The following is a 72089-nucleotide window of genomic DNA, read 5'->3' as shown; positions in this document are numbered from 1 at the left end:
TTGGTCGAAATAACCTATTGGTGAAGAAGCGTGCGCCTCCCGTCGGTCCGCAACTCCCTTGAATGCTGCAGAAACTCATTTAAGGAATGGATTGAGTAGTTTTGAGAAAGCAAGAAGACAGCAGCACACGGCGCAGCTTCCCCAGGCACAACTTCGTGAGTTAGAGTGCTGATCCCTTCCACGGGGTCTCCTCGCGGAATGTTTGGATACGGCGCGGGTTCTTGTGCATTCCAGCCTGCTGTCCATCCGTGTGGTGAGGTGCCCTTGTGGCTTTTTCTTTTCCTGGGTTTTTTTCCTGCGTTTAGCTGAGCTTTTTTAGCTTCTTACACTATTGTAGTGTTAGCTTAACTTCGGCTACTCGCGGGCACCACGTGGTTTTCACCGCGATGGTGGCCCCTTTGCTGTTTAGTCCGCTCATCTTTTTGGTCGTGTTCCGAAAGGCGCGACCGATGTCGACGTTTGTAAGACGCTTGTGCAGCATTTCTCGTTGTCCGATTTGAAGTCAGAGCAGAATTTTAAGAATAAGGCCGTGGTTGATCTCTTCTCAGCTGATCTCGCTTTGAAGGTACGTGATATCGAGGTCCGGTTCGAGTATTGAGGTGTTCGTGCGAAGATGTTAAGGATTTTTGGCTATCCCGCGGATCTCTCAGACCAAGCTCTTGTCATCGAGCAACAGGTCTGTGGAAAGGTCCACGGCATCAAGAGTGCGTGCCGGGGTTCTATGCCATTGGTCCAGGGAACCGGCGCATTCGGATGGCGATGGTGGGGCCCGTTCCTAACCTTCTTCGTGTAGGAGAGTGTTTCCTCCAGTGTTATTACGAGGGAGTCGATCGGTTGTCCAGCAGGTGCAACCTCGCAGGCCACCACGCGGCCGCGTGCGACACGCCGAGGTGCGCGCGCTGCGAGCAGTTCGGCCACGTGGCCTGCGAAGCGGCGTTCGTAAGATGTGGCGGAGACCACGCGGACTCGGCCTGTAGTGTCCGCACCTACTCGTCAGTAACCGCGAGGCCAGGCAAGCAGGAACCTGCAGTAGTGGACGCGGTTGCTTCGCCGGTAGCTAGCACGGAAGCTGCCTCGGAGGACGAGAACAGCCGGGCTTCATTGAGCGTGGTGGACACCGCCCTTGGCGGCGATAATTCCGTGGATTCCGCTGGGAGTGCTATCCCGCGTGACATGGCAACGCATAGAGTAACATAGTGAACGTAAGGAGTGGGTACTCCCATAGGCGCCTGCGGCCGACTTTGGCACTCAGCGCATTTAGCGGAATCAGCGAAACGCACCAACCTCCAAGATGGTCGCGCACGACGCCGAATCTCGGAGACCCGAATTTCAGTTTGGTTTCTTTTTTTTTTGCTGATCCATAACAGTGCTTAAATCGAGTGATTACATGCAGGCGCTTGTACTGCTGTCTATATGTTTTGACGATGAGCGCGCAAAGGTGTTTCACTTCATGTTAGTTTCATTTAAATTCATATTTGCTGTTTCAAGCTGTGACTTAGCGAAACAATTATGCCAACTGTTGAGAAAGTACAACTTTATCGCTTCTGGTATTGTACGTCTAGTAACTCACGCCCAAAGGTGTATCCTGAATAAATGTGCCATGCTCCTTAAATATAAATCAACTTGCTACATAGTCAGGAACACGAAAATAGCAGAAAGCAATTTATTGCAGGAAGATTGTAAGAGGCCGATGCATGAAAACGGGATGGATGGATGGAAAACTTTATTTGGTCCTGCAAGTAGGGATAATTAACCACTAAGCGGGCCGCTCCCACGTCGGGACCGGAAGGGCAAGCCTCACGGCCACGTCGTGAGCCTGCTGGACAGTCCAGAATTGTTCATCCCGGTCCAGGCTGCGAAGTGCAGCCTCCCGCCTGGACGCGTCCTTGATCGCCGAGTCTTCAATTCTTTCGCAAGGCCAGAGCATGTGTTCGAGCGTGGCTAAAGCACCACAGTCCTGCCAATAAGGCTCTGTATACGTCTCAGGATAAAACATGTTCAGCCTCCGTGGGCAAGGATAAGTACCAGTCTGTAGTAAGCGTATTGTAAGTGTCTGAGCCCTGTTTAGTTTAGGATGTGCCAAACCATAAACCCTGCGATTAAGGATGTAATATAATGAAAATGGGAAGAACTAGCGAAGTGCAATACGTGTGTCACACGGCGCGCCCTTTTAAACGTAATCAAGCCCAATCCGATTTGAATTTCTCGGTCGCGATTGGTTCTTTTGCGCAAGCTGCGCGATGGAGCCAAAAGCGGTCGAGAATTTCGATCTCGATCGGACTTGATGGCGATCGAAAGTGGTCGTGTGACACCACTATAATGGAGAATAGTCCGAAATTAACGGCGTGATGGCAACATCTTTGGACAAGCAAAACACACAGAAGACGTGTTGCAACTATCCAGATAATGAAAAAAGAACTGCACAGGACACTCTAATAAAGTTCTTGTCACTGTCACTGCACGTACACGCCAGCAATGAATTTGCTCAAAATGATATTTTTTAGGAGGGACAAAATATGACATTTTTTTCTTGTACTTCTGCGAAGGAGGGTGAATTAGGGTAGCAAAATTATGTGAATGGTTGCATGCCGAAATGGCTGCAACGAGCGTGCTCACAGTGGCGTAGCTAGATCGCCTGGCACCCGGGGCCCATAAGTCTTCTGTCACCCCCCTCCCTCCCCTGGCTGTAGTCGAGGAAGGCGTGGATATCGACAATTTCCGGGTTTAAGCACCAGTATACAGCCGCCTTGGACACCGCGCACGTCCCCCGGGTCCCCCTCTCCTTCGATTTTTTCCCCAGAGATCGCGAATGCAGCAGGTATTGGCGGCCAGCAGTTAGGGAGTCGCCATCTATCGGAAGCTCCTCGCTGCCGTAGTATGAGGGATCACGCGGCGCGCTCCTCATAGGTTTTGCTATCAGCGCTCACTGAAAACACCACGCGGGAGCTCCCCCGGACATTTCTGTAAGTACTTTCGAAACGAGAGAAGGTTTTTACTGTCTAAATTATAATCTTGGGCAAACTGAAAGCGCAGAATCGTTTACAGACGCTATCTCTTTGTCGAATACGTACAGTGAACGCCACTGTGCGCCGTCGCCGCGATGGAGTCCCTCGAACCGGCTTCTTGTGTGAAAGGTAGGCAAACGCTGAGAGCAAACTATGTGAAATATGTTCCTATAGTGTTTGTATAACTAAATGGAGCGTAATAGAACGACTCAATGCGGCGATCGCACAGATTCGCAGCGACCGACTGCGCGTCTGCACGCTTGTCCGCGCACTGTTTCGCTTTCTCCGCACGCGCGTTTTCGCACCGTGCCATGAGCTTTAGGCCGCAGAATATGAGCATTTGACAGTATACAATCAACCATTGTTGCGTGGGCGCTATGAGAGCTTTTCAAAAATAATTTCATTGTAGAGACTTCGACGCCTACAGGGACTGCGATGTGCCGTCGCGACGATTCAATCTTTTTTTTCTTCTAAATTCTTCGACCTTTCAATATTATTTCTCGAGTTGCGTCGCACTGTATGTTTATCGGTGTTCTCAGCGTGCGATTTCCCGCTGCTTCTTTTTTTGTAATCCAGTGCATTATTTCGTAACGCAAACATGACCATATGCCATGCTTTTTTTTAATGCGCTTCTTACCGCTCCCTTTCCACTCCAGTGAACTTGCCAGTATCAATAGCATTGAGAAGTTCATAGACTAAACCGTCATGACATTAGTCGGGCAGCGGACTCGGGCGAGCGTCTCAGTGCGCGTTTTTCGAACATCGCAGACCCGGCGCCGTAGCAGAAATCTTCCTCGCGTCTGTGCTTGCTGCATACCCGAGTTCTAGCCGATGACTGTTTGCCGGTTTTATGTTTCGCGAGCCAAGCTTCACGCAGCTTCTTGTCCTGCGGCTACGTGTGAATAAGGCTGACACCGGGCTCCGTTGCGTACGTCCGGCACTGCGGCACCGAGCAGTAGTCTATCATGTTGCGCGCCTTCAAAGGCAGCCTCTATCTATTGTAGTGCTTTCAAGCGTTGTAAAGGAGACACTCGAAGCGGGAAAATCTCGCCACTAAATGAGGACCGCAGCGTACGAGGGAATTTAAACTCGTTTTCAGCTCGCTTCGGCGCTCTCGAAGCAGCCGACGCGGCCGCTATGTCCACGTGATCCCTAATAGCACGTCACGCCGACGGAGGCGCCAGCTTTTCCAGTGCTGGAGCTCGAGGCCGATTGCCTCGAGCTCTAGTTGAACAGTTTCTTAGCAAGTGCCAGGTGCCCACTCCTGCGATAACCCTCCTTACACTCCCCTGCCCCCTTTACCACGTCTAAAAGTGAGATAAATTTGATCAACAGTTTTTTGACACGTCAGTAAATATTGTCATTGGAAATGACAGCTTCATGAATGTTACTGGGCGAAATCATCACTTCACTTTAACAAACCCCACAGACTTCACCGATTGTCAGAGTTGACAATTTTCAGCACACTGGAAAGCGTCTGAATATTTTACTTCGACAGGACGTATAGTTTAATCTAGCCTCCAGTGCTGCTGGCAGTTTACCAATCAAGAAATTCAAAATTTGTGCTTTTGTCGACTCGGCAACATGCTTTTTAATTGACAGCAGTAGAGAAGACACAGAAACTTCAGTCGAGTTGCCTAATTTTTTATCCGACGTCTACACTGTTTCAACAATGTCTAAAAGATCAGTACATGCTCAGATGTACTTGTTCTTTTGATGATTGTGTTTGACTAATTTCATGTGCGACTTTATTTTTTCCCACCACGGTTTGCTTTTGCCTATCAGGGTTTTAACAGCGTGTGCACAACCTATTAGGAGCTATTCATACCGAAGTGTGAAGTTCTAACTCTCACAAGGGCACGCAGTTGAATTCAGATTGACCTTCAGCAGACGCTTGCCTGGCAATCTAACCTGTTACTTTGTGGGGATGCGCGACTCTCACGCGTCCCCTGATATGTTGGTTTTCCCGCACGGCTCGCCTGGCCTGGCACCCGCAGCGGTCGGAGTGGTTGAGGCGCAGTGCGAGAGATGGCTCGAGTGTTGCGCCGCTAACGCCGCCTCGCGGCAGGGTTACTTGGGGGCGCAGTGGAGAACAGGCTGCCTCTTTGGTTCGGGACAGCAAGCAGTACGGACGTGCCGTGCCGCGCGTGCGCCGATCCAGGCTTCTGCGAGACCGTCTCGCGTGGCCGCCTTCGAGCGCGCCACCGTTCGCGTGACCGTACGCGCGAACGACTAGGCGTTGGGATCCAGCATGAGGCGAACATATTCGCTCGCTATCCGGTCGCGGTGAGTCGGACTTCTAGATTTGTCGCGCGCCCATTGGCATGTTTTGTGGGTAGCAACTCGGCTAGCTGGCATTGATATATGAAAGGTGCAATAAATGCCCTTGTGATTGTTTGCTCTACTGTGTTGTCGTTCCTTTGTCCCAAGAGTACGGGTGTGAGAATCCCACAACTTTTTGAACACTGCCTGAGCGTACAGCCTTGCACATTACTGAATAAAGGGAAAATGAGACATCCACCCGTTCGTAGCAATTGCTACAAAGGAAACCCATACGGGTTCCTCGAAAGGAAAGCCTCAAAGTTGAAGAAAAATTCGTCCTGGTCCGGGACTCGAACCCGAGACCACCGCCTTTCCGGGGCAGCCGCTCTACCATCTGAGCTAACCAGGCGGCTAGCAGATGGCAGGGCGAAGTCGAATTTGTCGACAACACGAAGCAAAGGCAAGGGTTTGACGTAGTAGTTCTGCGGAAACCCGCATTGAAAGGACGAATTTTTCTTCAACTATGAGGCTTTTCTTTCGAGGAACCCGTATGGGTTTCCTTTTTAGCAATTGCTACGAACGGGTGGATGTCTCATTTTCCCTTTATTCATTGCTTCTCTCCACATTGCGGGTTTCCGCAGAACTACTACGTCAAACTCTTGCCTTTGCTTCGTGTTGTCGACAAATTCGACTTCGCCCTGCCATCTGCTAGCCGCCTGGTTAGCTCCGATGGTAGAGCGGGCTGCCCCTGAAAGGCGGTGGTCCCGGGTTCGAGTCCCGGACCAGGACGAATTTTTCTTCAACTTTGAGGCTTTTCTTTCGAGGAACCCGTATGGGTTTCCTTTGTAGCAATTGCTACGAACGGGTGGATGTCTCATTTTCCCTTTATTCATTGATTCTCTCCACCTTGCGGGTTTCCGCAGAACTAATACGTCAAACTCTTGCCTTTGCTTCGTGTTGTCGACAAATTCGACTTCGCCCTGCCATCTGCTAGCCGCCTGGTTAGCTCCGATGGTAGAGCGGGCTGCCCCTGAAAGGCGGTGGTCCCGGGTTCGAGTCCCGGACCAGGACGAATTTTTCTTCAACTTTGAGGCTTTTCTTTCGAGGAACCCGTATGGGTTTCCTTTGTAGCAATTGCTACGAACGGGTGGATGTCTCATTTTCCCTTTATTCATTGATTCTCTCCACCTTGCGGGTTTCCGCAGAACTAATACGTCAAGCTCTTGCCTTTGCTTCGTGTTGTCGACAAATTCGACTTCGCCCTGCCATCTGCTAGCCGCCTGGTTAGCTCAAATGGTAGAGCGGCTGCCCCGGAAAGGCGGTGGTCCTGGGTTCGAGTACCGGACCAGGACCAATTTTTCTTCAACTAGATTTCTCTAAGCGTGTTGTGAAGCCCGAGCTGGAGCAAGCGGTGGGTGCCGGTGGCCTCGGGTAGACCCAGTGCTATCTTGTACACCCTGCGGATCAGGGCGTTAATCTTGGCTTCTTCTCCCTTGTATCAGTTGTGGAATGCCGCAACGTACGCAATATGGCACATGACAAAAGAGCGTATGAGTCGTGTGAGACTCGCCTCCCTTATTCCGTTTCTTGTGCTAGTGGGCCTTTTGAGGATTCTCATGGCGTTAGCCGTCTTGTGCTTTAATTTAGTAATCGCTTCGCCGTTGACGCCATTTGCCTCGATTATCATGCCGAGGACCCTGACTGTCTGCTCTATAGGGATGGTTACTCCGTTTCTCGTGCGTAGCCTGATCTCTTCGCATTCTCGCCTGGTCATCGCCGCATTCCGACCACACCCGGGTGGTCTGCTCCTCTGCGTGGGGCGGTAGAGTATGAGTTCCGACTTTTTCGGCGAACATCGTAACCCCGTACCCACAAGGGATAGTTGCAGTGCTGTTTCGATGTGACCGTCGCTGCCTTCGTGCACCCAGAGGGTTATGTCGTCGGCATATATGGTGTGCCGGACGTCTTTGAGTTCTTGTAACTTTTCTGCTAGCCCGATCATGACCAGGTTGAAGAGCGTAGGCGAGATGACGGAGTCCTGCGGGGTGCCGGTGCTTCCCAGCGTTTGCTCTTCTAGCTGGAGGCCCCCTGTCACTAAAACAGTTCGCCTGTCTGTCAAGAAATCTTTTACGTAGTTGTACGTGCGTACATCTAGGTTCTGCCGCGATATCTGGTGTAAGATCACCGAATGCGCGATTCTATCGAACGCGCTTTCGAGGTCGTGGCCGAGAATTGCTCTGGTGCCTCTCGTCTTGCCATCGAGCACCTGGTGTTTCAGTTGTATCATTGCGTCTTGCGTGGACAGGTGTGGGCGGAATCCTATGATGGATGGTGAGTATGCCCCTCTCTGCTCTAAGTGGTCTTGCCAGCGGTTAAGCAGTGTGTGCTCCATGGCCTTGCCGACGCACGACGTTAGCGATATAGGGTGAAGGTTGTCGAGGCTCGGCGCTTTTCCGGGTTTCGGGATTCGTATCATTCTCGCAGTTTTCCACTGTTGCGGGAGGCTGCCGCGCTGCCAGCAGTCATTGATGAATGCCATTAACTGTTCCACGGATCGGTCGTCAAGATTCTTCAGGGCGCGATTCGACACCGTCGGGGCCCGGCGCCGATCTGGTGTGGTGGTTGTACAGCGCCGTCCTGATCTCTTCGGCGCTAAAGTCCTTACCCAATTCTGCGTACGGATACCCCTCATATGGGCCGCGTTGTGCGGTCGAAGTGTGCGGCAAGTACTTTGCTCGTAACCGGACGGTCACTGCATCTTCATCGTGCTTCTCGAGCTCCCTGTGTAACAGACGCGCGAGGCAGTTCCTCTGGTGGGACTTGGTCTTCGTTTCATCCAACAGATACCTAAGCAGGTTCCACGATTTGCCGTTGTGTAGTAGACCGTCGACTGCATTGCATAACAAGTCCCATTTATGGCGGTTGAGCGTTCGGCAGTGCTCCGCGATGTTGCGGTTGATCTCCGCTATTTTCTTTCTTAGTCTCCGATTGAGTCTCTGTCTCTTCCACCTGGCCAGGACCGAGTTCTTCGCCTCGATGAGATGCGCCAGGCGACTGTCCATCTTGTCAGTTTCGACCTCGGTTTCGGCGGTCTGGGTTGACGTTCTGGCGTCTGCGACCAGCGAGCGGGTCTAGGCTTCGATGTCCGTGATCGTATCTCCTGAAGACTGTTGTTGTTGGTCTCGTGCTGCGAGGATTTCTTCTGGCAGCGCTTGTGTGTAGCCGCCACGGCGATAACAGGAGCGCAGCAGACAAATGCAACGCCGTGTGCCGAAGCCGGCATTTGTTCGAAATATCATCGCAAAATATTTATCACGCGTTAGCACTTGTCATTAGTTTTTCTAAGGTTTACACCTACATTCAACAAAAAACAAAAACAAAAACAAACGATACGTTGCAAAATAAGTAATCATGACTCCAGTGGAAGCTCTGATTCTGTAAATTCCACTACGGCGACGAGCAGTTGTGAATGAACGTTCGATTCTTCGATACGATGAGGGACTCCCGCGTGATCGTGAGAAGGACCCCCGGTGCTCTTGCAAACCATTGGGAGATTGCCAGTGCCACTCCTGGACACGCATGGGGGCTGTGCTGTAAGTGACCACCAGGCCGACTGTCGATTTCAGCGCGCGCTGTGTGGGTAGAGCTTGAGAGTCGGCAGCGACGATTGGCGCCTGCCCTACTGGCTTCGAGCTCTAGCCAATCAGTGCGCCAGGAAATGGACAGTACACTTGGTGGACACTCACAGGATAGCCCCCCGGTGCAACGCTAAGACCACCCGTTTACGCAAAGTCAGGATGAACGCAGCTTGCACGCAGAAAGAGCAACTGGAAAGCAGAACACGCGAGGACACGATCGATTAACGGGATTACGTGAGGTAGCCTTCATCGATTGCGTTACAATTGGCTTCTGGCGCATTCTTTTACGCAGTTCGATTTACAAACCAAATGATCTCGTAGACATTGTAGAATAGCACTACAGTGCTTCTTACAGATACCGCGCAACTATAAGACTAGCAAGACAAAGCTGTGTGAGCTTTGCTGAGTAATCGGGGAAACCAATCTTCCATTCCTCGTCATCCCGTGCTCGCCATTTGTAAAGGAATCACGTACGTTGTAAGCACTGTCCGAGCTTAAGGGGGTCCACCACAGACATCTCTTTCATAACAAATCACCTAGGTTCTTGCAGTCAGGACAATAATGCTAATTCTCCCGCCATCTCGAATATGGCAATGAATACCTTGCCACTCAAGCTGAAGTTCTGTGGAATGCAGATATTACAATCCGTAAAATTGCCCTAGCTGCAAGGATGCATCCCAACGAACCTACACATCATGGCATGACCCACCAAATGCGCTGAAACCCAAATGCTCTAAGCTGCACGCCTAATTATGTGAGCGCATAAGCGCAGACCACCTCAGGGTTGGGGTGACGTGCGCGGTTTCCTCGTAGCCATTACAGGTGACTACACCAGCACTAAAGGTCCTCCAAAATATCGGTGAAGTTCTGAGCAACATAATATGTTGCTAGGAATGGAGCAGCATAAAATGTAGCAACACGACATGTTGCTCCATTTCCAACATATATAATGTTGCTCGGGACCTCATCATAAGCAACTTGAGCTTTCGATATTACGTCCCAGCCTTTGCCATCCCAGCAACTCCTGTAGAACCTTCTCCCCCAGAAACACCTCAACCGAAGAGAACACGCGCAAAGAGGCGCATGGACCACAACATACGTCCGCATCGACTGAAACTCATCGGGAGCCCAAATTGCTCCAAGCGTTCGTTAACGAGCTGAAACAATGGAGCAACTTCTCGTCACGTGTAGTGCACAGCTTTCACTATAGACTTTACCTATAGCATGGATCAGAAATGTCCGTTAGAAGTTCTGCGGATGAGTGTTTAAAGTGAGCATCGATTACAGGTCACTGCAATGTCCAGCTGATACGTCAGTACAAGCCGCTCTGCGCAGCTCCAACCTCAAGACACAAGAGTGGGCTGTCCAGCAAGCCCGAGAGGCGGCGACGAGGCAAGGCCTCGAAGTCCCCTCATGGGAGACCTGAGCCCGGGTCATCAAATTTGCCGGATTCAGAATAAAGTTGTTTCCGTCCATACGTCAGTACAATACTGCAGCAACATCATCCCGCTGGGATATGAATTATCTATGGTATTAGTAAGGATTTCAAGTGTGAATACCTATAGAATATTCGGTATGTTTTAAGTATCTAGTTTCATGGGCATCCAAGGTAAAAAAAAGGTTATCTGGGAAATCCTTCGGTATTCCACTGAACAAGGGATATTCACGTTTCTACGGGCCATAGAAGAGCGTGTCTGTCGCGATATTGTGCACTTCCTGCAAGAGTCTATATAGTCTTGGTGCCAGACTCCCTCCACACCCCCCTTTACCCTTAAATCACCGCCCTACAATACAGCGGCTGCTATAGGTCAAAGTCCGCTTGGTTCAACACGAGCAAGTCATAATATCGCGCCAGCTATTAGTCTACATTATAAGAGAAACTGAACTCTAAGATATTGCTTTATACTAGTATTGGGTGCAAACGATAACGCTGCGTCAACAGCTCTATAGCAAACGTATAGACACAGTGACATAGACGAAACGTTTTTAATCTCGTGAAAAAGTGTCTTTCTAAGTTTCACCATTGAAAAGATGTAGGCTACAAAGCACACATTTTATCTTCCTTGGTTATTTGAAAACTTAGTTCTACGCGAAAAATTACTCTTTGCTTGCAAAAGAGGCACGTCCACGCATAAGTTGAATCTTGTTCCTCTGACACACAGAAGGAAAATCTCTGGACTGCCAGTCTATAACGCCGAAGCATAGTGACTGCACTCGGGCAAGTAGGTCCTGGTAGAACGCACGCGCCTGCTGTCTTGTCTGGTAGAGAATCCCCGTTCTGCCCGAGCAAGTGTACGTATTATATCGGTAGGCCCTCGTTTTCCAGGACTGGCTCCACAAGGAGCAAGCGACCGCGACGTCGTTCGAGCGTCGACCTTTCAGTTCCGCGACGGCTTGAATCTTGCTTGGATCGCACGCTTCGCTGACAGCAACCAGGATAGGTCGTTTGAAGAATAGATGACAGACGGAAATCCCATTTATTACGTCTTCCTTGTGCGTTCGAAAGTTAACGGCGGACGGCGAAGGCCACAGGGTCGTATTACCCGGCATGTTGACTTCGTGGTAAAGAAGCAAGCTGTAAGGCGCAAGCAGTACTCCGTTGAGTGCACCGAGCTCTTCGCCGTATGCCCCGTGGTGACCGGCTTTGTACGGCAGCAGTAACGTGAGCGTGTACCTGCGCTGTCGTAGCGCTTCAGAGAGGGCTCGAATGAGGCTCACTACGCTTTTGTTGCTGTGCTCGGGAGCGTCCCGCAAGAGCAGCGCAATGCCATTAAAGCCGAACACCGTTAAGGAACGTAGGACACTTGGAAGGAATACCGAGTGACCTTTCGCGTCAGCCAGTTTTGAAAACACCGCCTCAGTGTCTCGCACTCCCATGATCTTCTTTCCTGCAATCTTTCCGTGACATTGCGTCGAACGTCGGAGTAACGCTTCGGCCTTCTGAGAACCCATCATGAAAGGCAGCGCTTGTACTGTGAGGTCGTGGTTGACCACGGAACAGCAAACGACAACTGTCTCACAGCAGGGAGCAGGCGACGAATGAGACCCGATCTCGTCGTCACGGTCACCGGCGTGCGACGAGCCCGCCGAAGCACTTGCAAGGCAGACGCTCCACACGGTCGGTGGCGAGTAATAAGGTGGAGCGTACTCTACATCGTCGAACGCCTGCAAGCCAGGCGTGACCGCGGGCGGCGACAGAAGCGTGGCGTTTCCGACGTGGTCCCCGGTTCCTTCGGGAACCTTGAAGGGCAGCAGCTGCAGGTCGAGCTCGTCGGATTCCTCTTCCGAGGTCGACTCCCGCGCGCCTCTCAGCTCGCGCAGGCTCTCACAGAGCACGAAGATAATCAGAAGCGTGATGACGCCCAGCAAGACCGCGACGACGAGTAGGACGGGCACGCTGCACGGTATGTCCCACTCCTCGGTGTCCTTGGGAGGCTGCTGGCGCCGAAGCCACGTGATTCGGTTGCCCGAGCTGGGCCGGCTCCTGAAGCCCTGTTCGTCTGGCGGCACGAAAATGGGCTCCACGTCCGGCTGGTCCGTGGGAAGCATTTCCACCCCAGACGCCGCGTACATCGCCTGCAGGGCTTCTTCTCCCGTCGGTGACGGCATGACGCCTCGGTAGAAGTACGCCCCGTATCGCGGGTCCCAGTAGAGAGGAAGGTCTGGCTCGGTTTTGTCCATCGACGAGTAGTCCGTGGACATCTTGTCTTGTCGCGCTTCTTCTTTCTCGACTGCAAGCGATATGACAGACCTGCAGCTGCACGGTATGGCCGCAGGCAGAGGGCGAGAATCGCAATGCACTTTTATGAGTTTGTAGAAGCACCTAGCAGGTTACATTGCTAGAAATTCCGTCTTATCCCGCTATTTTCGTAGTATATATGTTGATTTTCGTTCAGGTGAGATTATTGCAACGGAAAGGAACAGTAGGCTTACCAGGAGCTTAGCGATATTTTGTTTATTTATTTTTTAATTTCTACATTTATTCATGTAGCCTAAAGGCCCATTCAGGCATTACATAGGGGGCACGGGTGGGCGTTGAGTTACAATAATAAACGTACACATAAAAAAGACAACATTAATAAGGTACAGCGATATAATTATTTACAACCAGAAAAATACATGTGAAAGAAAGCACTGAACACAGAAATAATCACACAGCTTCAACTCGTGAAGAAAAAGAACGATAAACGACAGATGCAATCTTCTTTGGTTGTCTATATTCCATTGACATATCGCCAAAAAAGGGAATAACGATACAGAACAGTGCATACGAAAATAGGTTGGTACATTAATTGGGTAATACAAGTGCCGAAAAATTCAACGAGCAGCATTGAAGTGAGATTAACGGAACAGGGATTTACTACGAGAACGCGTGTGAAAATACAACTTCACTAATCTGCGATTTTGAAGGGAGGGTAATGAAAGTGATTCCTTGATATCGACGGCACTTGTAGTTTCGCGAGTATGCCTACGTCATAAATCTTGGTGCCTTATTTTTGTTTTACTTCGAGTTGATCGATAAAATGCGTTATAGGCGAGATCCGAATAATATAAGCGTATTCTATCTTAGAAAAGGGCGTGCTCTGAGGGCGTGCTCACGCACATGTGCTCACGCACGCCATGTGTATGTGCGTGAGCACGCCCTCAGTCTCCCTTAGTGCAAAGGAAGCAGATTTACTCACGCGCTAATCTGAAATTTCGTATCCTGTTCCTTTATTTTTTTGCGATGTCGAGTGCAGAGAAAACGATCACATGACAAAGCCGGCTTGGCATTGGTAGATGGCCATGTTTGTGAAAAAAATTTTCTTTTGTGTTTTTATTTGTTTTTGTCGCTATCGCCCCCCCCTGAGTATATTCCTGTATTTATTGCGTTGACAAGGGAATAAAACGATAGTTGCAAGTCGCGCTCTGTGGTGGTGTGTTTCTCTTGTGTGTGTCTCGTCAAAATGTTGCGCGATCCAACCTCTAATATGCTATACCAACACGCCCACTCTTCAACCTTGGCAAGTTAGAACCGGAGAAATGCCCCCAGGGCCTCCCAGAGAAAGTGGGGGGACGCTCGTAGACAGAGGTTGTCACGCTTGAATCAATTGGCGCGTCTTCGTTCCTTGGACGTTCTAGCAATTAGCTTTTGTGTCTGTGGAACGGCCTTGGCGGCTAGCATCGGCTGTAAGAAAGCGGCGTAGAGCGCCATTTTCCGGGATTTTCATGGTCCTAGCGTCGGCGTCGGCGGTAGTGTAGCATCCATCACCACTCTATTCGCCAAAAAATATCTCGCCTTGGCGTCGCCGCTGGTCTGTCAGATGGTACGCATTGTTAGCTTCACGAAGCAATTCGTCGCAGTAGGGCAGGAAAGGCTGGAACGTCATTTCCATCGCTGGCCGATCGTATCAATGACCGCGCGCACGCTGAACTTTTAGGAAAACAGCAAAAGAAATTTCGGAGACCTCAACACATGATTAGCATCTGACACGATCGTGTTCGAGATAGTTGCCGTCTGTTTCAATGTGAAGATCTTTCATTTCCGATTTCAGTTGGCTCGGCTCTAGCATCGCGAAACTGGCAACATGGCGACCCGGTTGAATTGGCTGCACGCTACGATGCCAACAATGTTTGTCGTTATCGAGTGGTACGTACCACACAGGAGGAGGTGTGGCATGTGAGATTGCACCGAGGCCACGCTTAGCGGCACTACCTGGCGTAATGCCACCGGGAGGGAAATTCCGATGGCCATAATGTGCCTCTGCTTGTGCGCAGCTACGTGAAATGGTGAGAAGGACTAGTGTTCCACGGCGCATTCAACGCAAATACCCAAAGGTTTTCAACATCGGCAGCTAATATGTGGTCAACCCCACGGAAAGCTATGTATTGAGCCTGGAAGGGTAAGGCATTTATTGTTTTGTAGACAAATGAACTTTGACAAATCTATTGGCAGAATAATCTTACTTCGTTGAAACAAGCTTTCAAAACGTGGATATCTACGGAGGTTCCAAGGGGGATTTTGTTTCGTTAAATCCAATAATTCGTTATGGTCTCGTTTCGTTATAACGAAGTTTCACAGTAACATATATTTGCTAATGTCTTTTGTCTTACCTCCTTATTAGAGGTGTCAAATCGGTGGTCAAGCGTCACTAGGAAGAAACTAAATTATCTGCGGGTGCATCGGCCTGTGGAACTGTCTAAGCCAGTTCCCTGAATCGGGAAGTGACTAATGTGCGATAACAGTCAAAAATCAAAACTATGGAAGGTGCATTAGAAAAATTTTGACTATGTAGTGATATGTTATTGACTTGATTTATTCAAAATAATTTGAAAGCTTTGGCGACTTAAGCACTTTATTTATGTAATGAATCATGGTTTTTGTTAAGCGTGGGTTTAACACGTGTTATCACTTTGTGGCCTTGCCAATATTGCAATGATGCTATGGTGGGTGGCAAGAAATTAGCCACAGGCATTGGTGCTGTCGGTACAGCCAAGCTCATTTCACTATTGCGAGGATTGCTGATATTACCATTCATTTTTCAATTTAGCAGGTGACAGAGACACTCAATTCCTTTATATTTAGTGCTATACTGGAAGAGTGTTTTGCATTTCTATATTCCTGTGCGTGCCAAACATCTTTACAAGAAAAACTTCTGTCATACTATTGCTGGAGTCCCTGGTATTATTCCATCTGCACAACTCAATTAGTGTTGACAAGGTAAGTAAAATGATCTTGGGTCTTCCCAGACAATCGCATATGTGGAGTGTATGCCGTTTCTAGCCAGCTCATGGAAGTTAAAGTGCATTTCATTGAGCAGTTGATATCAAGAACAGACAGGCCATCTGTATTGCAATGATATGACTAAATTTTAGTGTCTTAACCATTTGAAGTATCCTTTTTATGCTATTGCTTCCCCTGACTATAGTGTTCCCGCTGGAAATTGACATGATTGGTAGATCTTGGTGTTATTTTTGCGACTGCTCCCTCGCGCAATGAACAAGTGACACTTTTCGATTGATTTTTCAGGTTGTGGCTCTTGGAATGAATGTTAAAGAGTTCTAACTAGACATCGTGGGGTCATTTTTAGAGCTTTGGATGGCTTGTACGTACGTCACCTTGGGGTTCTAATGAACCTGTCACTCACAGATTACAGGGCTTCATTACCTATTGTCTAGAAGGTGTTCTACCTACCTCTTCGAAGTCTGTTTATGCAGTGGAAAAAACGTTTTTAAAATGGCTATAAAACATCTCGCAAAACTTCTTATACCTGTTTTTTTAGAACAAATACGAAATGTCTTACAAAACATCTTACACCCGTTTAAAACAGCTACAAGATGTCTCGCAAGACGTCTTTTATCTCTAATTTGGCGGTACTTTAAACGGTATTCACGACGGCTACAAGACGTTTTAGGACATCAGACAAACCTTTGGTAAGGTGTCTTCAAAAAGACTTAAATATCTTGCAGTGTCGCCGTGAAAACGACCTGTGAACGCTTAAAATGATTTCCAAGATGTCTAGCTGATCTTGCCAAGACGCCCTGTAGACGTCTAATAAACTAATGTGCGTCCAATTGGTACTGATCCAATGCATACCCCTGTCTCATTCGGACTATGTTGCGGCGGTTTTCCATGACCTAAGTCCGCATTTGCTCAATGATATTTTCATTTCGTCTTGCTGAAGGTCTGCCTGAACGCGGTTCGCTGTCCACTGCCATGCAACCATCTTTGAAGCGGTTGTACCACTGCTTTATCCGTGAGGTGCTCATGGCATCGTTCTCGAAAACTTGGTGAACGTTGCGAGTGGTTTCCATCTAGGTATCGTCAAGCATTTGGCGAAATGTAATATAATATCGCTGCTCATGTGACTCTGTCATTTTACTACCTAATGGAATACGACAAGCGCTCAATACACGTTTTCACTCATAGGCCGACTGCCACCAACCACAGATTTCTGCGGGCTGAAATAAATTCACTGAATGAATGGCATGAATGTCCCCTCCATATCTCCATCGAACAAAGTCTCCCGCACTTCACAAGGTGAAAGATTGGGCCAGTTGGTTTTGCAACTAGAGGTCATAACAGCACGAACTAAAACACATGCACAACGAAAGAAACATTTACTCCAGCACTTCGGCGGTTTAGGTGAGAAAGATGGGTCGATACTTTTTGAATGCACCTCGTCAATAAGCATTCCAGGAAATCACACTTGCTTATGATTAAAGGGAACGAAACTGTGCGCATCGCCATTAGTTGTAAAGCATTTAGTTAACCGCTTTACTGAAGCTTCGCTTCACATAGACACCAACATGGACGTTGGATCTCCATAATCTTTTTACTGACCTCAAGGAGGAATTAACGTTTATTGTGAAAAACAGCGAGAAAGTGTTCTTTCTTCGCCCTAGGTGGGCGGCTCTCTTAGTACAGAAAGCTGTTGGCTAATGCCGCAGCCCGGGCTTGGTCCACCAGACCTCGCTGACCTTCCATGCTCTGTGCGTTTAACATTGCCTCCCACGTTTCTTCGATCGCTTGTAGCGGTTCTCAGGCATCATCTTGACTGTTTTTCTCGCGGTGTGGGCACACCAACACCATTTGTTGCAGGGTGTCTGGTACATCACAATATCGGCATAGGTATGAGAAGTTGGTGGGGTGCATCCGGTGCATGATAATTTCATGGATATACGTATTTGTGTGTAGTCTGCGGAGGGCGGTGGCTTCTTCCTTGCCTAATTTTGGATGTGGTAGAGGATATTGTCTTCCTTCCAGTCGGTAATGTTGCAATATTGAGGCCTAGTTGATGGGAATGTCCTCCACCCTCGTCGCTTTCCGGAGACCACGCGGCAGGAAATCCCGGCTAGTATGCTCTCGGGCGACAGCATGTCCTACTTCGTTTCCTGCCAGGTGTTCGTGGCCTGGGCTCCACGCTACGTAGGCTTCGGGTATTTCTTCGCATCTTGTTATTTCATTTGAAATCTTCACTGCTGCGGCAGAAATTCGGCCTTTTCGTAGGTTTCTACATGCCGTTTGCGAGTCGCTCAAGATGTTTGCAGTGTGTTTGCATGTGGCGATGCCGAGGACGATGGCCACTTCCTCCGCCGTTGCTTTATTTCTGGCCGGTATGGTGGCAGTGACTAGCTCATTCCCTTGGTAGTTCGTCAAGGTAATTGCGTATGACCTTCTACCTGGGCATTTTGCAGCATTTGCATATCTCGTGTTGGGGTTCTTTGAGTATTTCTTACTGAGCGCTCTAACTCTTGCTTGTCTTCTGTCTTCGTGGTATGTTGCATGCACGTTGCGAGGTATTGGATCGACTGACATAGAGTCACGAAGAAGTGGCGGCAATCGGGCTTTCGCGTCTGAGTCTGCTATGAAGTTTTCGCTGTATGCGAGTTTGCGAAGTACTGCTCTGCTTAAGAGCAGTACTTAGCTTAAGCTTAAGACGTTCCAACTGGCTGGCTCTATGCGCTTTACTGATTTCTTCCCAGCTGTTATGGAGGCCAAGTTTGAGGAGTGTCGTGGTTGAGGCCGTATTGGGAAGTCGTAGTGCGCTGTTGATTGCTTTTCTGATGACGATGTCGAGTTTTTCAATTTCAGCTTTCTTGAGGAGTAGATACGGGATGCCATATGTGATCCGGCTTATAAGGAGTGCTTGAATGAATTGGACGGTCTCTTGCTCTTTAAGTCCTCTGGGTGGTTATACGCCGAATGAGATGAGTTACTTGTGTTAGGGTCTTCTGAAGCTTCGGAAGTGTAGCTGCGCCAGAACCGTATTTATGTACTATTGTGAGGCCAAGGACGCGGAGGGAGCCATCTTGAGGGATATCAATTCCATCGAGTCTGACGTTGGGATCTGGGGCGACGTAGGTTGGTGGTCTTCCCCGAGTAGCCGTGCGGTAGCCGTGCGGTCTGTAGCCGTGCGGTCTTTGGGAAAGTCGTGTACATATTGATAGGTCCGGATTTCACAGTTTGTGTCTTGAATATTCTGGAGGATTGCTTCATGCTTCACATTATCAAAAACTCCTTTTACATCTATTGCTAAAATAGAGAACCTTTTGTGGCATTCTAGGTAGTCCAAGAGGTCTTCCTTGAGCTGTAGTAGTATATCTTGTGCAGACAGGAGCTGTCGGAAGCCAAACATTGTGTCCGGCATGAGTCCTGAGTCTTCGAGGAATTGTGTTGAGGCGATCGTGAACAATGTGTTCGAGAAGCTTTCCAGCGCAGGAAGTAAGGGAGATGGGCCGTAGGTTGCTGATTTGTAGTGACGTGTTTTGGGATCATAATGACTTTTGCGTGCTTCCATTCTGCCACGAGCTCACCTTATCCCAGCAGTTGTTCATGTAGTCGAGGAGTCCATTTAGTGCCTTGTCTTGGAGGTTTCGTACAATCTGGCTGGTCACCTTGTCATATCCTGGCGATGTGTTACGGGTCAGTTTGGCAAGGGCGGCGTGGAGTTCAGGAAGAGTGAAAGGGCTGTCGAGGGTGAGGTTTGGCTCGCCTTTGTACGGTCGGGAATCGGTAACCTTGGGGGCATTGTCTCCGACAAGTTTACGCTTGATTTTTTCCAGAATTTATTTCTGAGTTCCTGGATGGGAGTGAATGATTTTCTTTACGTCATGTATTTTTTGGGTTTTGGTTTTGGTGGTAGCTAGAAGGGCTCGCAGTATATGCCAGGTCTTCTTCGTGCTGAGTTTGCCTTGAAGTTGGTCGCACAGTTTGTGCCAGTTCTGACTAGTGAGTTGATTTCCGTATGCTTTTGCTTGCTTCGTTATGAGAGCGATCCGTTTCTGCAGTTTGCGGTTAAGTTTCATCTTTTTCCACCTCCTCAGTAGTCCTCTTCTGGCGTCCCAAAGAAGTAGGAGGTGAGAGTCTACGGCCGGCGTGTCCATTGTAATTTGGATGACTTTAGTGTGCTTCTCCGCCGTCGAATTTATCGAATTTATATTTCTGCCCTTGCGCCGAAATTGCCAGTTTTAATTCAATAGATCAATAAGATTTCCGAATAGACGGATTCGAAGAGAGGGCGCGAAGCACAGAAAGCCGATGTATGCTGTAACCATTGAGTCACTGACACTTTTCCCCTATAACAGCGTGTCTCATAATTAGAGCGTAGTTTTGTCATCGTATTTCAAATCATTAACACGTAATCATAGATCAAAATATGACCTGATCTTGAAGATAGTGCAATCTGAAAATGTGGGCCGATGCCGAAGATGGAAAATCAAAAAAGAAAGTGAGTACGGTGCTGCTCCTACTCCCCTTATGCGAGGACTGACGCGATAAAGTGCGGTGCAAAGTGACTCCGCCTCTGTTTAGACCCCAACTCAATCAGGAATACTTTGTCTTTCGTCGAATTCAACTGCATGCTGAATCGCATTGCAACGTTCCAATATATCCTTAGCTGCTGACTACGGGTACGCATTCTCGGCATGACGAAGCATCTTTTATTATTATTTTAATGTTCATATATCTACCAGTCATCTAACCGACTGTTTATTTCTAGAAGTGGTTACGTGATACCTAGGTTCCAGATATGCCACAGCCGTGTGAAGTCAGCTCTGAAGACCACAGGTTCAAAAATTCCATCAACTGCACTGGTGCAAGGCCAAATCTGGCGTCTTTTTCACAGTTTCGTGATTGGAAATTCAATTACAATAATTAGCCATAGATCATTTTTGTTGCCGATACAGTGGCTGAAATTATAACCGGTGCTCAAAACCAAGTCTATTTTTTCATTTGAACGTCAGTCTTGTTTATCAAGAAGGAATAATTAGCATCTTACACTGCAAATTTTATGTGATAGTGACCGTTAAAGCGCAGTAGAATATAATTGTCGTCACTTCATTTACCTGAGCTATATAATTTTTTTTCTTTTCAAGCCGTTATAACAGCATGAAAGTGCAGCATGCATAATAATTTTTGTCTGTGGCTGTTTTTAAAATAGATTTTACCGATGGCGTCATCCATTTCGTTTCGAAAAGAAATATAAGTGATTTGATATGATTTTTATCTGTCGAACCTGCAGTATTGGACTTTGAGTGGTTGGTGACTACACCGTTATTACGGATTATTTTGAATCACTTCGTTTTAAAAAGAATAACAGCGTGATTCCTGTTACATCAAGCTGCCTTACCGTCAGCGTCTCAGCCGCACCACAAATTTTATTGCCTTTTCTCCTACCTTGCCTTTGCTGACTGCTAGTTGCCTTCACGATGGTCCACGCAAGGTCATCACTCTGCTGGCGGCTGTCTCGCAGAGTGGGTGACGTGGGGTCAGTGCACGATTGCCATGTGGTACTCGTGATCGGCCTTAGCACTCGGTTTAGTAGTGTCCCACCTTTAAAGCAAAGCTTTCTTTGTCTCTTCTCTGCCCTTTGCTGCAGCGGGCTTGGACGGCAGGCGTGTCGTGTTTATAGCGCGTGTATATAGTCCGCCCCGGCCAGACATGGGCATTCATAATAATCCGAGAGCAGACATGCGCTGCGACGCAAACAGAATATGACAAAAGCATGTAGTGAGTGCACGGTAGACGTAAACAAGAACGAAGCGCCCTTTTCAACGTGAACATCTGCGATTCGCAGCAAAGCGAGATTTAGAACAGAGCGGATGCTGACCTGCAAACCCAAAGTGGAGCAGCGTCCACTGGCGGCCAGGAACACCGCGAAGAGTGGTCAACATTTCGCCAAGAAGCGCGAAGTGCAGCAGCGTCGACAGGCAAACAAGAATGACGTGAAGCGCGAACGCACACTGGCAAAGCCGGGCAGCGCAGATGCGCCTTTAGTGCTGAGAAAGCCGGGCAACGGGAGTGCGCATCATTTACGGGCACAAACAAGTTGAAGCAAATAGCTTTTCGCTAACCCTCTTGCCCGTGTCTGCGGTCAATGGCGATTTGGTTGGCGGTGGTTGGACTTTCAGCGTCTCTACAAAGGCGAAGATGCAAGTGGCAGATTCTGTCGCGCGATCTAGTTCAGGGGCGCTTTGGCCACAAAACACAAACTTTTGGAGCTTTTTGAGGTGCACGGGGCTTTACACGAGAGCCTCTGGGTGGGGGGGTGGATGGGGGAGTGCTGAAGGTTCAGGTGCAGGGGTTCAGCGTTCGGAGACGAGAGCCCTCCACATCTATCGCTGCCCTCTACATCTTAAAGTGAATCGGCGTAAGCCACCTATACAAGCACTACAGTTGTGCTGGTTACCAACTGTGTTTGCTACGGAACTAAGCGATGACACGAACTATGCTGCGCTAAGTATCTTCACTGCTGCAAGTATGCGCTTTCTGCACATGCCCATTCATGTAAAAAAAAAATGGGACAGCTTTGGAAAAGTTTGCGGCTATTCGCCAGATTCAGAATCAATCTTGGCGATTAGTGCACAATATTTTGTTAAAAGACACTTCTGGGAGGACGAGTTTAGTTCGGAGAGCAGCATGTGCGATACGCACTGCTCCGCCAACTGACGTTGACCGATTACTTTTCGGGCGGGAACGTGTGCAACTTTATCGTGTGGTCTGCACTTGCAAATGGTCGCCTAAAAAGAACAGAGCTTCTTGGATTCAACAACCCCTCGTCTCGATCAAAAAAAAGAGAAAAAGAATGCATACAGCTAAACAGAATCCCACAGCACGTGGCATCAACTCATTATTTTTTAAATTTTTTTGAGGTTTGTATTGTGTTGCTGACGAACATGTGCGGTAGCAATGACTTCTGCAAATGAACTTTATTTAAATGTCTGCACAATACAAACTCTCTTGTTGACCTATTGCTCCGTATGCAGACCTTTCGAAAATGTTACACATCACATCCTTCGCTTCCTCAATATCGTGCCTCCTCAATAATTTACTACAGGCTCGTTAACGGACGTGATAACATCCGTTTTAACTACTAAGATAACTGGTGAATATATGCGACTATACTGTGGCGTTCTTGAAAACATTGTACCTAGAGTGCACACCTGACCAAATGTCAGGCGGGCGCTGACATTTCAGCTGCTTCATTAGCAATGTTTTCTTATAGTACGGCTAACGTCAGCTGCCTTAATAAGTACACGAAATAATATTAATATATGACGTATGTGTCATTTCTCTAACGTACACGTATCAATATCCTCTTTTTTTCTAATATCTGTTCTCTATTATCTTTTATTCCCCATACCTCCTTGCCCCGCACAGGGTAGCCAGCAGGTCTGAGAACTGGCTAACTTCCCTGTCTTTCCGCCTGCTCCTGCTTCCTCCCTTATATCCCTTCCGAGACGAAGCACAACTCTAGAACGCAATTAGGTGTATAAGTTGTGGTTTTCCCACGACAACATTAAGCTTGGATGAGAGTTGGCTTTTTCGCAAGGTGGCAGGTAGCGCTCATCAAGACGAGCCAGCAACTGTAGCTGTTGGCGCCAACGAAACAATATTGAATGCACGAAATTTACAAAAAAAAGAGTTCAACTGCGTGCATAACAAAATAATTACTAGTACTCGACAAACGTCTATTCTCGTTGGAATCGCCTCCGAGTGCTCGCCGATCAACCGTGGCCTTCAGCGTGCCGCCCTGCTCACGCACCCACGCTTGCCTCAATGGCCCGAAACCGACTTCTCCCTTGATTCTTGTCGGCGATGCCGTGTGACGCCTTGCGCACGCTTGCTCCATGATGCGCAGAGCGTCACGTGGCCTACCTGTCTGCTACAGTCATCAATGCACCGTCATCATGTGGCGGCAACTGCTGGTCCAATTATACCATTCTTCCGATTAACAATCAGCCGCATTTCGGCGACTCCAACAGCTTGTAAGGGGGAAGAAAAATCCCGACCGCTATAATTATTGGCGCCGACATCGAGAAAGTGAGAATCGATGGGCGTGAGGAATGAATAAGAACAGCTTTAAGACAATATTTTCCATGTAAATATTGACAATATTTCTCTGGCACGAAGGCGAGTGGTCAGCTGAGTTATTGATTTACACACTTACTTATTTATTTTACCTAATTAGTTACTCCCAAAGCCTGTAAGGTGTTGCAAAGAGGTGTGGTTAAGCGGAGTTTCTAGGTCCAGGGACTCCTATATGAAAACGTGCTGAAGGAGATATCTTTTTATATCAACAACCACTGCACAAAATTTCATGAGGATGTGTGCATTTGAAAGAAAATGCTAAAATCTGTTGCAATCGAGTTTCGAATTTAGTAGGCGAGTTTCTTTGAAATGAAGTATTGCTGAAAATAGCAAATGGTTAATAAACGAGATTATCAGTTTAAAACTCTGTAACTCAGCAATGAAAAATCGCTATCACAATTATGTATATTATAACCTAATAGGAAATCTAGAGCGGAGAAAATTGTATTATACATGGCTCTCAAATGTACAACTAATGCATGAGCAACACTTTTTCCAAAGTCTCCTAAACAATGTAACAAATTCCTGTAACATGTAAATTAATATATCAAATCTGTCCGCTTTGGACGTTCTAGAAGATGCAGTTCATAGAACTATGATATCTGTTCTTGGTGCAGAGCTACGAAATTGTAAACTTATTGTTTCTATCTTTTTCAAGTGTACCAACTCTTGAATATATTTTGAAAAATTCAGACCTTAAATCAAAATTTCGCTTCAACAGTTACTAGAAAGAAACTTTCTTTCTCAAATGCGACCACTTGTATTGAAATCGGCCTATTGTTTACCCGGGAAAAGCGTTTCTGCGTTTTAAATGCATTTGACTGGGCAGCCAAGTATAGTTGTGTTCCAAGCTAAAGCGTCCTCTTAACCGTTCATTGAAGAGTGTTGCCTGCAGGAAATAATACCAGAAATACCTTAAAACATACTTAAAACATACTTAAACATAACTTAAGCATACTTAAACATACTTAAACATACTTAAGATAACATACTTAACATACTTAACAAACTTAAACATACTTAAAACATACCAGAAATATTTTTTTTCTTGCTAAATTTCAGTATTCAGTGCGAAGTTCATGGCTCAATGTCTTCAGCCAACGCTGAATGACAGGCTGCAAGCGTCATTAGAGCAGGCACGCTGGATCGGGAAGAAAAAGTTTGGCACGCTATTCACTGTGTTTTCAAAACAAGGTCAGAGGAGAGAGACAGGCCGATGCAATATATGCAGCTGCAGTGCTGTCACTCACGTGATGAAATGAAATCTACACCTATGGTTTGTATGTTATGAGTGCTGTCCATACAAATTGAAAAGGAAGCCTTAGGTCGCTTGGCTGAAAGCCCACTTCCAGTTTCCTGCCTGACGCTTTTTCCTCTAGCTGAAAAAAAAATTACACGAAATATTTTTTTCTTTTTGCAGATGTCGTCTGGTGCGCGGGATTCAGTGACGGACAAGTCGAAGCCGCTGTCTGGGAAGCTGTCGGCAGTGCAGAGCACTTTCTAACAGACACGAGACTCCGCTGCTCCCCAAAGAAATCGGAGCTTCTTCTCTACAGCCCAACCGGAAAGGGCCGCAAGCCACAGAACTGGAACCTCCCACTGAAATCGACATTAACATCTAAACCAATTCCGGAGATCCCATCCCCAAACTCGCGTCCATTCGAATGTTGGGAATGACACTGGAGGGGCGGGCACAAATAGCATCACCATTCACAAACTGGCAAAGAAGACGCATAGCGTCGTCGGTCTAATCATCATCATCATCAGCCTGGTTACGCCCACTGCAGGGCAAAGGCCTCTCCCATACTTCTCCAACTACCGCGGTAATGTACTAATTGTGGCCATGTTGTCCCTGCAAACTTCTTAATCTCATCCGCCCACCTAACTTTCTGCCACCCTCTGCTACGCTTTCCTTCCCTTGGAATTCATTCCGTAACTCTTAATGACCATCGGTTATCTTCCTTCCTCATTACGTGTCCTGCCTATGCCCACACTTGTTTTTCTTGATTTCAACTAAGATATCATTACCCCCCGCGTTTGTTGCCTCACCCAATCTGCTCTTTCCTTATCCCTTAACGTTACACCTGTCATTCTTCTTTCCATAGCTCGTTGCGTTGTCCTCAATTTAAGTAGAACCCTTTTCGTAAGCCTCCAGGTTTCTGCCCCGTACGTGAGTATTGGTAAGACACAACTGTTATAAACTTTTCTCTTGAGGGATAATGGCTACCTGCTGTTCATGATATGAGAATGCCAGCCAAACGCACCCCAGCCCATTCTTATTCTTCTGATTATTTCAGTCTCATGGTCAGGATCCGCAGTCACGACCTGTCCTAAGTAGATGTATTCCCTTACCACTTGCAGTACCTCACTACCTATCGTAAACTGCTGTTCTCTTCCGAGACTGTTAAACGTTACTTTAGTTTTCTGCAGGTTAATTTTTAGACCCACCCTTCGGCTTTGCCTCTCCAGGTTAGTGAGCATGCATTGCAGTTGGTCCCTTGAGTTACTAAGCAAGGCAATATCATCAGCGAATCGCAAGTCACTAAGTCATTAACTCTTATCTCCAATTCTTCCCAATCCAGGTCTCTGAATACCTCCTGTAAACACGCTGTGAATAGCATTCGAGAGATCGCATCTCCCTGCCTGATGCCTTTCTTTATTGGGAATTTGTTGCTTTTTTATGGAGGACTGCGGTGGCTGTCGAGCCGCTATAGATATCTTTCAGTATTTTTACATACGGCTCGTCTACACCCTGATTCCGCAATGCCTCCAGGACTACTGCGATCTAATCAAGCGGGTAGCTAACAGAAGGAGAGGCCTGAGAATCTGATAAGCTGAGCGGAGCTGAGAATCTGAGGGAAGAGAATCTGATAAGGCTAGTTCACGCTTTCTTGTTATGCCATTTCACGTACGTAGCGGCCATGCACGTTCGGAAGAGGGCCGAGCGAGACAAACTAAATGCCATGATAAGGAGGGGGATCAAGAGCGCGCTCGCACTACAAGACTACCCACACACCGACCGATTCCTGTAGTTGGGTATTCATAACACCCTGGAAGAAATTGCAGAAGCCTAATAAAGGGCCCATATTCTTAGACTCTCCGGTACCAGGGCGGGCAGACGACTCCTAACAGAGAGGGGCATCCCCCGGGCCACAGACGAAGACGCCTGCCAAGGCCTTCCGAAAGAGCAGAAAGACAACTTCATCATATCCCCGCCCCGCGCAATATGCATCCCCAGCGCAGAATAGAAAGAAGGAAGGCCAGGGCGGTGGCGCTCCTACGCCGCACGCCAGAACTCCCTGGCGTCAGCTGTTTCATTGACGCGGCCTAGTATGGCAGCGGCAACAATTTTACTGTAGTGTCGGTCATCCACAGGAGTTTGATCATTAACTACGTTTCGGTACGAAGCACGTCGTCGCGTGCGGCTGAGCATGTGGCCATTGCCTTTGCCCTCTTGGACGACGAACATGCCAATATCTTCAGCGACTCCAGGGCAGCCATTCGCGCCTTTAGCGCTGGCGTCGTGTCTAAGGAAGTCTGTGGCATCCTCGATGGCAAGAGCATCGCCACCCACACTTTCACGTGGTTCCCCGCTCACATGGGATCCATCACGGGAGGCCCCACAAACCTCAACGAGATGGCCCACTCCAAGGCGCAAGGCCTCGCTTTCCGCGACCATGGAGAACTACCCCGGCGCCTCGCAGTGGTGGAGAACAGAGATCAACCGACCACATACAATGAAATTGCGCAGCACTTCTATCTCGGCAGGAGAGACTTTCTCCTTCCACACAAGACGTTACATAGAGCGCAGGTATTGACCCTCAGATTATTGCAAACAGGCTCGTATCCCAGCCCGGCTTTATGCCACAAACTTTATCCAGACCCTTATGCCAGTAGTTCTTGCAGGCACTGCAATGACTTCGCCAGCCTAGACCATACGCTCCGGTGTTGCCCCTCGTTACGAGGCAAGGACCAAATCAATGCGGACAGGTGGTTCTCTGCTATCAAGAGCCCGATGCCGGGGTGCAACGATGGACTGTCCAGAGGGCCCATGATGCTGCGGTAGGGCATGGCCTGACTGTCCTGACGTGGGAAAGGTCCGCAGCGCGCTTAGTCGCGCACCTCAGGACTTTCATTAAAGTTTTGCATCCATCCATCCATGACAGAAAAACCGTAATTACACTGTCAGATTTTAAGCATTTCTAAAATGTAGACACCTCTTAATTATTTTAACGGCTTGTTTGATTATGATAAATTTGTTAAATTTGGACGATCGATTCTTGGCCGGTTTTACTTGTGCTACTGCATGTGGGACTCATTCCTGGTTCATTGCTACGGAGTTCGTATTTGTCACGGTGACACGAGGGCCAAAATGTATTTACCTTACCATACGTCGTACATTTACATGCATACAGATCTCATCCATATTCTTCCCCTGAAGACAATCACACATCACCTTACTCCTCGTGACACCACATAGTCAACGTTCAACAAAACTAACTGCACGCATCCTATTCAGTTGAAAAGCTCTTATCAAACAACACTAGCGCATCGCTTCAAATCGGTTCCGAGACTTCCATTAGACCTGTATAACTTTTATTAAAATCGATCGTTGGACTGTAGAAAAGCGCTCTTACCTTCTTTTTAATTTTCGAGCAGCTCTGGAGAGCCATCGAGTTTCTGTAGAAATTAAGTTGAGGCTGTTTTCGAGTAAATATTTTTCGTTTATGCAAATGAATATGAAAGACTTCGACCCGATTGGAGTCGTTATTTTTTTTTGTCCTGTAGTTGAACCGGAAGTGACCGCTTTCGCTGAAGCGGAACGAAAACAGTTTTGGTTCTACATTTCGCTGCCAACAACGACGTCCCAACGACCTCAATTAGTTTTACGTAGTAGCTCACGTGATTCACCACACCCAAGCTTGCGACATAGGAACCGTGCAACTGTAGAGTAAGAAAGTTTACTGTTTAGCACAATACTTGTGCGGGGCACTGCGACATTTCTTTGGGGGCATCCATTGTACGAAAGGTTGTAGCCTCTAAGGTCGATAATCTCCAGCGAGGGCTCACAAAACAATTTGCCGTAGTTGAAATACGAGCTCTCGACGCAGTTATCCGTGAAATGATGTCGGCTTAAAGCGATAGCACATAATTATTATTTTCACTTATTACATTATCATTCAACGGCACATACCCCGTCCCCCTATTGATTCTATCCATGACTACTTCCTAATCAGATCGAGGTTTTGGCATGTAAAACCCCCATAATTGAAAAAAGACACTGGTTTCTCAGTCATACATCCGGAGTGGCTCAACGCCATTATTTAAGAAACAAACGAGCAAGCAAATAAGATGTTAGCCTCCACTGTGAGAGAATGCAGCTATGGTGTCGCAGCGAATGGAATACAAGGTAATGAAATCGCCGGTGTATGTTGTTTTTCTAAAGCAACTCGAAGGTAATGGATGGAAGTCGAATGTCGTCGCAGCCACGGTGGCGTACAGGCCAGGTTTAAGTAAATTGATGTAAGAGACTAATTTCTAATCTGTCACAATCATTCGCTGAACGTTTTTTGCAGTTATTCATTTAAAGACGTCAGTGAATAGGCCAAGTGTTTTGTAACTTTGAATTTGTGCACGTAAATTTTGCCAAGTTCACGCTGGAGACGGCTGGAAGGTGCCGGAGGGGTAGCTGAAATGACAGTGTATAGCACCCATTTATGCAGCAACCTGTGCTGCACGAAATGGGTATTAGCAGCCGCTGGAAGCACTCCAAGGTGCGACGTAGAACGTCGAAATAAGGGGCGGGGGAGGAGAGCGTGGAACCGGGTTACTACTGGATCCGATATTTCTTTTGAGGTTTTTTAACGCGACAGCGTTAAGGAGCTCGTGTGCCGGTGTCGTCGGTGTCGGCGGCGTTGGCCATGAATGAAAAATCCCGGAAGGCAATTCACAAATAAAAAATTACCGACGATTACGTTACTTCCTAATGCGAAATTTGAGCGCAGCAAATAAGCTGTTTCACCTTTTGGATAGATTGAGGCAAAGAAATCGAGCAACACATGTATGCGCTATCACATAATTTTTTTTTTATTTTTCACACGTATTCCTTTAACAAAGACTCCACTAACAGTTCTTGACAGTCATGAAGGAAGCTTTGTGGTCGGAGAAATACACTGATATATGTTCGACTTGGTACACCAATGCTTGATTCTCAAAGACGAGATCTATACAAGTGCCTCGCGAGGTTGTCACAGCCGTGGGGGAAGCAGAGGCTAAGCGCCGCCGCCGACAAGACCCTGCCGTTCGCGCCGCCGAAGCGGAGGCTCATCGCCGCCGTCGAGAGCAACCAGCAGTAAGCGAGGCTGAAGCAGAAGCTCATCGCCGCCGCCGAGAAGACCCTGCAGTTCGCGCCGCCGAAGCGGAGGCTCATCGCCGCCGTCGAGAGCAACCAGCAGTAAGCGGAAGCGGAGGGGGGCGGCGTGTACACCCAGCGGCAAACGATGGGGGCAGAAGCGCGCGCAGCAAGCGGACAACACGATAAAGGGAGGAGGGAAGAGATAGCAGCGACTGACTGATGCCGCTGACGGCGATAGTGAGTCAACCCCAGCTATCCGCCACACAAGAACAGGGGGGGGGACCCTTTCCTCCTCTTTCTGCATGGCGGCGACGGTGTTCTATGCAGTCACGTTATCTTGACTCTCTAGCGGCGTCAGCGGCATCCAGCGGTATCAGTCGGTCGCTGCTAGCGCTGGGGGGATGAAAGGGGGGCGGAGCTGGTTACGAGGCCGACGACGACGCCGACGACGACGACGACGCGAAACCCAGGAACGGACGCCAAAGAGCTGCGCTCTAAAACAACTTGCAAGATGGGCTGGGTGGGAATCGAAGCAGGGTCTCCGCAGTGTGAGATAGAGACGCTACCACTCAGCCATGAGTTCGATGGTACAAAGCGGGACAAAAGCGCCTCTAGTGAATGCGGTGTTGCCGTAGAAAGGTGCCGTGGAAAGTTATACTGCGGTGTATATCGGTAATTATGAGCATGTAAATTACAGAAGTTGCAGTTAAACGCGTAGCGAACTACGTTTCCGCTACATTTCTTCTGCGCTTGCCGCAAACGCAGAGTCATCTTGCGGCAAACACAGAAAACCCCTACCTCGCAATGTACGGCGCTGCCCCGACAGGTGGCGCGCCACTCGCCCGCTTCTCGCGGCCGTGCGGGGACCGGTGCGAGGTGCGTAGCGGCCCGGCGGTCCGTGCCGATCACAACGTTTCGCTCGCGTAGATAGTTTCTGCCTCCAAGACACCGAGTTATTTGGTTCGTTCCGCTTGCTCAGGAGCACGTTTCGTTGCCGCGCCGAACGCTGCGTTGCTCGACGCTCACCGAGTGATTGCTGGGTGCAAAGTCCGATGCGGGGCGCCTCGTAAGTGATCGCTGCGCCGTAGCACGTTGTCTTACAACCCTTGGCGGGTCGACAGGAACGCTATCGCGTTCCACTCTTGAAGGCGAAGCTTAAGCGTCCTCCAATTTTTTTGTTGGTGAAAAGTCTTGCAAGAATTCGAACAAATACACGAGCACTTTTAGATGGCAGGAATCGCTCTTTAACACTGCCCCTCGAAGCTCCATTATTTAAAGGTGTTCATGAAACAGCGGCACACTGAAGTGGTAGAAGGGCAACCGCCCAAAACACAGAAATATACGTGGCAGTCTGTATAGAGGAACCTGCAAGAATAAGATATTGCAAGAAGATTAAAGAAAAAATAGCAGCGGATTTTTGCCTGACGTCATTAGAGGAAACCGAAAGAGCAATGGTTGAATGCCTCCGCAGTTTTCATTAGGAGGTGTATACTCGAGGAAAGAGCATGGAAAATGTGACTTCGGTTTTTAGTTCATTGAGCATGCACCTACATCATTTGAGCCCGAGGAAACGTTTCCGACAATGTCACCCAACCTGACTTGTTCATGACGAGCTCTTTGGCGACGTTTATGAAGGCGCCTAAAGATTGCTCAGAAGCATCTGAATTATTTATTTGAAAATACAGCAGGGCACTTTGGTCTAAGCGAGAGGGCAAGAGTATTCATTATAGATTGTTATGTAAAAGAAATAGTCACTACCAGAACCAAAGGGCTCTTGTTGATTATAACTGATAGTTGCAAAGACCGAAAATAAGTGGTACAAGAGAACCCCTCATCTGACCCGTGTAGTAAAGCACACGGTCTTTACAAGAGGGAAAGTTATCTGGGCCTCGCACATTATATTTGGAAGCCGGCCGATTTCAATCCTCTAAAACAGCTATTCTGTAATGCTTTTGCCCTCGATAAGATTCTCTGCAATAAAATACAACAAAACGTGGACTTTGCAGCAGTTGCTGGAATTTATTGCCAAACAGAGCTTCTTTGAGACCATTCTATACCTGATTACTATATTTCGCTTGTTTCTCACGGGCGCTGTTTTAGTTGCTTCACGTGACACGAAAGTTTCCAAGATAAATATTATCGAAACGTCTCTCTCTGGGCTCCATCGCGGCAGACGACAAGCTTCGAAGGTTGTTGATAATTGTCCATAGAAAAGCAACGTTCCAAAAAATATAATGACTTTCTCCACAAATCTTCGGAAGCCAAGTGTGGAAAAAGAAATATCTGAGGAAAGGTGTTAACATTATAAAATCTTCAGTACGGCATGAGAAACAGTGCAAAACCCGGCGTTCTGCTTTAATCGTAATATAATCAAAGACTCAAATTAGGGGCACGAGACAAGCAGTCCACATCCGAGTGTTTCCATCCTGACTTGTAGCTCATGGTGATGTTGAACTCTTGCAGTCTGAGACTTGATCGTACAAGGAGGCCTGAAAAGACCTTTCTATTTCCTAGCCAACACAAGACATGGACGCGGCTTACGACTTGGAATTGCCTACCGTACAGATAGGGTCGAAATTATGCTGTAGCGCACTTGATAGCAGGACACTCGTTTTTCATCGTAGAATAATTGGCTTCTGCATTCTATATCGACTAGCTAGCGTAAGCTATGACACTTTAAAGTCCATGTTCTCTCTGGACAAGCGCGGCACAGAGTCATGCACTATTTGCGTCGGCGTGGATTCGGTATGGATTTCGGTGTCGCCGTCTTCACCGAAGTGGGCCAGCACTGGTGGTGACTGCAGGTGTCGTTTAAGCCTTCGAAAGCTTCAACTTGCGGCGTCTTCCACTTGAAGTCGACGTCGGATTTTGTTACGTGGGTAAATGGCACGGCGATAAAACGCTTCTGACAAAGTGCCTGAAATAGGCCCACAGGCTAGGGAATCTGCGCAATGCTTTCTAGTCGTCGGGCTGCTGGAACGTTGCGATGACAGCTGTCTTTTGTAGACTAGGGCGGACTCCATACTTGCTGATCAAGTGGGGAGAAAAAGTAGCTCTTCGAAAGCGAAGTGGCACTTTTACACTTTCAGGGTGAGCTCCCGTGAAATGACCACCTCTAATACTGTCAGAAGCCGGATGAGGTGATCGTCTAAATTCGCGGCAAAGACGACGACGTCATTCAAGTACAAGAGACAAGTCTGCCACTTCAAGCCTGCCAAGTCTGTGTTCATCACGCGCAGGAATACTGCAGGTGCCGAGCTGAGTCTGAACGAAGTGGCCGTGAACTTATACAGGCGGTCGGTTGTGGTGACCGCGGGTTTCTCTCTGTTCCTCTCGACTTTTTCTCATAATTCTCTTTCCACAGCGAAGATGTCTTTGGCTACGATCCCGGTATTTCTTCGTGGCGTCACGTCGACCAAAAACTATCAGCATCATGGCTCATGCCCTCGTAAAGCAGAATACACAAGTACTCAGCAAAGGGAAACGAACAGTGCATACATTATTTGGATCCGGCATACATCATACAGAAGAACATATGTTTCAATGAAGAACAAGCGGAAGGCTAACGTTCGAACCACATAATTGATGATAAGGTGGTCCTGCGCTACATGCAATGTGAAGGACGTAGCGCTCCCCGCACGTGGTTCCCGGAAGCAGAGACTGACGTAACTACACTTCCGCATGTAAAAGAACCCGCCTATCAACTGATTTGTGTTGTGACAGTGCTATGAGAAGACCATGTGTAGTGAGGACTCCTGAAAAGCAGCGTGCATACGAGGTGCGGCCAATTTGTCTTCTCGCTGGTCAGCTCTTTGTAGTTGCACGAAATAACGGCGCAAGCCAAGTCGCATGCGGTCGAAACTTCTTCTGCTAATAATTAAGCAAAGTGAATTTGAATGTCGCCCCACCAATAACCTCCACCTTCGTCACAAAGAGTAATCATTCTAGCTGCCGTTTACAGCTTCGCTGTCCAACCACCTTCACGGCGTAGAGTCGAGACATTCTTATCTTCCGCACTCGTTGCCCACAGCACCGAATTTGAGGTTTCGGAGGTGTCAAACATGAAACGAGAAATTTACCACTGTTTATGCTTCGAATAATAGTTCCCGGTCCAGTGCATGAGTATTGTTAAGAACTTCATCTTCCTTTCGTTCCTCATCCTCCCTATAGATGCTTAGGCGGCAACAGGTAAGACAAAGTGAGACGGCAGGCATGGCATAGCACCTACGTTTCCCGTCTTTTCTTTTATTTGCGTACGCTGGCTGGGCGCGTTTATTTGACTTCATCTCGTTCTACATTCTGCCCCGCCCAGGAAGCAGTGGGCTTCTCCAGGTGATGCAGAACTAAAACGAGTTTCTGAAGACTTTTCCGCCTTGCATTTTGATCCACGAATCCCGCCACAATCTATCGTGGTAGGAATATGCTTGCCGTATTCGAGTCAGAGGCTAAAACGTCTAGAATTTCTGCCTTCTGTCTGTAATATTATGACATCGTGCATTTTCCGCCGTTCGTATTGTTTCCACAGGTGATCAATAAGCTTTTGACGGTACTGAAGCTGTCATATACGGTCTCTTCTAGTAGCCTACTGCCAATTCGAGGTACTGCAAGAAGTGGGGTCAGGATTGGTGTGGATCGAATTATCAACCAGAAAGGAGGCTAGGCATACTGAGAGCAGTTCCTCTATACTTTCGTATAAGCATAGGTCAAAATGCGGGAGTGGCACGTAGCCTTCACTTGTAGGCATAGAGTCCTCAACTGTTCAGCTGTGTCTTCTCCTCTGAGTTGAGCCCTGACGCATAGCGAGACCCTGGTTGTCCTACACTGTGCTACTGTAGCGCATCACTCTGTCATGGTTGGTTCCAGTTCCTTCAGACTTTCAGCATCCCATGGAATTCCGAAATACCATGAAATTTGCAATGGAAGCTTAGTTGTTGCAGCAACAGGCGAGATAATGCCAATGGGTTCGAATAACTCGAATGTTCATATCGAGTTTAGAAATAAACTTATACATATATTTTGCGGAAGCTTGTCTATTGAATAGCAGAATAAACTAGGTTTGTACAAAGAATATAAAAAAACTGAACTACTTCTTGGAACAATTAGCGAAATCTAAGGATATTAAAGTGTAGTTAAGGTAAAACTGGGTTCGGTGGTGGGCATCACTGAATCGTACATTAAAAACATCTGCCTAACACTTTTCTCAATTTTGTCCTCATGAACAACGCTAATGATATTCGATGTTACCCAACAATATTCAAGCTTATAACGACCAAAGATTGACCCATTCTAATGAAATAATGAGGGTCACAGAAACGATTAGTTATTCGGAAAACAAAACCAAGAACGCTAAAGAAAGCACTTGCGATTTGGTTAACATACTTCGTGAATTTAAGGCTACTGTCACAACAATCACCTAAGTTATTTGTTCTCAAAACCATTATGTGGCAGTTTTAAAAGACTAATCACTTGCAAAGTCTATATTTGGAGGAATTATGGGGGTAATAATGCACAATGGGTGTGCAAAATTAGAAATCTATGCGCTAATTAGGGTTAAATGAAAGTGTTAAATCCTCCTTTCTAGGCAATATAGAAGCGCAACATGTAAAGTTTAAAGTTTTTATCTCAATTGTGGGCGGACCACAGATGAAAGAGATGTCATATTTTGAAGAAACTGGAGCATTTCTACGGGTCACATGTGCCGAAAGATTGAAGTAGATGGGGCGAAATGCGAAAACACCCGTGTATTAGATTTAGGTGCACGTTAGAGAACCCCAGGCGGTCGAAATTTCCGGAGTCTTCCACTACGGCATGCCTCATAATCAGAAAGTGGTTTTGGCACGTAAAACCCCGTAATTAAATTTTTAAATTTTAAGTGTCTAGGATATTCATGTACCATAAAAATAATTTCTGTGCGACAGTACCGTGCCTTAGGACTGGCGAAGTCGTAACAAAACAGATTGTAACTTTTCATAATCGAAGTACAAAAGTGAGTTGTCTTGCCATCGCTAGTTGTCTCGTAGGTGCCATGATACACACGCTCGTTTCTTAAACAATTACTCGCAGTACAAAGACGCCTTGGTCATTTTAATTAAGCTTTGCAGTATCCCAAACAATTTTGCATTTTCAGCTACCTTCTATACACGGCACATAACATCCCTTCACAGAGTGGGTGGAATCAGCACAAATTTTTTTCTTCTCTGGCTTAACAATAACAATAAAATGCTGAAATAACCACACTTTTTATGGTAGGAAGGAAAGGTACCGGACAGCAAAACCTAAATAAGACACTATGTGGACAAAATATGACGATTACCAAACACAACCCAATGCATCGAGCAAGTTGAAAAATACAGAAGAAGTGTGTTAGAAAAATGGTGCTTCCCGAAAGAAAAGACACTGCTGATATTTTGTCAAGTGCCAGTGGAGATAACTATTGACCACATAAAACACCTTAGTCTTCCGAGTGCACATGCCCTCCAAAATTGTGAGAAAGTTTAAGTCGTGATGCGAAGCACACAGCCTCCAGGTTCCAATTACTTGGCATAAAAACTGCTTGTATGACATCCGGCACAAATATTTTTTTTAAGAATCGCGTGGTTCTGCCGTTTGTACAGGTAGCTTCATTCTGGCAACACAATAAACACTTATGCAGATCCAACGTACGCATTGGAATATATTCGAAGGGAAGCTTTCACGAAGGAGTTAATCAAATGCTGCAAATTTTACCTATTCCACTCCTGCGTGTTTGGCGTCAAGGAGACTGACGCTCGTATGTGATTTCGCGCACCGGTTGCACACGATGTGACAAATTTCATGTAGGCTCATGTTTCTCCCTCTCCTCAGATGTATTATAAATGTAATAGCCACTTCCTGGCCAGTACCCTACTGTGGGAATGTGCCATCGTTACAGTTGCCACAGTTAGCCTTGGCACGATATTTACCTCCCGCGTCTTAGTATGCGAGAGAAGTACACGTGCTGTTGTGGCAAAAACTCGGCCACTATCTCTAGCGCATCGGCTTACTGCACTGGGTGGTGGGGGAGGGGGAGGTGGGTCAATGTTACAATTCCGCTGCCGAACACGTCTCACTTTATTGAAGGGAGTGCAAATTTGCTCGTCGAGAACCCGACCGGCGACCGACCGACCGACCCAGGCGAAACCATAGAATGGTCGACAGAGAAAGTGTCGCTTCAAAAACTGTCCCGGTCGAAAAGGTGAAGCGGCGATAGACGATGTTGATTTTGTTGAATATATTTATTCAAGAAGTATGTCGAGCTAAAGGAGACCAGGAGCTCCAATGATGTACATATGTTAATAAGAATTCGAAAATTATCACATGACAGTCAAGGAACCGACTGTAGTGTTTATGCAGCTGTGTGGCCTCGGTGCTCTTCTCGTCATTTGTTGTTGCATACATATATTCACTAGCGACGTCTTCTTCCCTCATTTTTATCGCACTGTTCATTTGTTGCACAATGAGTCATGAATGCTTGCTTGCATTTTTTGTGCATAAAGGTGGCTGTACTAGCGGCAACCCAGGCGGTGCATAAACCCTTATCTAAGGGGAAAAAAAGAAAGAGAACATATGAAAATTGGAGATTCGGCAACGATACACAGGTGACAATATACGCAAACGCATTTTTATGAATATATATATATATATATATATATATATATATATATATATATATATATATATATATATATATATATATATATATATATATAATTGCGGTTTGTCAAAGGCTCTCCACCCGCCATGGTTGTTCAGTGGCTATGGTGTTGGGCTACAGAGCACGAGGTCACGGGATTGAATCCCGGCCACGGCGGCCGCATTTCAATGGGGGCGAAATGCGAGAACACCCGTGTACTTAGATTTAGGTGCGCGTTAAAGAACCCCAGGTGGTCTAAATTTCCGGAGTCCTCCACTACGGCGTGCCTCATAAACAGAAAGTGGTTTTGGCACGTAAAATCCCATAATTTTATTTGTAAAGGTTATCCTTACTTATAGCAAATAAAGTGAGTTACATTTTTACCCACTTTATAGTCGGTAAGCTAGTTACATCCTTCTAAACGTGAGATAATCAATTCCTAATTTAAGTTGTAACTAAGCAATAAAACAAGCGCAATGTAAATAATTAGGTTGCTTCAGGCGTTTCAAATGCACTTCAATTTAAGAAAAGAATATGCTGGTCAATTTCACTCTTGTAACTTATGAAAAAGAAAGGCGACTGCATGTCGAAGTCTAATACTTAAAAGGTAGAAGAGCATATACGCGTGTTTTTATATTATGGGGAAATTGTTTGGCCCACGTACATTGATGAAACACGCTATCAATGTTCGCTCAAGGCATTGTTTATTGTAACAACAGCTCAGGGACTTACTCTGTGGTAAGATAGTAGTACTGCTACCTGAGGAAGCCCGCGACATGTGGCGTCCAGGAAACAACAACCTCATGTATCCACCGCATGATACCCACGCAACACATTTACTAAACATTTACGTCTAAGGCTAAACGAGTACCTGCAATTCTTTAAATTTTCTGCTTTATTTTTTCGCTCAATACAACTTACTATGGCACCTATCAGGAACATGTTAGGCATACAATAACTCCTTTTTTTTTCGTAATATCTATCGTGCTTCCGCAAGTGGGTTACATATTTGCCAAAAGCATAGGACCAAATCAGCACACGGCCATAGCTCAACATATGGGGGTTGACTGGCTTCTTACTGCCTCTTGACTTCTGAAGCATCCGAAGAGCCAGTACTTGAAAACTGGCCTATTTAAACAAGTTTTTTGCGTGACACCGTGGCCGCCAGTCACATACGCTGTAGGTGCGAGTGAAAGTTTGTGAGGGTGCGCTGAGCATGTTAGCTTGATCTCGTAGGGTACGCGCCGTCTTCCGCCGCGCGCGCAATGCATCGGGAGCGGGGGGGTTGTTCTACTCCGACGATGGCTGCGTATGGCGCAACGGAGCGCGGCCGCGTGGGCCCTATCTTTCTTGAAAGCGATATGCGATGTGTAGAGAATCTAGGAGCACAGAGGGCTGATAGCTTCGTGTGCGCTGTGTCTGACAGTAGCAGTAAATTAAGTCTACATAGTAAGCATGTGCGTATCGAAGGTAGTTTCTGACCGCAGGTTACCAAACCGATACTTTATCCGCCATCTAGGAAGAGAACCCGATCCGGAAAGCTTGAGGAGGAAGCGTTCGAAACCGTTCCGACAACAGGTTAAGCCCAGTGTTGTGGGAATTCTACGACCATGCATGTCGCTAAATTGACAACGTAGAACGGCTCCTCTTGCGTCAGTTCAATGCAGCGCGCCGATTGTTGCGTGAAGAACAGTCACGTGACTCACTGCGAAGGTGAGCCGAGGATGATGGCTTTATCTCTCGCGCGCAATTGAAGAAGAGGCGACGAAGCACGCCGTCTTCCACCACACGTAAGGCGCCGGAGGGGCGTCGGGTGATCGGAGTATTTGGCCTCCGCACCCAGCGAACTTGCGAGAGTGGTTAGCCTTACTTTAGAAACCCTCGTGTTTGACTGAGCTTTTCATATGCGTAGTGTCCGTGTGCCGATTTAATACTTTCTTTTTGTGTCGTAACGAAATGCCTTGATTAAATCATCTTCACCGCGTCACGCTCCTTGCAACGTGCCGATCCAAACCTTCACACAAGGTAAATCCAATCGGGAAGATTTATGGGTTGCTTCAGCTTCGAGAACAACGCCATCAAAGGAGCAGCCAATGTTCATTGTGATTCCGCCTAATTTTTTCAACAAGACGACGTTTTATGTGTTGAGGCAGAGAAGTAACTGGAACGCCAATATATTTTGTTCAACACTTTGGCAATGAATATCGCAATACTAGTGTCATGTAGAGAATTTTTTTCAAGTGGGCGATCATTGTGAACACACCGGCTAATCTTAAGTTTGTCGTACGGATGGCGCGAAAGGGGCGTTCCCGAGGCGGAGCGTTGGCACTGCTCTGGGTGCGGACGTCAAGGGGAACAGAGCTTTGTATAGGGGCTTCGAGCAATGCTAAGAACTTTTATATATTCAAGCTACATTTAGTTAATTTTGCTAAGCGACCCGAGTCGAATGTATTCTGTAGCAGTGATGGGAAGGGCCACACCTGTGATGCAATGAAGCTAGCAGGCACACGGCCGCTGGCGAGGCACAAACAGACGAATGCCAGTAGCCTTGGCTGACCCACCAGATAGTCGCAGATACACGGTCCTAGCAGAGGTCTTACCACACAGAGGAGCATAAGCATACGCATTTGGGATGGTTGGTTCATGACCCGAACGAAAAACGAGCGCATTGTTCAGGGCGTAAGAAAGGTACAGCAGTGTGATGATGTGGATAGTGGCGTGTGGCGGTGACAATACCAGCTTGGAATGATGATTGTGTTGTGGCAACAACAAGAAGATAATTGGTGATGGTGATTGCGGAAGAAGACCACGTGCCACCAACAAGTGAGCGGCGCGCAGTGCGTGAGAGCGAGGGAAAGTCTCGTACGGCAGTTGGTAGAACGGCGGTTCAAGGCTCGATGACCGGCGACCGGGTGTCCTGCTACTGTGCGGACCTGGTCGCAGATCTGCTCGTGGCTGGGCTCTCCTGCGTACCAGCGGGCTGCTGTTGTAGCGGCTTGGTGCAGTGCTTCCTGCTGGGCACCGGGGCGTCTGAGCTACCTGTCTGCCGACCGAGCACGACGTTCTAGCTGCCGAGGCCTTACAGGCCAGGCGTTACGGGCCAGCTACAGCAGTGGCCTGGTGTTCTGCTGTTCCCCTGCTTCCACGTCGCGACAAGGTCGGTGTGATGATGATGGCGCAAGACGTGGCCGTCGCAAGCAACGCACCAGCTGTCTTCAAGTGTCACACGACAAAGCGACGCACTATGCAACGACAACCGTCATGGTCACCGCAACGACGACGCACACCAGCGAGTCGTGATGCATGAGTGCTAGGCACAGCCTTAACTAGAAGGACAAACGACTTCCGAATTGTAGCCCGCGTGCATGGAAATCGCGTGTATCGAGTTGGTGTGTCTGTATAAAGTCTGTGTTGCATATATAAAGCTCCCGTCTGCCGTGTCGTTATTAAAAAGATCCTGGACCCAACGGAAACAGCAAGTTTGTTTCCATCACAAGCACCTTCGTTTTTCCCTTCTGAGATCCTTACATTGAGCTGGTTTTCACGAGAACGAAGAGGAGGATGGTGACAGTGCCTGATTTGCGTGGAGGTAGCGCAAGTAGTGTACTTTAGTGTTGTTGAGGTAAAATTGTCTCTTCAAATGATAAAACCGTATGGCAGAGTAGCTCTATGAAACTTCTTTTGGATGGACTTCCGCGGTTGATTGCGAGCACAGCTTTTCGCGTCCTGCTGTATCGAATCCTACAGTGCCGGGCGAATGGGATTCCAGACATAACACAGTGTACTAGGGTGCGAGTGGCTGAAGAAATAGTCAGCCCAGGACGTGGCTATCAGAGTATTGCGAGCAGGCCCTCTGGTAGCTATCGCTGTGCGTTATGCAGCAGTGGATGTGCCACACTGTGGAAAAGGTGGCTGTCGATCTGGGAGAATCACAGGCAGGATGATCGATGGAGAACCATTAGAGGCCTAACATCCATGACGCCTCACCAGGGATGGGTGCACCATGGTCACGCTGGCTGTGGCTGAGTCGATGCACTGACTTGCCATGTGGCAGCCACATTGGCCAACCAACCCAACCAACCACATTGGTTGCGACATTGGTCGGCCGACCAATATTGTCAATCAGTGCGTGCAACCCCGAGAAGGAGCGAAGGTGCTCTCGGATTGAAGTTGAATTGGCCAACCATGGTACCATGGGTCACAGGCGCAGGAGGCGAAGGCGGCAGCTTAGGCCAACTGCTGTAGCCTGGTCTAAGACAGGCTCCTAGCCTGTGACTTTCTTCGCCTTCGTCATCTAGGCTGTGCTTAATGTCCACGCCCCAGTGACTATAGCTACAGAGAAGTTCATGTGGAAGTTCAGAAGGTGGCCCTTGGTGTGCGCTCCTGAATATGCTGGAAGGATTTTCAATGTTATAAGCACAGTTGGCGAACTGCTCACATTTCTCGGTATCTATACATTTAAACGGGAGGGACTGGAGTGATGATCTACTGGGCGTAATGGCGGAAAAACACTGGAATGTGGAAAATCTATATAGAAGACAAGTAGTCCAGTCTATTACAGTGTAGAAGCGTTCCATTTTAGGTTAGCGCGTACTTACAGTTTCCTGAGACAGGTCCACGCAAGAGAATGCATGTTGGGGAAACATACAAAATATGATAAGTCCCTTGAATAAGGTCTACAAACTGATTATTGGCTGAAAAGAGAAATGAAGAGTTGCAGATAAAAAATAGCTGCGATACATCACAAGGTATTATCATAAGAATGGGCTTATTTATATTCACTTCAGGACTAATGTCTCTTCCAGCGACCTTGAATTACCCTTCATGTACCAGCTTAGTCCGCCTTATTCCTGCATATTTCACAATTTGATCACAACACCTATAGTTTACTGCAGTCCTCGACAGCGCTTCCTTCTTTTGGCATCCATTCTGTAACTCAACTCCAGTAGACCACCACTTATCTGCCGTACGCATTATCTGAGCCCAGCTACTCCATTTCTTCATCTTATGCCAACTAGAACATAGGCTACTACCGTTTGGCCACCCCTGGCTGCCTCTGCTGTCTTCTTGTCTCTTTGGGTTTCCTTTCTAACATTTTCCTTTCTATCGCTCATTTTGCGTGGTCCTTAACTTTTTCGCAAGCTTCTTTGTTAACTTCCAAGTTTTGACTCCATATGCTAGTACTGGCAGAACGTAATGCTTACACAGCCTTCATTTCAAGGATAGTGGTAAGGTGCAAGTCAGGACATGGTAATGCGTGCCGTATGCGCTCCAATACATTGCCCTTTTGTGAATTTGCCTGTCATGATCAGGTTCCTCTCTAAGTAATGGTCTTGATAAACATACTCTTGCAACGATTCTCGAGACTGCCAGTCATGAATTCTCGTGCTATTCAAAGGCTATTGAACATTACTCAAGGTAGAAAACGCCATATAAAATTGCTGTTTGTACCAGTGATAAGATGATAAGAATAACACAAGTATTGTCTTAGCATTGTTTTAGAATTTGTCTGGAGTCACTTTCCTGCAAATGCACGTACATCATACTTAATACTTATTGCGGGGAATCACTTTATTTGAAGGAGGGGAAATTACCCCTTTATAGAAATACATAAATTCTGACACTGTGGTACAGAAGTCACACAAACAGGAATACAATGTTCTGGAAAGGCTGGCCAATGGCTCAATAGGTGGACCTATAGCAAAGGCGGCCTTGTCATCCTCGTTGGGTTAATTTTAACAGGTAAGTAATGTGACGTTACGTGCGGGCATTGACGGCGATGGCTGGCTGTGAAGGAAGAGACTGCAAAAAAATTTTTTCAGAGCATCCTTTCAGAGCATCCAAAACGTTTCAGAGCATCCTTGTGGGAAGGACGGAGTTGGAAGGTGAGGGGAGAGAGCGGGGGAGTGGGGAAGCAGCACGAAAAAGAAATGACGGAGATAGTGGCCCGGGCAGGTTGCTGGGGTAGTTAGGGGACGGGGAAACATTCAGAGAACTGGACATAAACAGTGGGTGTCGTAGGCGGCGTGTGTTTGTGGTTTTAGGGTAATGGTCCTATTAGCCGGTCAACACGGGAGCAACAAAGGGACATAAGTTGCAAGAATTACTTCAGTGGCATAGTAGGCAGTGAGTTGGGAAAATTTTGAAGCCATTAAGACGGCATAAAGTCTGTGGGAAACAGCGGGGGTTGGTGGCTAGGGAGTAGCTTGGTATTTAAAAGGAGGTTAACCTCAGACGTAGGCGCCATCGCCGTAGTCACCACCCTAAAACAATGCTTGAACTTGTGCGTCCGTATATCAGGCTGCCATATTAAAGAAACACCTAACGGCTCCTGCAGGACAAAGCTGGACACAACAGTGTATAAGGAACAAGAAAACACTTGAAAGGGGAGTACATGACATGATTTGGTCCATGTAGCGCTAACTATTGTTACGTATAAAGATGCAGGGGAATGAATATCTACAGGTATAGTTACAAGCACATATGCATGTAGCCATGCGACGAACCAACAAATCGCGCCAGGTTATAACGTCATCCTCATCGTCTCTTTAATCATGACAGGCCTGCTGTTGGTCAATGAAATAACTGTTCCGTATTAGTATTAAAAGCAACTTTGTTCTGAAGCTATGCAGGTAAAATCGATGATGTACTAATAGAACTAGGAATGTTCCAAACTTGTGAAGCCACTGCATGCATTCATAGCTGCCTGGGACTGTATTCTACTTAGCAAAAGATGGCGACGCATCCATCTTTTGCATATGATTGACGACGTTAATACGACTAGCATTATTTTTTTCGATGGATGTGCAATTGGTGATGACATGTTTCATATCTTATGAATGATGATGGTTAGGTCGGTTATTGTAATGATTATAATGATGGAAGTAACCAGACAAAGACAGAGTTGTGGTATGTGCACGTGCAGTGTTTAATGAAAGGGTTGGCATGGTATCTCTAATGGCCCTATGTATAATAATAATAATAATAATAATAATAATAATAATAATAATAATAATAATAATAATAATAATAATAATGGTGATCAGCCTCGTTATGCCCACTGAAGGGCAAAGGCCTCTCCCATACTTCTCGAACTACCCCGGTCATGTACTAATTGTGGCCATCTTTTCCCTGCAAACTTCTTAAATTCATCCACCCACCTAACTTTCTACCGCCCTCTGCTACGCTTCCCTTCCCTTGGAATCCGGCTACGTAACCCTTAGTGACCATCGGTTATCTTACTTCCTCATTACATGTCCTGCCCATGATCATTTTTTTTTCTGGATTTCAACAAAGATGTCATTAACTCGCGTTTGTTCTCACCCAATGTGCTCGTTTCTTATCCCTTAACCTTACAGCCATCACTTTTCTTTCCATAGCTCGTTGCATTGTCCTCAATTTAAGTAGAACCTTTTTCGTAAACCTCCAGGTTTCTGCCCCGTACGTGAGTACTGGTAAGACACAGCTATTATACACTTTTCTTCTGAGGGATAATGGCAACGTGCTGTTCATTATCTGAGAATGCCTGCCAAACGCACCCCAGCCCATTCTTATTCTACTGATTATTTCAGTCTCATGATCCGGATCTGCGGTCACTACCTGTCTCAAGTAGATATATTCCCTTACCACTTCCAGTGCCTCGCTACCTACCGTAAACTGCTGTTCTCTTCCTAGACTGTTGAACATTACTTTAGTTTTCTGCAGATAATTTTTAGACCCACCCCTCTGCTTTGTATCTCCAGGTCAGTGAGCGTGCATTGCAATCGGTCCCCTGAGTTACTAAGCAAGGCAATATCATCAGCGAATCGCAAGTTACTAAGGTATTCTCCATTAACTCTTATTCTCAATTCTTCCCAATACACGTCTCTGAATACCTCCTGTAAACACGCTGTGAATAGCATTGGAGAGATCGTATCTCCCTGCCTGACGCCTTTCTTTATTGGGATTTCGTTGCTTTCCTTATGGAGGACTGCTGTGTCTGTGGAGCCGCTGTAGATATTTTTCAGTATTTTTACATACGGCTCGTCTACACCCTGATTCCGTAATGCCTCCGTGACTGCTGAGTTTTCGACTGAATGAAACGTTCTCTCGTAATCAATGAAAGCTATATATACGGGTTGGTTATATTCCGCAAATTTCTCTATCACCTGATTGATAGTGTGAATATGGTCTATTGTTGAGTAGCCTTTACGAAATCCTGCATGGTCCTTTGGTTGACAGAAGTCTGAGGTCTTCCTAATTCTATTTGCGATTACCTTAGTAAATACTTTGTAGGCTACGGACAGTAAGCTGATTGGTCTATAATTTTTCAAGTATTTGGCGTCGCCTTTCTTATGGATTAGGATTATGTTAGCGTTCTTCCAAGATTACGGAACGCTCAATATCATGAGGCATTGTGTATACAAGGTGGCCAGTTTTTCTAGAACAATCTGCCCACCATCCTTCAACAAATCTGCTGTTACCTGATCCTCCCCTATGTATATTTTTCATTTTTATGTACACACACACATGTTTACCTATACAGGGTGTTTCACATAATTGAGCCAAGAATTTAAAAATAAAAGGCGCTTCAGAAGCGAATTAAATGCAGCGCATACTGTTCACAATAGCCTGTAGTAACTCAGACAATTTCTTGTTTTCTACATAACGCACTAATTAATTAGGTTATTTACCCAACTTTTTAATTATTGGCTCAGGACGCCAAGTATGACAGGCAGATTTGCAGAGCACCTTATACCCTTTGAGCACCTTTAGCGGTACACTCATCGCCTTGTCGAATTGGTCTCAATACCTCGCGCATAATATCGCATGATTGTGCCGCACTCCATTTCCGATGGTAGGGAATAGGTGACCGTACACAACCTGGGAATACAAGGCCGGCGGCGTTATTCGGTAGCATTGGACGTTGGCCCTATTCATCATTAGTTCAGGCTTCCAGGTAGGGGAACCTTTTGTGGACCCGTAAACAGTCGGTGTCAACGTTGTGTTGACTTCTGTGTAGGCGCTAATGGATGGGCGAGGTGGGCTCGTGGTGAAAGTTTCATTAATGCCCTTGACCGTGTTCAGACGTAACGGAGGCCTCCAGCGCCAAGAGATTGGACCTGAGGGTGACAAGCTGTGAGGTTTCCCGAAGCGTCGATGCTTGGTCGCGGCCTGGGGGATTGTTCTAGAAGTTATGGCTGATGTCACACTGCAGTACGAGGGCCCAGCCCTCACTTCGTTATGGCCTTCTGCCTGGTAATACACAGGCACACACACACACTGGTCGGCGCGCCCAAGCGACACGCCTACCGGACGCTATGATCCCAGCATCGCTTTTCAGAGGTCTACCTCTCTCTCTCTGTCGCTCCCTCTCTCTTTTTATTGTCCTGCTCAGCTCTTGGCAAAACAAAAATAGGCCATCTATCTCGATAACATCGATTGCAACACGTACAAAACGCGTTCCTAAGAAAAGACTCTAAGTTAGTTGCCTAAAATCCGCGGCTCAGAACGTCTGTAGTCGTATTATGGCTCCCTTTATTGTACTTGACCTCGCAGCTCTGTTCTTGCAAAATGAGACTCTATCTCAGCAGGCTCCCGTTTTCTCCCGACATTTGCTTCAGCCTTGCAAAAGGGAAATGGTCGCTGTCGACCGTGATATCGTGCCTTGAACAAAGCATCCTAGCTATTGAATGGCTCATACCGTGCACACTCCTTCTCCGAGGTGCTAAACTCCTCTTCTCGCGGTGTCAGTGTTTCAATGAAGTACAGCACGGGATGCTCTTCATCGTGTTCGTTAGCTGGGCAAGGATTACATCTAGACCGCGGTTGCTGGCGTCACGCAAGAGATTGCATTCTCCGCAAAAGTATGGCGAGACAAGTACAGGTCGTGAAGACAAAGCTTTCCTTTTGAACAATCAACATATTCCGAATGAGCTACGAAAGTCTTCCGCTCTCGTGCGAGTCACGAACTAATCATTTCCTTCTATTGTTCACTAGGACCAGAACTAACGAAAGAAAGCGCGTTAGGTAAATTACGCGCTTGAAATTACACGAAGATTCGAGCTCATTTCTAAATACCTCCACGCATGCTCAAAGTGATATGTAATTGCTGCCGCTTGATGAATACACTTGCGAAACACGCACCAACGCTAAATTTGCTTCTTTGTGTGCGAGCAAGACACGCCTTAAAGGAATGATGCAGACATTTTCTGAATTGTGCGGTTAACAACGGCGCCGCCTCTAAATAACGCGTTTTGCTTTGAAAGAATAATCTCAGGAGCTTCTTGAAAAGCCAACTGGTGCTCAAGCGTGCCACTGTAGGTTCCTAACAGATAACCTATAGACTTGGCGGTTGAAGCGTATCTCAACGTTTATGAGGGCGCAAGCCATGTCATTCTTTCAGAATATCAGTGAGCATCTAAATCAAACAATCTAAACAAAGCTTAGGGCTTGCTTATTAAAACGATCTCTAGTCAAAACAGAGCTCAAAACATTTAATCAAACTCTAAAAATAACGAAACAAAAACTGTGGTTTCTACAAAACCTGTATTGCCGTTATTAATTCTGAATAGTCTAAGCCGTGCTCGAGGCGGTGGCTGTCTTAAAGCTCTTGTCAAACTTGTCAAGCAAGGAATACAAAGGGTACGTAGGCCATTCCTTTCGCTGCAGACCCCCAATACCTTTCATAGTGCCATCCTGCCTTTTTGGTATTGCACTCGGAATGCACTGCCTGGTACGACCACGTTACGTCGCGTGACCGCCGCGCTTGCCCGTGTCATACAGGCTACACCTCGAAAAGAACTCAACGAGGGGCAACATTATTGCACCTTGGCTTTTGTCCTCCTCTGCACCGAACATCATTGTCTTCTCAACCTCTTCTAACGACTCGGACGCGCTCTGACTAGAAACATTCCAAACGACAAATGCGTCTTTGTAAATCTTTAATTGCCTTCCCCACAGGGTTTAGTCGCTTTCAATTTACTCGGCCGCGTGGCCTTCTCTGCCGCATTTCCGAATTTGCGACGCCTCTTTCTCGTAGCACTGTTACTGGTGCTCGTTTCCGCGTGCCTTTTCTTCCTCCCGTTGGCGGCTACTCAACCTGGCGAACTTCCTGTACTGATGCCTGGAAAATCGGAAAGATTTCCTCTTCTGGCTGAACTACGCCTTCAGACCTGGCTGTTTCATCCTCCTTTGGTGCACTTCGTTCATCGTTGTAACTTCTCTGCTGACCTGACCCGCGTGCTTTGGACCTCTTTAAAGCCGTGACCTGGGCTTCAGCAGATGTGCGCCCGCTTTTATTCAGTAGAGACTCTGAGCTGTTCGATAAAAGGTGATGGCATCTTTCCTGTAGCCCACTGAATACCACTGCTACTGTCTCGATATCTCCGGAAGGTCCCTCTGGGGAAAGCTTGTGCTTTGTGAGCAAACCCACCTTCACTGAGCTGTACACGCATGCCCTGGCTGCGCCCGGTCGGGCTACGACTTGCGAGGCTTCTCCCGGCAACAAATCAAGCAACGGCTCCGGCCGTGCATCCTGGTCAAATGATCGCTTCTCACAAATCCTTCAAAATTAATCAGGTGGAGACCGATGTCATCGACATGTTTTGTACGGCTGAAGCAAACTCGTCCTTTTCACATTTTCCGTTTGTGGCGGCGCCGCATCTGCCATGCGCGCTGATGTCGCTAGCTCTATAGTCTCATTTACGCGCCCTCAATTTCTACCTGGCACTTCTCGAGCTTACTTTCTGCCTGCCTTCGTTCCCTTTCGAGCTCAATTTGTTAGTGCCTTTGCTCGCGCTCCTTCTCTTCCTCTCTTTCTTTCCTGTCGCGACATATATTTTCCGAGGCATCCGTGAGCTCGTCCTCAATGAAACCCACTTCGTCTATCGCCATATAAGTTTTCGGCTTCCTCAACTTATGGTTAATATCCATACCGAGCTCTGCTGCCAAGAGCAACAGCTCTTCTTTCTTTAACACTGTGGTACCCATGCTTATGTGAGAGCTGACTACGACTTCCCCTGTATTGACCGCACAGCAGGTGGCGATCAATCACAGCTAACTGCCCAATAGTACCTTGTCGTTGTTGTCCGGAAAAACGTAGTCGCTCAAGTACTCATCCAACCTCGAGCTTGCGAAGGTCGTGTCTCATGGAGCCCCGTTCCCAGGACCGCCGATCTCAGATTGTGGAACTGCCTTCTGCTGCTTCTCCTTCAAGTTTCCTCTAGTCGTCCAAGACTCCACGCCGTTACTGTGACGGTTGTGCCTCCTTTAGCCACGAAGAGGAGGTCTGCCGATCCCGGATCCACAGAAGCCGCTTTTCCGTCCTTATTTTACCTCGAGCGTGCGAAGTTCGTGTCTCCCGGAATCTCGCTCGCAGGTCCGACGATCCCAGATCGTTGAAGAGTGCCTATTGTGGTCAGCCAGCCATCTTGTGGCGGCTCGAGGAGGTTTTGGGTCAGAAATCCACCAAGCCTATCTACGGATACGTCCGGTCATAGGAATAAAGGAAACGGGCTTTATTTTATATAAGTTACACGCCTCCTGTTACGCAAGCCCACTTTATGCAGGAGTCCGTTAAACGTCTGAGTTCACGTGAGTACACGCCCGCTATCTCTGCACGAACGGTCTTCGCTTTTAATAGCGTCGTCTCCTCTAGGCGACCTGACTAGGGAGTATGATGACTGAATTGCGGCCAATCACAATTGCCGAATCGGTCGCAACACCCCGCCCACGATATCGCATCGTTCTGACACACTCCCTCTCCGATGGGAGGGAATAGGTGACCGTACAGCAACCTGGCAATACAAGGTCGGCGCCGTTCTTCGAAAGGATTCGACATCGGCCCTATTCATCATTAGTTCAGGCTGAAGGCACTGGTAGGAGCAGTTTGTGGAGTTGCAAACAGTCGGTGTGAACGTTGCGTTGACTCCTGGATAGGCGCTGATGAATGGGCGGGTTTGCCTCGTGGCAAACGTCCCATTAATGTCCTCGGCCGTGTTGTGACGTAACAACGTTGCCATGTTCAGTTTCCAGTGGCGGCCTGTCCAGATTCGGAGATTCTTAGCATCTTCTGGCATGACGAACCTCTGACCGCAGCCTTGGTCAAGTGCTCCGCAGCCACTGGGGCTATTCAGGCTACCATTCGCGACATACGCTGCACATAGAAATGAAAAGGGAGTCTATCGGCGTCTTTAGAAAGTCAGTAGGCATAGCTGCTCTTTTAATTTTATTAACAGTGATACCAAGGAAACCCGAGCATTTTATCGGAATAACTATTACTTATAATTGGGCGGCCGTAACCCGGCCATATGAAAGTCCAAAAATGTATGCTAAATTCTCGCGAGGAAGAAAGCTGTGTTCCAAACGCAGGTATTTGCTTTAATGATAATATTTTTTGTAATCTGTTCGAGACTCGTAAAGAAGTTCTATGATTTATTTAACAACAACAAAACAAGCTTTCTGAAGTAAAGATTTTCTTAGACCCGGTGCATCAAAGACTTTTTTTATATTGCCTCTATGAATTGGGATCATGTGTGGCTTCATCATGAAAATGTGAGTGGGTATTCAAAGAGAATTGTATGTGACGAAGTCAGTGGAACTTCTTCGTTGGAGCAATGCTAAAATTATGTCAACAGAAACATGACTCGCGTAAAATTCTCGTAAAGCATGCAACAAGGTGTACCAGTTCTTACGCGTTGAAGTGACTGTAAGCGTCGCTATGCCACCAACTTCAAGCAGTTTTAAGATGACCTCAGCTTCACTGAAAAATAACACACAAGATATTTCGTAATTCGAAATAGCATAGCCACATGATACTTCGACTAAGAATCATAAATATCGGGAAATAATACACCGTGCGCATACATATACTTTCCGCCGTTCTCACTGCAGTCGTAGTGAGAACGGCTGTACAACAAGAAATATCAATCAATCAATCAATCAATCAATCAATCAATCAATCAATCAATCAATCAATCAATCAATCAATCAATCAATCAATCAATCAATCAATCAATCAATCTTATTTACCAGAAACAAAAGGAACTGGAGGGACACCCGGGCAAAAAGCTGTCGCAGCAGCGCGACGGAGGCCCAGGGTCCCTTACATGGCAGTAGCACTCACATGATATATACACTGAAGTCTTTATACACAACAAACATTAGACGTCGTACGTATGCATAAAAATGACATTTTACACTTGAATGCAATATCCTAAAGTCTCACTATAAAGAAAGAAAGTAGTCACGCAAGTTATTTTTATTTAGCGTAGCTGTGTGCTTATATTTGTTTAGTACAGTCGGTATATTATGTGTTAAGCACTGTAGGCTGTAATTGTTTCGAAACCATGGTATCTTCCACACCTCAGGGTTTCGTGTAGTATGTTTCGTGTTAGTAGAAAGTTCTAGCTGAGCAAGGGGTGTAAAATAATTCTTACCATATTCGGTTGAGAAGTAAATCATTTCTAGTAATCTGTGTTCGTATAGTTTAGGTACGCGGTTTAGTCTGTATTTGAGAAATATATTATGTGTTGGTGAAAGCCGATTAACGTTCTCTATATACCTATGATGGGCACTGCTTCTTCAATATCGTAAGAGGCACATTTTTTCGCCGAAGTTTTATTCAAAATTCATTTTGGGGTGTTACGTGCCAGAACTACGACGTGATTATGAGGCAGGCCGTAATGAGCGACTACCGAAGAATATATACCACATGGGGTGTCTTACGATCACGTGACGCACGGCACACGAGCGCCTACGCATTTCGCCTCCATCGAAATAGAGCCGCAGTGGCTGTGAATCAAACTGGCAATCTCAAGCAACCATTTTTTTTTACCCCGGGAGGTCGAGGGTCCGACTCCAATCCAAAGTAGCGTGTTCGAGCGCTTTAATTACCTTTGTCCTAATTAGCACCAAAGGTCGTGGGTTCGACTCCAACTGTCGTCGGTTGCAGTGCGTCAAATAACTTCATCTTAATTAACTGTTCCTTAATTCGGCCTAAATAACACCACGTGTCGTGGTTTCGACCCCCATCAAATTTGTTGCCATTGAATTTTGCTGCCATAACGCCAGACGGCCAATTTTTCTACGCATGAGCCATTTAAGGCTTTCGGCTTAAGAAATGTGCAGATCCCACGCACTGTGGTAATCAATGCACGCCATTTGGCAGGTACCTGGCAGTCCAGCGTTCCTTGAGGTTTCGCTAAGTGAACCAGGCGGACTAACGTGTCTGTCTAAATTGAGTAGCTGTGGCTGCCTGAGTGTACGTGTGTGTCTGGACCGCTATTGTAAGTGTCTGTGACGACGACAGCAGTACCACAACCACGTTGAAGCGAGAAAGCAGAAAACGATAAATGAAAGGCAGGCAGTTTAACCTAGACATCATCAAGGCTGTCCTGCGTGGACAGCCTTGATGGCTGCCCTGCACGGGTGAACAAGAAAGGGGAGAGAAATATTAAGACAAGAGAAAGTCGGCTGTGGTTACCAACGACGAAGTAACAGTTTTCTTCTCTGCATTACAGATGGGGACTCAGTCTGGTAGTTGGCTCTGGTGTTGCGCTGCTAAGCATGAGGTCATGGGATCGAATCCCGGCCAAGGTAGCCGCATATCGACGGAGGCGAAATACAAAAAACACCCTGAGTACTTAGATTTCGGTGCACATTAAAGAACCCGACGTGGCCAAAATCATTTGGAGTCCACCACTGCGACGTATTTCATAATTAGATTGGGGTGCTGGCACGTAAAACGCAATTTTTTTTAAATCTTGCAGGAACTGGGTATTTTTTTCTCCTTCCAGGCAATAACCGCAACGGACACTGGCAGTGACGGATAGACCGCCAACCAAACCGACTATTGGAATGAGTTCATAAGAGCTTACGCTGTAAAATGATTTCAAAGAAGAATCCTGCGTGGCCAGTTCTTTGAAGAAAAACAGTTCAGCTCTCACAAAAACTACAATTCACATAAAATATAAATTTTCCCTTAGTTTCCGTTAACATTAAGAAAGATTTCCAGAAAATAGCTGCAGTACGTACTGTCTTTTTAATTTAGCGTCGTCACTCTCGGTCTGAAAGAAAATCAAGGACATTTATGAGTGTGGCCACAAAAAAGTCAAAGTTTCGCCCGAAAGGCGAAGCACTGATTGCGATAGCAAATTACTCGACAGACGCATTCTCCTACAGGGGAATGCGACTGGAACTTGTGTGGTCACCTACGCTCTTTAAGATTGCCTTGATGTAGCTTCCGGATCTACTTAACTCGATAGCGGAAATACATCAAGCTATGTAAGCAGACGACCTCATGATCTAGAATACTCTATGATCGGTGGCCTGCCAACGGGATACGCTCCAGCAAGCAGTTGACATCGTTCATCAATACGCCCAACAGTGCTCATTAGAGAAATTGCAACTCCTAGATCTCCGTCGCAAGAAGCAGTCCGGTGTCCCCACAAAGCTCTACCAAATCATTTTTAGCCTCCAAGGACACCCTATCCCCAAGCATAGTCAAAGTGGCGTCTTGGGGTTTCACTTCCAGTGGGATGGAGGTGACACTCTCCCCCTGCAACTCCTCATCATCGCATCTGATGTCCTGAGGATGATGGCCAGGACCACTTTCCGGCGCCACGGCCTCAAGCAAGATGTAGTTCACCTCATTGAGGCTCCAATCGTCAACCGCTTTGGTTATGCGAACTCCTACTTGCCCCTCATCCCGGCGGAGCTTATCAAGGTGAACGTGTTTCTCAAAAACGCGTGCAAGCAAGCCTTGGGTCTGCCTCCCAGAACAGCAAGCCTCTGGTCAGAATCGATAGGCATCCACAATGTTGTTTGGGAAATCATCGAAGCTCATCTGACAAGCCAATGCGAACACTTTGCCCTCCCACCACCACGTCGCATTGTCGTCAAATGCATAGGATTCGGCACCAAAGGCTATGGCCACACGGTAAACCCACAACTTACCTGGGAGATGTGCAACTGCACTCAAGTCGCACTCTTCTCAGAACCAGGCCCCCAGACCACCGGTACCACCATCGGCAAGCTAAAGCACGAGCAATCCAGAAGAGTTAGGGTGCCCTGCCTATCGATGTCACCACCCACACCCACCGCCACGACCAAACGGCCTGCATGATCGACGTCGACTCCATACCCCCTCCACTCACTGCATAAATCCCTCTCTCACGAATCCCCCCTTCAGCTAGGATGCTGGCTAAAAGACCAAAGAAATAGGCAAGGCTCTATTTTCTGATTTTCACGAAGAATTGTTTAATCCTCCTCCTCATCCATGTTGCTGCAAAAAGAAAATTGAATAGATGCTGCATCTAAGCAGGCGCTGAGCTATGTCTGTTATAAGTCTAAAAAATACATTACATTTATGTGATCTTGCCGAATCACAGGTCCATTTCCAGCGGAACTATATTTTTGGGGCGGTTGTATTAGCAACTCCAGTTGCTAGAAATTGAGCGACGTAATTTAACATGTCCGCATGTCACTCGCTCGTTCGAAACTTTCTGCGCATTACCACTTTCCACCACTTCCTAAAGAATTTTTTACAAAAGCTACTCTTGATACACAAACAAGCTGCTTCGTAATCGGGGCGATGATTCTTTGCAGGCTCTGGTTGATTTTTTCAACCATCGGATGTAGCCTCAGGAGTGGCAGCACGGATACATCACTCTCATTATCAAACCGTGCGAAAAGCGGAGTTTGAATAACATCCGACCCATCTACTTGATACTCTGTCTCTTTGGACATGTTGTCCTCAACCGACCCTGAATTGTCTTACTGGTTATTAACTTTATCTTCCAAGACTAAACGTTTGACTTTCGCCCGAAACTTCAGCTAGGATGCTGGCTACAAGACCACAGAAATAAGCAAGCCTCTATTTTTTTTATTTTCACGAAGGATTGTTTAATCATCCTCCTCATCCATGTTACTGCAAAAATAAAATTGAATACATGCAGATTCACCATAATGCTTTCCTGATGTCTGCTAAACTTGGTCTCTGTGGTGTTTGTAGTTCTCCCAGGGCAACGGGCTAAATTATGTGCCATTCGTAAAACACGATGGGCCGTCCAGCGGGCCCGCGACGCGGTCGCCAGGTACTCCCTGTCTGTCCCTACGTAGGAGACACGCCTTATGCCCTAAGTGAGTGCTGCAGGAGCATAATGAAGTTTTCCAGTCCAGTCATAAAACACGTCCATTTATAACGCGATTGATCGCTTGCATACAAAATTTACTGTTAAGGCCACAATTAGTTCCCACGCTTTTAACATCGCCTATGCATTACCTATAACCTGTCACTATTTTTAACCACATCTACAAAATTGCCTTGCTTAGTACACCGAGTACACCAGGGAAGTTTACCACAAATCTCGCAAAACCCAAGAAAATACGGGAAAACGTGGGGGTAGTAATTATTTGCAACGCTCCTGTTTAAGCCGGGAACCTTAAACTTTCGCCACACCTGGCACATTAAGTTCACTCCCTTCGCACCAAATGTAAGCTTGGTGCCACGTAGACTTCTTTCGAGTCACTAGGAAAGATAGCATAAAATGGCCGTTTAATGCTTTCGAGCACTTGTTAAAGGAATTTTTCAGTGTCTGTACTTGAATTACATACATTTAAATTCGCATGTTCATTTGCTATAGTATTCTCCCTTTTGTTGAGTTTTATCTCAGGGGATTTCCTAATTATCTCAGAGAACTGGGATATATTTGATATCGCTCGTAAAACCCACTTATAACGCTCCGGAGCCCTTGAATTCATAATTTATTGCAACGGTCACAAATGTCTCAAGCACTCTGAATTTCATCTGTGCAATCACCCATAACTGCGGTTGCCAACCATTCCGAATTTAGCAGCACCATCCCGAATTTTGGGTAAATGCCCCGAGTCCCGACTTGACGGGACGACCAAATGTCTGGACTTTTACATTTTATTTGCTGAATAAGAATAAATAAACACACCATATTTTATGTTTTTATTGCCCCGCAGCTTGGTTAGAAGTATTTTTTTATTCTGTTGAATGTCTTAAACATAACGGCGGTTTCGTTTTTGTCGAGGCTTTTGTTTTTCTGTAGCCCCTAACCATTCATTGCACCTCTATCTGTACTGAAAGACGCGTTATCCCGGCAACGAGTGCATGTTTCTTCTTGCAAATCGCAACATGGTAGGTCTTAAAATTTTTTGTGGACGTGCAGACTGGCGGTTTGTGGCGTCGACGAGGTCGTGGTCAACCGTTTCATACCCTCGTCTCGACTTCTTCCAGTCGAAAGTTTGCAACCCTACCCATAACGCGCCCCTTTAATTTTATGAAATATAAACAAAGTGTATCGTATAGTTCACCGGTCACTAACACGTATAAGGCATGAAAATAGGGGGACAAGGTGCTTCAGTATTTAAAATGCTCCTTATTAAGCCAAGTATGTTAAACTTGGGCCACACATTACGCTAAAGATGTGCTCCATTTTCGCCATATCTACACTCGGTGTGAAGTACAGTTCTCTCGGGACATTGGGAAGCATAGCTGATGACGGCCGTATGATGCTTTCAAACACCTGTTTAGAAAATAGTTTGCAAAAGCACTCATCTACTGACATAGGACACTGATGTTACATATGATGTTCGGCAGTCCTGTAAATTTAAGCTTTATGGCACGTGTACTTGTTTTAGTACATTTGAGAAAGAAGTTTTTCCTATGGTATTAGGTAGTGTCGTAATCGTCGGTGGATTTTTTAAAGTGAAGCTTTCCTTGCCTCTTCCCTCGACTTTGCCACTGCTGCTGCTGCTGTCTAGCACACCCCGTCGGGGGTTGGTTCCGAGCGTGTGTATACATGATAGGAGTGAGTCAAGAGAGGAAAGGCGACGCGAGAAACTCGTTTGGACCCTACCGTGTCGAATGTTTACAATTCTCTATGAAGCTTTCTGGGCGTCGCCACATTAGCCACATAGCCTCTTGACAGCTGTAATCATCCCTGATCCCCTTAAAAGGCATTGCAGTAACTGCAGTGCTTCCCTTTTTACTAATGTGTGAGTCCAGAGGGGATGTAGATAGAACTGTAGAGAGGAAGAAGGAGAAGAGGCAGTTCCCGTTCAAGGGGGGGGGGAGGTGACGTGAGAAGGCAAGGAAACCCGACTACTATACGACAGCAGTTGCGGGTAAACTGGATAAGTTTACGGTACGGTGTAGTACGTTTCTGCTATTTCTGAAAAATAAACGCCATGCAATATTTAAAGTGGAGAAACTACACAGAGCTGCATTAATTAAGACGCACCGCAGGGTCCAGGCGACACTACGGAAGCAGTCGACCGTAAAATTAACACTTTTGTGCCCACCACGGTAGCTTTGCGGCTATGTCATTGCTAGAGGTCATGGGTTTGATCCCGACCGCGGCAGCTGCAGTTCGACGGGAGAGATATAGAAAACGCACGTGCACTTGGATTTCGAACACGTTAAAGAACATCGCGGTGTCAAAATTAATCCGGAGTCCGCAACTACGGCATGCTTCATAATCCGATTGTGGTTTTGGCACGTACAGCCCTATAATCCCATTGAAGTTTAATGCTTCTGACGTGACGCGATGTGCCATGTGAGGCAATGACAATGCTCAAGCCTATCGGAGGGTATGAAATATGGTGCACAACAACGCCTCAAGCCAATATCTCACCCTATGTGTTCTGTGTACTACGCAGACAAACAGCAGGGGTGCACGCAAGGTAACGTTTAACATCAATTCACCACGCTCGTGTTAGGCTAAATGTTGAAGAAAGGAAGCGTTCGCCGTCAACATCATTGCTAATTATCATCAAAACAACCAGGACAGAAAACTTCGCTTACATCGATTCCCACAATGCGTGGGATCTGCATAATTTTATTCCTCGAAAACTTCCGAATGACGGTCTTGGCACACGTAGCAAAGGGCCGGAGAAGTGTCATAACTCTCTGCTAGCTCCCCTTGCTGCTCAGCGTCCGTTTAGACCCCTACCAAAGAATTCACTACATGTAATGTACAACGTTTCTTCCAGTGGCGAAAAAGAAACGTGCAGGAAACAAGGTTCGCCACAATAGCAGCCCCATATTCTGCAGTGTGCACGTTTGCTCTCAGCATTTCTCTAGTCTTCTTGTGTGGGCTAGCTCTCTTAGCTCTAAATCAAATTGTTAGTTTCCGAGAACTATAATGCGACGTTTCCAATTGTCGGGCACATACAAAAACATTTCTCGTGTACACATCCTGGCAACTCGGCATGCTCGCTAATTCCGTGATATGAACGATGGAAGCAATGCAATTTTGAAAGATGCTTGCAGCTTTACAGATTAAACGTTGAAGAAGAGGATGAGAAAGCACCAGAGGCCAAGACGTGTGCACTCTAATAGGAGGGCGTAGCATTTTTATATTGGAATGCTTGATTTATCAGTCACCATAGTAAAACTATGAAAGTACATCACGATTTGGAAACTAAAAACCTAGGCTTGAGATGCCCCGATTCTTATTTGCGCCATTTGGTGATATTCTAATTTACGGCTACACAACCTTATTGAAGAAACAGGTGCAATTAACCGACTCAAGTTCTCAGGTTCTGGTTAAACCATCAGATCTTTAAGCCTTCATTATAGGTTTGTTGTAATGAGCCTTTCATAAATATATATATTTGTCTATAGATTTGAGTGCTTACATTTTCGAACCAATTTCCATGAACATTGTGAGTGAAGGTACCCGCAGCAGCAGGCCTAGAATAGGAAGACTTCCAGCACCGTAGTTCTTTTATCTTCGGTGGAAAACTGTCGACCCATAGCAGTACGAGAGGGGTCGGCGCTTGAAGCAACTGTGCGTAAGAAGAGAAATTGTTCCGAAATCAGACTGATAAAAGTAAAAAATTATTTGCTCTACGAGTGTCTGTTGACTGCTAACTCGTACTGCTTTAACACAACGATAAATACGCTCAAAGTAGCCACAAGAACACTTCTGTCTTCGTGATCCGTATTCCCTATATTCCACTCGTGTGATGTTCATCTTTAACATGGCTCCCACAATTTCCTTCATGAAAAACCCAAAGAACGAGCAGCTGTATTGCGAAACTATGACGAGTTTCAGTTACGATAGCCAGGGTTGGGCTGGTGATATTTCTGGTGCCGATAATCCTGGAAAGTAATCAATCCTAAAACCCCTTCATCTAATCTTATGCCTAAGTGCACAATAGTGAAGTCCTTTTGCACACCCAGGTCGCCACACATTTCAATACATTTTTGAGCTCCGTGTTTACCATCGAAACTGCCGTCGATTCAGCAATCCATGCTGCTTCTCTTAATGTTACCATGTGCGTCATCCTGCTTACGCAAGATGTTACAGAGCTTTAACAAATCATTCCGCCCCTTCTGCTTACGGTGTAGGCCCCAACTGCTCAAACTGACTAAACTAGCCATAGTTCGCATTTCACTGCTGTCTTTCAATGGCCTACTTATACTGGATGGGCGCCAGACGTATAAAACTTGCTCGGGGCGTACCTTTATTTTAATCTCGAGACCCTTTTGCCCTCATAAATTACCGAATTAAAGTCCATGTCATTAGCAACTGTCCCATAAAGGATATAAACAGGGCTAAGGTGCCTCAGAAAGGCTGGCCAATCATTCGATAGCAGGACCTATCTTCGCCGAAGGCGGGCTTGTCATCCTCGACAGGTTATTTTAACGGGTTAGTAGAGCGACGTTATGTGCGCTCATTGTTGGTGGCGGCTGGCTGTAAAGAGAGACTGAAAAGAAAATGAGCGCTGTCGCTTGACATCTCTAAGCGTGGTCTCTCAGACGGTTGGACAAGAGTGGGAGAGTGGAGGGATGGCAAAAAAAAAGCAAGAAAGCAAGAAGAAAACAAGAAATGAAAAATAAGGACACAGGTAGTTGAGGAAGCGAGAGGCGAGGCAGGTTTCAAGGTGTCGTAGGCGGCGTGCGTTTGCAGTTAGAGAAGAGCCGGTCATCCGGTCAGTGCGCCAGTTTCCTATGCACCCAGTAATCACTGACAACGACCGCACAGGACGTCACTAACCCGTTGAAACTAACCAACCGAAGAAGACAAGGCCGCCTTTGACGAATATAGGTCCTGCTATCTAAACGTCGGCTAGCCTTTTTGCAGCACCTTATCGCTGTTTAGAACCTTTATAGCACAGTGTGCTTCTCCATCTGTCAGCCCCATTCTTGATTTTGCATCTCATTGGCAAGCATGTCTTGCAAATGCTTGGACACAATTATCTTCCGTATTACTGAAGTTCTTGGAGCAGAGCAATTTTTTTTGCGTCGCAGTTTTTTACGTCAGCCTAACATAGACGCAGTGAAGCGAGAGGGAGAAGAAAGCGATCCCTCCCCTTTGCCGACACTCTCTATCACGACGGCATTTTGATCGCGAATGTCGCTGTGAGCGCACTACACTGCGCTTGGTAGTTTAATTAGTAACTGAATGTTTACTATCAGTTACACCGCCGATAAAACTATGAAGCTGGCTTCGTGCATCTGACTAATACTTTTCTATCCGTATGAATGCCTGGCCTTTTGGACGAATGTGCAATTTTTTTCGTGACATCTGCAATATGGTTATACCGCAATAAAACCGATTATTATTTTGGTTCAAATACACGAGAAGACGACGCAACGTAGCACTCTCTGCGCTGAACATGGTGACTAGCACTTCATACTGAGCGTAAAGCGGTTGTTACAATGCATCTCGTTAACTACTACCTGAGCTATATGACAGCGAAGTTATGCATGTACTCCCGCAAATGTTTTGAGAATGCATATACATGGCTCACTGACTTAATAGATGCGAGAAACAATGGTAATGTTAGCGAAGTATTAATCTACTGCTTGTGCTGCATTGGGTACGGTGTATTTGCTTCTATCCGTGGCATGAGTGAAGACATTTCCTTCCAAAATGAGTGAATTTGCATCCTTTCTGTCTAATAATGCGGCTAAACTTGGATGCGTGCAGTGGACCATTCGACCGGTTTGAGAAATTTCGCAACCAAGACGCAATTTTAAACCTGACTCAAGCGAATGCCGTCTAGATGATAGAGTGTTTAAATAAATGATAAAATGTATTCTGTGTCCATTTCTACGTAAGGGTCTATCCGACATGTCTGTTTTAACGCAACAGCCTTAAGGCCCACGTGTCGCGTAATATCCGGCATCGGCGTACCGTGTGATGTACGAATCGTAATGTACGACTTACAGACAATACACTGACATGATGGCGTCGGATCGTAATTTGACTATACGAGAAAACGTGATTCTCTTACGCGGAAACTCAAAGAAACCCCTTTTCCAGAGTTTCACCATTCATAGACCAGCCACGGCGTCTGTTATTTGCGCGCACCGGCCCCCGAGGGCCTTGGGGGCCACGGAGCGGCGCGCCCGGTTCCTTGCAATACTTCCAGATGGCACTCGCCTCTGCGGCATAGCGGGCAACGCAAGTGGCCGCGTTTCTACCTGAAAGCTCGCCTTCGTGCAGAGCGTTCGCGGCCAGCGTTTCCCGGTAACGACTACAGTTACCTACGCTGGAGTTACCGGCACGCGTGAGAAGCAGTACGATATATTTGAATGCTATCCCCTTCTACTGTTAAAGGCAAAGCTTAAGCGTTCTCCATCTTTTGACGTATTGCTGTCTTTATCAGAAATATATGAAGTCAATGTCAGAATGTACTTACTTTTCTAACTTCAGCTAGATCTACAGTCTCTGAAAATGTAAACAAAAATGCATATAGCGAAGAGTTTCGCATCGGACCTCAACTCTGCTAATCAAGGATATTGTGATGCGGCGAGCAGTTCGGCACGCTGTAAATGACGCGAAAAATCTTGGCACTTAGTTTTCAAGCATTTAACCGTCTAAGAGGCGGCAGGCTGTCATTTGCTAAGGCGTACGCCACGACATGCTTCACACGGCCGCCAATTTAGTCACGTTATCACAAAGAAAATGTCTCTTTAGCGGAATTCTTTAGTCCCTCTTTCGCTATATAGCACCATTGGCTTTCAATAATGATAAAAGCTTGCCCAAAACTATGAACAAACGAGGAGTTGAAGCAATACCTCGTCCCGGCGACGAAATCGCAATATTGCCTGATGGGACCTGTTCTTGTGTATAGGCACTGTGAGTATTTCCTACTTTCTTCCTGCTGCGTTGCTGTATTGTGTCCCCACAGACAGCAGACGCGCTTTTATTGCTACTCAGAGAAGCTCACCATAATGTAGGCAATTCTGCTGGCACAATGAACGCCGAAGCTGGATTTCAGAGCTCATTCGAAATTGTCTTTAACAGCCAAAAATATATTTTAAGTAGATAAACCCGTATACTAAACATTTCAACCCATTACCAGTAATATGCTTCAACTAGATGTTGGGAGAATGCTTCCTGTATTATAATTTTGCACTTTATACTGAACTAGGCTGCGCGGATAACGTTTCGGGCTGCGCATAAATAAAATGACTAAGTTGATCAGATAGAAGTTCTAAAATGCTTCAGATCTGGTGGAGAATGTGGTGCATTATACATGCCAAAATCTTTGCGACAGGAAAAAGTTGCGATATTATAAGCTTTATATAGCTTCTATTTTATTATTTTATGCAATCCGTTACCGCTTATCTTGTATTGTAACTGTTGAACTTATAACACCAAAACAGCTATGCGTAGATGACAATTAAACAGTCTACAACATATTTATGTGAACATAAACAACGGGAGAATGGCGTGATGATGCGCGGTCTGTATCATTGTACATTATCTTAAAGTGATTTCATGGCTGAAATTTCTGACATATCTAGAAGAGATAAGCGCAGCCTTGCTATGCCCCGAATTGCAATGCCGATTGAATCTAGAGCCGAGCGAATAAACAACGATGCTCGACGTCCTCTTATTTAGATTAAAATGTGACGAAGTTCAGCGCTTATATGTTATTCGTAAAATGTCACATGCTTGCCCGGCACGCGCTGCACAATCACAGCGTGAGCTGGAGGAGCGGGTCCACAGGAGCTCCATTTTCGGCGGCCCGCACTACAGGGTCTTCGCGGCGAAGTCTCTTTGCGTTATTTTCGCGAGAACGAACTGGACGGTCTGCCCGGCGTGGACAGCGAGATGCGGCTTGTGCTGCTCTCTGCAGAGTGGTCTGCTGATGCCGATGTTGCGTGGTTACAGCCGCGCGTGTGCGATTCGCTTCTTCAGCAGTGGTGCGTACCTCGAGAGGAGACGCCATAACGAGTACCGAAGAGTAAACGCGGGTGCCGAGACCAGCAGGCCCCGCACACTCTCAAGTTCCAGCGATCGCCACAGAGGGAGAAAAATGAACTGCGGTGCGTCCCAGCATGAAGCACGCAAGTGCAACTACTGCAATTTGGTCGCATATGTTAAATTGTATTTTTTCTGCTAGGGGCGCTCAACGGGGCTAAACATTTGATCTATAAATGCGCATATAACAGCCGACAGACATAGTTAATAAGTCGTTTCTTATAAAATAAGCACACATTGTTTTTATTGGACTTCTTTTATTAAAGTCTCTGCTTTAGCACTTAAATAAAGCTTTTGTAACCTCCCTGACGTCTGATAAGCAGCAGCCCACTGGTGTCGATTGCAGTCGGTACGGTTTACAAGTTCAACTAGTATGGCGGTTATATTTGCGAACGGGGTGGTCGTTTCTTTTGGGCAGCATAACGCAGGTTTGTTTTAATTAGATAGAAATAATATCTCAGCCTGTTTATGAATAGCCGCCACCAAACGAACGTGTTTAAGGAAGGTGAATTGTATCAGCTGCAGCGTTTCACTGGCGTAACGACTGCGTGCCCTGCTTCCGTCTTTAGTGATCTGCCGCGTTTTGTCGTTTAATGACGTGTTGCTTGAAAAATCTGTGCTAGCTAGCGTGACAATTCGCCCCAGGAGCCCATCACAGTCTGTATGGAAACAACCCATGAGAGCGCCTTAACTCTGCCGCCTCTCGGCATATGCATGGGTGAGTAAAAACTGCATTGCTTCGCATCTTCAACTTTGAATTCCCTTGCGTGCGACGCGAATAAAGCAGATTCCTGCAGTCGTTTCTTAAAATAGAAAAATAATATTATTATAGAGTTATTTCTCTTTAGAGGCAATTCAAGCAAGGCTTTTGTTATTTTGCCTCGTTGCTAAATTTCCTAACACTGAGTACAGCATAAATAATAAATGGTTTTGGCTGTTTCTGCATAAATGATACGCCGCGATAAGTTCACTGCAGATTAGTGCAAATTTGCTTCCGGTAATACAACTGGATTCATTGCATTTGATACATAATGAGATTGCTGTATTTATTGCCTAGTATCTGGCAAAAAATTTCATCTCGTCGATGGTTCACCAGGCACAGCCCCCACAAGGACACCATTGAAAGAAATGCACACTCAAAACACTGCTGTGTGTGTGTGTTTGTGCTTTTCTGTCATGGAGCGTTATGTGCACTGTTCTTAGTCATAGATGAATGACAAACTCACCCACACTTCTGCCACAGTAAATGACGCTCTTTCTTCTTTCGACTCCAGCCTCACAAAAGCTGCTCATATTTGCTCACCCCTTTTGACTTTATTATCTCTGAACGTGCCACCAAGAAGCGAGAATCCTCGCAAGGTATGTTTCTAAATACTTGACTTAAACCATGTTTTGTTCATTTATTGGGCTGCCTTTTGTTTCACGAATTCTTGCTTGCACGTTTGTCACGACTTCGTCATTTCTCTTTTCAGCCAATGCCAAGTCATAAGAAGCTCAACAGTCGCCATAATGACAACAGGTGCTCTTGAACTACGTGCCCCACCATGAAATGTTTGCAAGTTTACCAGATAGAGGATTGCTAGTCCTATCAAGAAAGAAGCAGTCTACACTTATGTATCGTACCTAGCGGGAATGCTAAAACTTCACATACAAGCTTACTTCCTCTTAAGGGCGTTTTATAATCGGAGAAGTAACATATTTAGTCGCAACTTGTTTGTTTTCTAATCATTATAGCCATGATGACCAGAGCAGAAACAATGTAGCAAGCTTGACAGGCATTACCACCAAGTATCACATGCTCCACCACAACGTTAATTTGTTACATGAAAATGCAAATAATGATAAAACCTTCAAAAACACTCAATGCAATTTTGATGAAATGGTACTTCATACTGCCGGAAACTGGCAGTACTCTTTATTTTATTATCCTATTTTTTACCTAATGTACCCTAGGGCCGTATGACATTAAAGAAGGGAGTAGTTACAAAGCAGTAAACAGACAAACAAGTGCAATGTGTTCTGGTAACGTAATAATTCTCTAGATTATAGAATGTTAGCTAATGTTTTGAAAAAGTTTTTTTATAGGTGATGCTTACGATACTTGAGATATGGTGGTTCCTTTCCTGAGATGTACGGGGGATGAAAGATTGAAAGAAAAACTTCGTGTAACATGAATCAATCCCTACTGTGATGATCGGCCTGGTTGGAAATGTGTTGAGGCCGCAATATGAAGTCGCAGTGAAACGTGGTGTGATGGAAAATTTAGAAAATGGAAAGGGGGGGGGGGATAGAAAACTTTGCAGTGGTCAGCTAGTGGAATAAGTGCTAGGTTAGTTTTTATTAAGGTTATACTCGTGGTACGGTTAAACCTAGAAAGATTGGAATGAGTGGGGTTAGTTGTACTAGTTCAAGTGAAGTAATAAGATTAACACGACCGGTATCCCATATTGCAGATGCATATTAATGTTTTGAGCATATTAGTATTGTAAAGTTCTAGCTTCAAAGTAGACAGTGTTTTGGAAAAGTTGCACCTATGTACCCGAGCATATGATTAGCATATTTATTGACGTACTGTATAATAACGGTTCAATTAAGGTTATTTGTAATGTGTACACCAGCATATTTAAATGACATGACGTAATCTAAGAGAACGTTGTTAGGATGGTAAGTGCCAGGATTAGAATTAGATCTGGATACGTGCATTATTTTACATTTGTTAACTACCAAAGGTTCATTTACACTTTTCATAAAATCAATAACTAAGCTAGCCCTACACCGTAACGGATAGCTAGAAAAAACAAATTCACACAAGAAGTCCACTCCACACTTGCCAAACATGACGGATCACTAAAAACAATTTTTATTTCTATTCAAACAGCAGATGACAGACCTGAGCACAGTGTGTTCCCAAAAAGTTTTCGAAATCTACACGGAGTAAGTTTGGCCTAACATTCAGCCAATCAGTAGTGAACGATCAAGAAAAACTCAGCATGGGAACTTCTCTTCATCACAGCCCTCACAAATATGTATGCTTGTTGAAACATAGGCTCCATGTTGAGGCTTCCTTTGCTCACCTTTGTTACTCCCTTGAAGTGGTCATCTTCTTTCAACCTTTTTGCCTTGTGTAAGATGTTTTTTCAACATGAAACCGTAAATGACCCTTTTAGAGGCTCCTTGAGTATTCATTGGGCTTGCTTATATGTTTATTTAGTGTCCTTGTTTATTCACACAATATTTGCAGAGCTCCTGATAAGCACTGTTGTCTCCATAACGTTTGTCGCGTCCTTATGACTACTGCACTAGTGTGAAAGCCTTCACTGCCGCACCTGAAGACTAAATGTGCAGCTGAAATAACAAGAGCAGACAACATCTGGTGTAAAACTTGGCATAAAATGTTTCCCTCGCTATACTTCGCGCCTCTAGCCAATGTGTTAACAAAAGAATGGGACATTGCGGCTACAGCTTATCTTGCTGGCAGCGCATCTTTGCCGAGCACTTCTTATGTTTCTGTTTGTTTGTCTAGCTGCAATCTTCGAACGCAGGCAATATACGTATGAATGAAACTGTCTAGCCGCACTGTACACACTACAAGTGCGAGGGTAGCCCAGCACAAATGTAGTCTGAAGCTTCGTTCTCCCTGCTTTAACGGCACGCCGAACACGACGATAACACTTCGTTCGATTTCAGCTTTCCGTTATATTAAATATATGACTACGTCTGTTTTCGTATGTTCAAAAGTCAGTGACTGACAGCATTAACTGCACCTGGCCGGTACGAAAATCGTGGGCATGCACTCATTCACCACTTACGATAAACAATGTAAGCTTACTTGTTTGAACAGTTTCTTTGCCAGTTGAAGCCTCTTTGTCACCTGGCGACATAATAAAAAAAAATGTGTGTAGTTATGTTAGAGCAAAAAAAAAAAAACGCACGAATACCGTCCCGAAAGCGGTAACAAAACGCCCAAAGCCAGCCAGCGAGCAGCGTGAAGAGCCCCACCAGCCGCTACCACCGTGGCCATATTGCTCACTACATAATGATCACATTAGTTTTGATTTTGACACCGCCAGCTCTCGGTCGCATACTTTATTTCACAATGCCACCGTTACTTTTATTTCCGTTGCACTGTGGAAGGTATAGTTTCCCTTCTCTAAGTTTATATAGGTGTTCTGCACCAAGACTACGCGGCGCACGTGTCACACCGCTTTACACGTGGTACAATGCTATGCAGCTGCTGCATCTCTGAGGTTTCTTAGCGCACGAAAAGGGACGAAAGACAGTGGCAAGACGCGGACACAGCGCTCTGTCCGCGTCTTGCCACTGTCCTTCGTCCCTTTTTGTGCGCTAAAAAACCTCAGTTATGGAATACCAACATGCACTAACCTACGCTCTTTCATGCTGCATCTCGTAACAACTGGTGGAATACAAGGCAACTGAAATTCACCGGTATCGATGCTACGCGGATGCATTTCTCATTGCGTCCTCGCATGCTAGGACGCGTGTATAGGGCATGCTTGCGCAGCAGCTGGCAAGGGCTGTGGAAGCAAGCTGCTGCTGTTGTTGCTGATTATTGTTGATGTTGTTGATGACCCCCTTTGAAACGGGGTAGTGAGAAAGAGTCACCTAGCCTGCTTGATTTAATCAGGTATGCCACAAATATTTATCATTACAACCTTTTTGTATACCTCTTCTTAATCTTTTAGAGCGCAGCTCTTAGGTGCCCGTTCCTGCATTTAGCGTCACCATCCCTCGGCCTCATCCCTCGGCGTCGGCGCTCGATGTAACCGGGCGAAAGAGCACAGCTAAGTATGGAAGAGCGAAGGCAGAGCGCGTTTGGGGGGGGGCATGAAAGACGGTGATTGCTAAGAGAGCGCGAGTCAGAAAGCAGAGGAGCGGGGTACGGCGATGATTATGATGATGAAAAACTTTATTTATACCTCTGGAAAGGGAAGGGGGCAATGGAATAGAGGGTGGGGGAGGAACTACTTGAAGTGGGCCTCCTTTATACTCCCAGCCCCCTCCAGGATGGCCTCCTGAAGATCGGGCCTGGAGCTGCGCAAGGCAGCCTCCCACTGCTCCTCACTAGATACTAATTGCTTGAGGAAAGGGGGAAGGGCGTGCTGAGGGCACCCCCACATGATGTGGTTTAAGTCTGCTTTGGGAGAGACACAGAATTTGCAAGAGGGAGAAAGGTAAATGGCGGGATGAATGCGGTGGAGGAGGTAAGGGGACGGAAAGGGGCGAGTTTGCAGCTGTCGCCACAGAACTTCACACCTACTAGGGGATTTGCCCATGAGTGGCGGAAAGGTTAAGCGGTCTAAACGGTAGTGTGTGCAGATGTCGTGGTGAGTAATAAGTCGATCCCGCGCTGTAAACGGCGCCTCCTCCGTGGCGAGGTCCGACACATCTGATGCCTGAGCCCGGACTGTAAAACCTAGGGCACTGGCATGAGCCGCCTCGTTTCCGGCAAGGCCCGCATGCGCGGGAGTCCAGAATAATGCCACAGTTTGATGGAAAAGATGGGCCAAGAGGAGAGAAAGGGCTAGCTTAGAGACCCTACCCGCTCCGAAGTTATGCATGGCTGCTTTGGAGTCACTAACGATAACTGATGAATTTGGAATTGTGAGGGCCAGGGCTATGGCCGCTTCCTCCGCCTCCTCCGAGGAAGAGCCAGGAATGGAGGCGGCCGCAGCGACCTGGCCGTGAGAGTTGACTGATATTGCGTAATGATTTCTGTTCCCATATTCAGCGGCATCAACATAGAGCACGTCTTTTGAGGTGGAGAATTGTTTTTGGAGAGTCTTCGCTCGCTGCCTCCTGCGCTGTTTGTGGTGCACAGGGTGCATGTTTTTAGGAAGTGGGGGGATGCAGAGGTTCTCGTGTATGTGATGTGGAATGGTGTATTTAGTCTTGATGATGGGTGCCGGAGTGATAGAAAGAGTTTGTAGAATGTGTCGACCAGTTACGCTGTTAGAAAGTCTGCTATATTGGGATGTGAGGTGGGCTTCTCTGAGTTCAGTGAGTGTGTTGAAAGTTCCAGTAAGCATTAGCCTTTCAGTGGAAGTACGTATGGGGACCCCCAGAGCGAAATTATATATTTTGCGTAAAAGAGTGTCGATCTTATCTGATTCTGATTTAAGGAAATGTAGATATGGTGTTGCGAATGTAATCTTTCTGATAACGAAGGCCTAGATCAAGCGGAGAAGTTCGGCCTCCTTTAGTCCGCCATGTTTATTGGAGACTCGCCCTAGAAGGCGCAGGGTGTGATCGACTGTGGTGTGGAGTGTATGTAGGGTGTATGTGTTGAGCCGGTTCCTTTGAATGTGTAAACCGAGCACCCGGAGCCTGTCCACTCTAGTAACGGGGATGTGGTTTAGGATGACCTGTATACTTGACATGTGTTTTCCGGCCCCCCGGTGGGATAGCAGAAAAAGTAGCTCGGATTTTTGAGGGGAGCATGTGAGATTCATCGCCCCGGCATGAGCCAAGACGGCGTCTGGTGCGGCCTGTAGAGTGTCTTGAATCTCCCCATCGGAGCCGCCAGTCGTCCAAAGTGTGATGTCATCGGCGTAGAGTGAAAACTTGAGATCGGGAATAGACCGTAATGCTTGCGCCATCGGCATCACAGAAAGAATAAAAAGAAAAGGGGACAGCACTGAGCCTTGGGGCATGCCTTAGCTACCTAAAGCGTGCGAAAGGGATTGCTCTGTGCCTATGTGTATCGTTGCGGTACGGTTGGATAAGAAGGTACACATATGTAGTCATATCTCTTTCCGCCAACCCCATTGAGATTAAGCTCTCGGAGGATAGCGGAATGTGAAACGTTATTGAAGGCTCCGTGGAGGTTCAGATTGAGAATTGCTTGCGTATCTAGACTGCTATTGGGTGTAATGATGTCATGCTTCATTCGAAGCATGATATCTTGGCATGAGAGAGATTTTCGAAAACCTACCATTTCTGATGGATAAAGATTGTTGTCTTCCATGTATTTACTGAGTCGGTGGAGGATGACGTGTTCGAGTGTTTAACTAGACATGAGGTTAGTGAGGTAGGCCTGAGATTAGAAGTGTTGAGTGGTTTGTTTGGCTTTGGGATATAACTTACCCTGGCATCTTTCACGAACTAGGGAGGGTGCCAGTGTCAACGCAGTGATTGAAGTACGCCGTGATGGCTGTGACAGAGTTGTCGTCTAGAATGCGGAGTATCTTATTGTTAATAAGGTCGGGGCCTGGTGCTGACATTGTGCGCAGGGTGGCGAGGGCATGGCGAACCTTTGCTTCCGTGATAGCGGCGCTAAGTAGCTCGTTGGGTTCGCCAGTATATTTTGGCATGTCATACTTCTGAGCGGGAGGCAGATGTTTATGGCGGAGGTCGTCGAAGAATCCGTTGAGATTGTTTTTGTGTGCATGTAGCAGTTTGTTTATGCTATGGTTGTGGTGTGTGCGCGATGCGGTAGGGTCTAATAAGTGTCGCAAGAGTTGCCATCTGCTGGTAGGCCAGTTGCGTGGCGTACTCCTGGATCTGGAGGTCTAATTTGGCAATTCTGTGTCTTAGTTTTCGGTTGAACCGTTGCCTCTTCCACCGTTTGAGAAGAGACTGTTTGGCTTCCCACATATGTAGAAGCTTGGAATCAACCGTAGTGAAAGCGGTTTTGGGGGGCAGAGTGGTAGTGTGCGTCTGGGCGTCTGAGTATAGTTGCTGAACCCATTCTGAAATGTCTTGAATATTTGTGGGAGCTGATATCTGGGGGGCCTCTCGAAAATTGTCCCAATTGGTAAGGCTGAGCCGTTTGGGTGCAATTGGTTTGTGTTTGAATTGTAGTGTGATGGTAATGATGTAATTGTCGCTACCGAGGTTAACTTGTGAGTTGTGCCATGTGACGTATTGGATTATGTGTGTAAGCGTAAGATCGGGGGAGGTGTCCTTAGCTACGCGTTTGCCTAGCCTGGTTGGTGTGTCGATGTCGTTATGTAATGTAATGGTAATGGTAATGTAATGTAATGCTACGGCGAAAACGTGCGAAGGAAAAGCATAGCGCCGCGCAAGAGTTCTGCGAAGCCGACCACGGCAAGATCAATCAATCACGACAATTC

General features: G+C 46.6%; 1 long non-coding RNA gene across 1 annotated transcript; it reads right to left on the bottom strand.

Moving 5' to 3' along the window:
* Positions 1 to 37329: 37329 nt before the first annotated feature.
* On the bottom strand, positions 37330 to 51503 carry LOC142564637 (uncharacterized). The gene is made up of 3 exons (XR_012824638.1): positions 51436 to 51503; positions 42361 to 42456; positions 37330 to 37668 (listed from the first exon to the last, which is right to left on the bottom strand). It is a non-coding gene; the product is annotated as an uncharacterized LOC142564637 (long non-coding RNA).
* Between the last annotated feature and the right edge of the window lie 20586 nt (positions 51504 to 72089).

Source organism: Dermacentor variabilis, chromosome 11 (assembly GCF_050947875.1).
Source record: "Dermacentor variabilis isolate Ectoservices chromosome 11, ASM5094787v1, whole genome shotgun sequence".
NCBI lineage: Eukaryota > Metazoa > Arthropoda > Arachnida > Ixodida > Ixodidae > Dermacentor > Dermacentor variabilis.
This window is presented reverse-complemented; position numbering and strand designations above follow the sequence as displayed.